Genomic DNA, 70,612 nt, shown 5'->3' with positions numbered 1-70,612 from the left:
ATTTAGACTTGTCTAGAAGAAGTTATGGCCAAATGAACATGTACTGTTCATTTGGTCAATTTTCTGGGTTCAAGGTCTGGACATCCGAATTGGGACAGTAGATTGGTCAACTTATGGACAGAATTTGGGCATGGTTTCTTCATGAAAAATGGGGTTTCATCTCCAATTGGCCTCACACCAATTGGAGCAACACAACTCCAGTTATAACTCAAACAATGCACTGGATTCAAAGGTCTGATTTTTCTGCATAAAAATCAACACTCCCAAACTCAATTCTCCCAACTCCACAAATTTCATTTAACATATATAGCACTTCTAATGGTCATTAAATCATCTCAACATAATCCATTTCAAGACACACATCAATTTCCTCAAAGTTAGGTCAAAAACCCTAACTCACAATTCTTCAATTCATGTAAACACATGCTAATCAATTTGTTCATCACAATTACTCATCAATATCACTAATAAACACAAATAATTTCCTCAAAACCATCAAACCACAACTCATATAATGGCTGCTGAAATTTAGTAATTTTCTATCCCTACAAATTTCTTTTAATTTTATATCAATCTAACTTAATTTAGCAAGCTTGTCATACTTAGAAAATAAATATAAATAAATTAGTGCGCTAACCTCTTTGAGATCAATTTAAGCTCTCCAAAACTTCAATATTTCTTCTTTTTGTTACTACCAATAGCTTTTCCAAGACTAGAAATGAAATTTTTGTGAAGGTTGTATGAAGATTTATGGAGGAAATTAAGAGAAATAGAGCTTGAAAAAAAAAGAAGAAGCTATGGAGCTTTCTTTAGGGAATGGTTCGGCCAATTCTAGAAAATGGAAGAAGATGAGTGATTTTTGGGTTTTTTTATCTCATTTTAACCTTTTTATGAATGCTTGTTGAATAGTGATTGGCTAACAAATTTTTATTACATCATGCTTACATGTGCATGATGTCATAATCCTAATTAAATTTCATTTTCTTTTCTTTTCTACTTAATTTCAATTTAATTTGTAGCAATATTTATTCATATTTTAGATCATAATAATTATTTATTTAACTGGACAAGTTGGCCAAAAATCATCTCTGAAGACGAAATGACCAAAATGCCCTCCGTTTGGCTTAACAGACTAAAATTGTCTGTACAGATTGAAAAATTTTTCTAAACATTTTCTTGGCATTCTAATGCCATAGAAACCTCAATGACTCTTCTCTGGAGTCCCAAAAATTATTTCATGAATTTTCTCACAGGTCTGGGGTCGGTACCTGTCTTTACCGATACTTCCCCGTGCGGTCATCCATCGCTAGGGCACCGGCTCATTTAACTTGATTATATTTTATTTCTAAAATTTTTCCTTAATTTTTCTTATACTTATTTGAGTTATTTATGACTCCTCACTCTACTCTAAATATTTTTCCAGACGTTATAGCTGTCCAGACCAACACTGGTCACCGGAACAGTAGAATGTACGGAATTGCTACAGTGAGGGTGTTACAGTATGCGTCTAAGATAAGAGTTGCAGAAATGAGAATGTTAAGGTGGATGAGTGGCCATACTAGACTATATAAAGTCCGTAATGAGAGTATTAGAGAAAATGTAGGAGTGGTACCAATTGAGGATAAGTTGAGAGAAGGGAGATTGAGGTGGTTTGGTCATGTGAAGCGTAGACATACAGAGGCTCCAGTTAGACAAGTAGAGCACATTAGGTTAGAGGATAGAAAGAAAAAAATGGGTAGACCTAAATTGACTTGGAGGAGAGTAGTACAATATGACCTAGAAGCATTACAATTTTCTGAGGATCTAACTCAAAATCGTTTAGAGTGGAGAAAGCGAATCTATATAGCCGACCCTAAATTTTTTGGATAAAGGCTTAGTTGAGTTGAGTTGAGTAGAATTTAATTAATTATTCAGCTTTCTATCTTTGTTTTTAATTAAGCATTGAAAAGTTAAAATTCTAAAATATATGTAAAAATTTGAAAGATAAAATTATTATTTAATTTTCGTATTTTAAAAAATATATTATTTAGTCCTTGCATTTTGTTTCTGTTAAATTATTTAGTCCCTTCATCAAATTTTTCGGTATTTATTATATTCAATTTACTATTTAGTTTATTTATTTTAAAAAACTAATTAGTTAATCATATTTTTTGAAAAATACTACTATCTAGTCACTATATTTTAGTAAAACTAATTAGTTAATCATATTTTTTGAAAAATCACTATATTTTAGTAAAACTAATTAGTTAGTCCATATGTTTTAAAAAATATATTATTGAATAAAAATAAAAATAAAAATTTTACCATGTGAATACTAAATTTGAATTTACATTTTTTTTAATTTTAAATTTCTTAGACATCATTTTTATATTTTCTCTACTAGAAAATAATTTTCATTGATTATTTTTAAATTTATGAAAACTAATTAACTTTTTTTTTGTATAGACAACTTGTATCATTTTTATCAACAAATAAAAACAAATAGAGAATGAATGGGAGAAGGGTGCGAAAGAAACATGAAGATAGAGAAATAAGGGAAGATAAGAAAATAATAAGGGTAGTTTAGGTATAAAAAATAATTATGTAACTAAATAGTTAAACAAGTCAAATTATAGGGACTAACTAATGTATTTTTTTAAAATATAAAAACTAACTAATTAGTTTCATTAATATAGAGGGACTAAATAGTAATTTGATTGGTATTAACTAATAGAAAATTTGACGGAGGAAATAAATAATTTAACAAAAGCAAAATATAGAGACAAAGTAGTTAATTTTATTAAAATATATGAATTAAATAGTAATTTATCCATTTTGAAAATATTATGTAAAATTTTTTATTTTTTTTTTAAAATAACTTCTTAAAAAAGAAAGGTTAAAAAAAATTGTTTAAGAAATATTTTTTAAAATTGTTAATGGGTATCTTTAAAATTTTACATGCATTTTGAATTTTTAACTTTTTAATAACTTATTGGTGAAATGTTTATCGAGTGACTAAATAGTTTACTAAATTAAACATTATGCATCAATTAATTTTGTTTTTAAATACTAAAAACTTCTTAGTAATTGTAATAACACGATCTCATAAAGCTAATATCCGCCCAAAAAGAAGAAAGAACAATGGCCAGTATAGAGTTGCTCTTTGGCCCATTTAAGTATAGTCACATTTGTAAATCTTAAAATCAAATCAAATAACCAACAAGAATGTGTTAACTAACACCATTTAAAAAAAAAGTAAAATTAATTATTAGTAAATAAAATATTTATTTATTTGTAAAAATTAAAAAATATTTTTAAAGAAAATAAAAATTCATTATTTATAAATATAAAAAAAGGTAAAATGAGTTCTCTTTCTCCTTTATATTAAGGAGATAATTTAGCATTAATGGTGTTCGAATTAGGAATTTGCGTAAAGGCGGTGTGATGGACATGTGGCATTACATATTGAGGCAATTGGTGTCGACGATGGCAAAAGAGTTGTTGAACAATCATAAAAGTGCCATGGTGTGGTGAGCGGAGATTTGCATGTCTTGAAACACACGTGAACCCAAAAACCACCTGAGACACTATAGTAACGTCATCGTACCTCCTTGAGTTAAAGTCGGTGTCGCAAGGTATTTTGCGGTCGCCTGGACGAGCACTCACCGAAGTGGAAAGAGTGAGGAGTCGCCACTTTGATTTTGAGGGAAATCAAAGGAAACCATTTCGAGAAAGGATTAATTAAAATGAAACCACTTCCAATGCAGAGATTCTAAGTTCGGAGTCCGTAAACGGGTGGGGGAAGGTGTTAGGCACTCCACCTCGTCCCTTAATGTGGGTAAGCAGATTTAACTTTACGCTCTTTATAAATTAAAATCGATAGTTAGGGGGGATCGAATGGAATTTTAGTCCTTTAGATAAAAGGAATGTTTGATTTTTCACTAATTTGGAATACCCAGATACACAAGTAAATGAGACAACCTTAGTGAATTGACGTCGTATATCATTTTTGTTTTTGGGATTATTTGCGTACAGGTTAAAATTTAGTTTGAGAATCGGATAAGAACCCTCCTCCAATCTCTATTAAATAATTATTAAAATTCTGAGTGGAGATCGGATAAGAACCTTCCTCCGATCTCTTTTTAAGTATTTAATAATCGGATAAGAACTCTCCTCCGATCTCATTTAAATATTTATTAGAATTTTGAATTGAGAATCGGATAAGAACCCTCCTCCGATCTCTTTTAAATATTTATTAAAATTTTGGATTGAGAATTGGATAAGAACTCTCCTCCGATCTCCTTTAAATATTTATTAAAATTTTAGATTGAGAATCGGATAAGAACCCTCCTCCGATCTCTATTAAATAATTATTAAAATTCTGAGTGGAGATCGAATAAGAACCCTCCTCCAATCTCTTTTTAAGTATTTAAAATTTTGGATTAAGAATCGGATAAGAACTCTCCTCCGATCTCTTTTAAATATTTATTAGACTTTTGAATTGGGAATCGGATAAGAACCCTCCTCCGATCTCTTTTAAATATTTATTAAAATTTTGAGCTGAGAATCGGATAAGAATTCTCCTCCGATCTCTTTTACTTGAATGGGAGTCGGATAAAGGCTTTTTCGACCTCTTGAAGTCTTACATATCGTGGGAGCCTAAGGCTAAGGGTTCTGACCTTCAAAGATACCGAGGACCAGAAAGAAGATTCTTTTAAACTCTTTGTCACCTCGGGATTAGACAGGGGATACCAAACCGAACTTTATCGACCTCCTATGTGATTGCCTTACCAATACCTTTTGACAGGCGATACCCGATCTATTTCGTTTATTTAGCTGATATTCGGTTTTGTTCCGCCTTATGGCATTTTACCCAATTGCCTTCTGTGTTAGTCTAGTAATTCAACTTTACTATTTTCTTGACTTATTGTTCAGACCTTTTATTATTTTAAAGAAACGCTTAAGATACAGTTACCTACAGTTTATCCAACTACTTACATGCTGCTCGGAGCTGAAACTTTTGCATTTAGAGTTAACAAGGAATAGCAAAAACGGACTGACTAACAAAGAAATGAACTCGGGAATAACCTTTTTCGCGTAATGTAGACTTAGTGAAAATTACAAACGTAAAAGCAAAAGAAAGGCGTAAAATAAAATGAGCACTTGATAAAGCAGCGATATAAACACTTACCTGTGGGGAGCCGAATCTATTGAACCAACTGCAAAATCACAAGACGTGATAGGACTGTGAGCTGATAGCCTGATGACTAAGGTTCACCGTGAAATGAAGGATACTTTGCTAAAAATCAGTCAGGTCAAAATAATAACCGAGTTTGGATGAAATAGAGCTTGAACAATGGGGGTGAAAATAAAGATAACAAAGCTAGAAAGCGAGAGTGTCACAGGATGATGAACGGCCTGAAAATGGAGTTTCAGTATTCACAAATCCCCTTGCAAGAAAATACTTTAGAAAACTAGTTTCAAAAGTCTTTTTTATGAAAGCTCTAAATAGCAGAGTAACAAACTGAATTAAGTTTCAGAGTTCTTCCACCATAGTTACCACCTCTTTTATATTTTTTTTTTCGTCCCTCAATAGTTTTTCATGCAGGTATTTATAGGAACCGGGAGCTTCCCATGAAGGGTCAGGATTTTCCTTGAGGGAGATGGAGGGTCTGGATTTTGAAGGACATGATCGGATGCTTGAGAATTAAAGAGAATTAAAATGAACGGCTGAGATCATTCTCAGAATACTTGTCCTTTTCTCCTTCTAATCTGACGGTCCTAAACTTTGTTGACCTGGGCGATCCAAGGGCTAGGAATAAAAGGCGCTGGTCTTGTCGTCTTCTTCTTTGATCCAAAGGCTCTGGGCTGACCCTTGCAAGTGAGATCAACGGTGGAGATTGGGATATACAGGACTGTCATGACATACTCTGGCACCTGTCAGCATTGTGGGCGATTCTCAGGTGTGCGGTGGAGATCTCGTCTGCAACGCTTTAACTACCTCGGCTCTGATTCTGACGACAGTTATTGGGATTTGTCTTATTCTCCTTGCCTTCCGATCTCTCCTCTTTTCCGATCTTCTTAACATGCTCCTTTTTCGATCTTTTATACCGGCCTCCCCTCTTCCGATCTCTATCATTCCGGTCATCCCCTTAATTAGGTCCGGTCCGATCAAAGCATTAATTTCCCTCGATTCCCGAAGTGTCCGCTCCGTTTTCTGCTTAGCAATAAATGCTTGTTCTTCCTCTATATATACCCCTGATAGGAAAAAACCTTCCTCATTCGATTTTCCTCTTTTTTCTCCTTACTTTCCTGTTCTAGCTGTTCCGGCAGTAGTTCCGGCCATGATTATGGCTTTTGATCCTTTTCCGATGGACCTCTTTATTCCCCGACTGAAAATTTATAATCCCGGTGATCGGAGAATTATGATAACCTCATTCGATGACAATAGGAGAACCGGACTAACCTACCGACCTGGATCGAGGACCTTGATCTCATTGATCTCGAATCGTTCGACCGATACAAATGGCGAACTGATTTCGGGCGAGAAGACTGCTAATATTCCCCTTAACACCGGTGACTGCTCCTTGGCGTTCATCTGGCTCCTCACCACACTAGGTGTTCCGACAGCGGCTCGGTTTCGAGCTGTAACTTTGATGACGACCTCTCTCATTCTCATGAGAGTCATAGTCCCCCCATCTAAGCTGTACATCTATCCGATGTCAACAGCCGGTCTCCTGGTCAAACACATCTTTTGACTCAGCCACGAGACTAGGCTTTGACATAGGCCTTTTAGATAGGATGTTCCACCGGTCTCTAGAGATCGCCCAAATGATGTAATTTTACTTTCAATGTAATCTGATCTCTAGAGATTGCCGAAATGATGTAGTTTGACTTTTAATGTAATCCGATCCCTAGAGATCGCCCAAATGATGTAATCCGATCTTTTGGAAATAAAAATTTTATTTTGTCAATTATCATCTTATTATTATTGCATTGATTATTTTCCGATCCGTGAAGTATTTACCCGATCCGACTCTTAATTTGAATGACACTTATCCGATCCGTAATTCAAAACACCTTAATCTGCTGCTCTCTAGTTAGCCGATCTCTTTATGGAATTTGCGGAATATTCGTGAGACGTGTCAGAAAAGACTGGCAGATCTCGTTAACCGATGCGCCGCTTGGGACACCGTGATCATTAAATGCTCGGACGGGTATAAATAGGGGATGGGCTAGCCATTTGCTCCCTTATGTCATTTTCAGCCTCTCGTGAACAACTTCGAAATTCTCTCATTTTCTTGGGAGATCAGTGAATAAAACTGGTTACAAAAATATCTGGTGTTGGTTCAATTTCATTTGACAAGAGAGATCGGGAATGTAATTGACTAGTCAGGAGATTTGACAATTGGTTTGAGAGGTCGGTGAGTGATTTGAGAGACCGATAAGGCTTTAACTGATATGAGGACTTAGCATTGATTCAATTCCTTGTAAGGAGAGATCGGAAATGTGGTTATCTGGCAAAGAGAGATCGGAAATGTAATTGGCTGGCAAAGGGAGACTTAGTGCTGGGGATCGGTTTCGAAGTTTATTGATACTGGGGATCGGCCAAAATATAGTGTCGACAGCTGCCCCTCTTTACATAATTTCTATTAAAGGGAAAAAATTTTTCCGTGTAGGAATTATGTAAAGATTTAGACCCATATTTTGGGCGATTAGGTGTTTAAGGTTAGGAATCTAAAGCTTACTTAAATTAGTGACCTAGAGATTTGCGACAGAAGTTGAAATGCTAGAAAATTAAAATCAACTTAGATCAAGGAACCAGAGGTTGATAGCAGGAAATTTAAATGCTGAAAATTAAAATCAAGTTGGATCAAGGAACCAGAGGTTGATAACAGGAAATTTAAATGCTGAAAATTAAAATCAACTTGGATCAAGGAACCAGAGGTTGATAGCAGGAAATTAAAATGCTGGAAATTAAAATCAACTTGGATCAAGGAACCAGAGGTTGATAGCAGGAAATTAAAATGCTGGAAATTAAAATCAACTTGGATCAAGGAACCAGAGGTTGATAGTAGGAAATTTAAAATGCTGGAAATTAAAATCAACTTGGATCAAGGAACCAGAGGTTGATAGCAGGAAATTTAAAATGCTGAAAATTAAAATCAACTTAGATCAAGGAACCAGAGGTTGATAACAGGAAATTTAAAATGCTGAAAATTAAAATCAACTTAGATCAAGGAACCAGAGGTTGATAACTGGAAATTTAAAATGCTGAAAATTAAAATCAACTTAGATCAAGGAACCAGAGGTTTATAATAGGAAATTTAAAATGCAGGAATTTAAAATCAACTTAGATCAAGGAACCAGAGGTTGATAACAGGAAATTTAAAGTGCTGAAAATTAAAATCAACTTAGATCAAGGAACCAGAGGTCGATAACAGGATATTTAAAGTGCTGAAAATCAAAATCAACTTAGATCAAGGAACCAGAGGTTGATAACTGGAAATTTAAAATGCTGAAAATTAAAATCAACTTAGATCAAGGAACCAGAGGTTGATAACAGGAAATTTAAAGTGCTGAAAATTAAAATCAACTTAGATCAAGGAACCAGAGGTTGATAACAGGAAATTTAAAATGCTGAAAATTAAAATCAACTTAGATCAAGGAACCAGAGGTTGATAACTGGAAATTTAAAATGCTGAAAATTAAAATCAATTTATATCAAGGAACCAGAGGTTGATAACAGGAAATTTAAAATGCAGGAATTTAAAATCAACTTAGATCAAGGAACCAGAGGTTGATAATAGGAAATTTAAAGTGCTGAAAATTAAAATCAACTTAGATCAAGGAACCAGAGGTTGATAGTAGGAAATTTAAAATGCTGAAAATTAAAATCAACTTGGATCAAGGAACTAGAGGTTGATAACAGGAAATTTAAATGCTGAAAATTAAAATCAACTTAGATCAAGGAACCAGAGGTTGATAGCAGGAAATTTAAAGTGCTGGAAATTAAAATCAACTTGGATCAAGGAACCAGAGGTTGATAACAGGAAATTTAAAATGCTGAAAATTAAAATCAACTTAGATCAAAGAACCAGAGGTTGATAGTAGGAAATTTAAATGCTGAAAATTAAAATCAACTTGGATCAAGGAACCAGAGGTTGATAGCAGGAAATTTAAAATGCTGGAAATTAAAATCAACTTGGATCAATGAACCAGAGGTTGATAACAGGAAATTTAAAATGCTAAAAATTAAAATCAACTTACAGAGCAAGTCTAAGCCGACACGAGAAGTCCTCCCTGCTGAAGTGTACTTAACAGAATCCCGAAAGCCGATGATTAATGGAGGACGAGTCACAAGACTTGACCTACGTCCCCATTTCTTCGGATGTCCCTTTTTTGTTCCTGACTTTCTTCTTATTTTACGAAAAGCACCCTTGCGGGTTTTCACTTTCCTTTCGCCCATTTGACTAGAAGCGCCCTTCCAAGTTTAAGTTTTTTTTTTTTTTTTTTTTTTTAGGCCATTCCCTGCAAATCTCATAGTAAAGTACGTGAGATTATTAATTGTCAAATCCTAATCTTATAGCAAAAATTTTAACTGAATAATAGCGCATTAAATAACGAGATTGTAGAAGGATAATGTTAAAGAATGAGTATAAGGGAAAGATAAAAGTATAGGGAATGAAGTATGACTTTATTACGGTTTTAATAAAAACAAAGATAGAGTTTCAAAGAAATGGGTACAATGATAGATCTCATATATTCCTTGTGGTTAGCTTTGAAATCCCTTAACTGCCGTTATTTCTAGTACTCTAAAGTCTCATGCCATGACGGTTCATTTCCCTTATTGGTTTCATGCTCCTTTCCTTATTTCTCCCTTTTGGTTCTTGGGATGCCCTTTTCGGGTTTTCACTCCTAGATTTTTATTATTATTATTATTATATATATATATATATTTTTTTTTTTTTGCTCTTTCAGGACGCCCTTTCGGGTTTTCATCTCTCACTCATTTTACAGAAAGCGCCCTTCTAGGGTTTTCGCCTTTTTTCACACATTTTGCTAGGAGCGCCCTTTCGGGTTTTCACCCCTACTTTTTTTTTTTTTTTTTAGGCATAGTATCTCTTGACGGTGTCGGCGTTCACAGGTCTTGGAAATTCTTCTCCATCCATATGGGTCAGGATCAATGCTCCACCAGAAAATGCCTTTTTAACCACATAAGGTCCCTCGTAGGTTGGTGACCATTTGCCCCAGGGATCATTTTGATTTAGCAGCACTTTCTTCAGAACTAGGTCCCCGGGTTGGAACTCGCGTGGGCAAACGCTTTTGTCAAATGCCCTAGCCATTCTCCTCTGGTATAACTACCCATAACATGCTGCTGCTAGCCTTTTCTCATCCAGCAAGTTTAATATATCCAACCTCGACTGGATCCACTCTGACTCATCAATCCCTGATTCCTTCAGAATCCTCAGGGAAGGAATTTCAACTTCAATAAGTAATACAGCCTCCATCCCATAAACCAGCGAGTAAGGAGTTGCACCAGTTGAGGTCCTTACAGAAGTCTGGTATGCGTGAAGAGCGTAAGGAAGCATATCATGCCAATCCCTATATGTGACCGTCATTTTCTGGATTATCCTCTTGAGATTTTTGTTTGCGGCTTCCACCGCTCCATTCATCTGGGGACGGTATGGGGAGGAATTGAGATGTCGGATCTTGTATTGATCACACAATTTCTGAATCTTCGGACCATTCAAATTCTTGGCGTTGTCAGTGACGATTTCATTGGGGAGACCATGCCGGTAGATGATATTATTTCTGAGGAATTTGAGAAAGGTGTTCTGTGTAATGTGGGCGTAGGATGTCGCTTCGACCCATTTAGAGAAATAGTCGATAGCTACTAGGATAAATCGGTGCCCGTTGGATGCCTTAGGGTTGATGGGACCAATCACATCGATGCCCCACATTACGAAAGGCCATGGTGAGACGAGATTGAATAATTGGTGAGGTGGCACATTTATCGGATTCGCATAGATCTGACACTTATGGCACTTTCAGAAATACTCGACGCAATCCTTCTCCATAGTAGTCCAGAAATATCCTCTTCTCATGATTTGCTTAGCCATCATATGCCCATTGGCATGGGTTGCACAATTTTCCTCATGAGTCTCGAAAAGGATTTTCTTCGCCTCTTTTGCATCCACACATCTCAACAACTCGCCGTTGGAGCTCCTTTTGTATAGGGTTTCTCCACTGGGGAAGTATCCCAATGCAAATCTCCGAATCATCCTTCTTTCGTTTTTGCTCACCCCTGGAGGAAATCCTCTGGTTCTAATGTAGACCAGGATGTCATGATACCAAGGTTTACCATCGGGCTCTTCCTCGATCATGAAGCAGTATGCTGGTTCACTTCTTGCCTTAATCCTTAATACTTGAGTTGTCTGCCCTTCTTCCATTTGAGCCATAACAACCAGAGTGGCTAAGGCATCTGCAAATTGATTCTTGTCTCGACTAAGGTGAGTGAAAGAGATTTCTTCGAATTTCTTAATCAGCTCCAATATGTACTTCTGATATGGGATTAGCTTCGGATCCTTGGTTTGCCATTCTCCTTTGACTTGATAAATGATCAGGGCTGAATCCCCATATACTTCCAACTTTCTGATTTTCATTTCGATAGCAGCTTGTAGACCCATTACACAAGCTTCATATTCCGCGACATTATTGGTGCAATCAAACCTCAACTTGATAGCTATCGGGAAGTGTTTTCCGTCCAGGGATACCAATACAGCTCCGATGCCATTACCGGACAAATTGACCGCTCCATCGAAGTACATTTCCCATACATCAGCTGGTTCTTCTTCTCCGCAATCTACTTCGTTAATATGCTCATCAGGGAACTCAAAGTCCAGAGCTTCGTAATCCTGGATAGGATTTTCTGCTAGGAGATCAGCGATCACGCTACCTTTCACTGCTTTCCGGGTCATATAAACAATGTCATATTGGGAGAGTATGACCTGCCATTTAGCTATCCTTCTTGGCACGAATGGGCTTTCGAATACATACTTGATAGGATCCATCCTGGAGATGAGCCATGTCTTGTGATTCAACATGTAGTGTTTGAGGCGATTTGCTGTTCAGGCTAGTGCGCAGCAAGTTTTCTCTAGGAAAGAGTACCTTGACTCACAATCGTTGAACTTCTTGCTCAGATAATAGATAGCCCTCTCCTTTCGACCAGTATCATCATGTTGCCCCAAAACACATCCCATTGAGCTTTGTTAGACCGCCATATACAGAATCAGAGGCCTTCCAGTCACTAGTGGAATCAATACTGCTGGGTTTGACAGGTACTGCTTGATTTTCTCAAAAGCCTCTTGACAGACCGAATCCCATTGAGTGGTGTTATTCTTTCGGAGTAGTCTAAAAATAGGCTTAGCCTTAGCGGTGAGATTGGAAATAAACCTTGATATATAGTTCAATTTCCCCAAGAAACTGCGCACCTCCCTTTCTGTTTTTGGGGATGGCATCTCTTGAATAGCTCGAACTTTGTCTGGATCAACTTCTATTCCCTTCTCACTCACTATGAATCCCAGCAATTTCCCAGATCTAGCTCCGAATATGCATTTGGCCAGGTTCAATTTCAGCTGATATTTCCTGAGTCTCTCGAATACTTTTCTCATTACCTGCACATAGCCCTTTTCTCCCCTGGATTTGATGATCATATCATCCACGTACACCTCCACTTCTTTGTGCATCATATCGTGGAATAATGTGACCATAGCACGCTGGTAGGTAGCACCAGCATTCTTTAACCCGAAAGGCATGACCCGATAGCAAAATACTCCCCATTGAGTGATAAAAGCAGTTTTCTCCTTGTCTTCCTCGTCCATTGGGATTTGATTGTATCCTGATGCCCCATCAATACACGAACACCTGCCCAATCCCGCAGCATTGTCTACTAACACATCAATGTGAGGGAGAGGGAAGTCATCTTTCAGGCTTGCTTTATTAAGATCCCTGTAATCAACGCATACCCTAACTCTCCCATCCTTCTTCATTACCGGGACAACGTTAGCTACCCATTGGGGATATTTGACCACTTCCAGAAACCCAGCATCATACTGTTTCTTGACCTCATCCCTAACTTTGAGCAGTGTGTCAGGGTTCATTCTTCTTAATTTCTGCTTTACCGGGATGGTCCCCGGAATTAGGGGAATCTTGTGCGTTACTATATGGGGGTCCAATCCAATCATGTCATCATAGCTCCAGGAAAATACGTCTAGGAACTCCCTGAGCAAACTGATCATATCTTCTAATTCTTCACTCTCCACAACCTTAAGTTCCCTTTTCTCTTCTTCCGTGCCTAAGTTTACGGTGCACGTTTTGTCGCCACAAGGCACTAGGGGAGGCTCATCCCTTTCATCCCTTTCTTCTGTGAGCTCCACCTCAGGATCACTTGAAGTTATGGCAGTTATGGGGATTTCAAAATTAACCAGAGGAATTTCTGAGTCTATTGAATTATTAGGTGCTAATTGATGAATGGTCCTGAATGAACGAAAATAGAATATATTATAAGGATGGAATTCAAAAAAAGAGAATTGGATATAAAATGCGCTATTGATCCGTTAACATTTATGACATAAGAAAAGGATCCATTTACAATATTACACTTGTCACCATGGACAAAATAATCAAGTGTCGATAACCAAAAGTACTTTACTCGAAATTGAGTACAGGGATGTCCTCTGCTGCCCAGTTGTCCAGTTCTTGCCCCTCAGCCATCGACGAGACTAGAGCTTCATACAAGGAATCGAGATGGATGACGTCGATGGATGGCTCATCGGGTGATTCTTCTACTTCTGTCGGATTTTCAATGATCGATGTAGTGAAGACTTCCGTGATTCTCGGGACTACCTTCATTCTCCCGATTTTTTGATCGAATCTCTGATCCCGAAGTCTGTTTCTCATCCAGAATCGCCCATCCATGAGGGCATCTTCCTCATAACCCAAACCGCAGCGGCCTTCCTTCTGGATAGCCGGTATAGGTTCAACAATCCCTTGCAATGCGGCGCCTAGGCCTTTACCCTCTTCATACCCATTCTTTGATATTATCTTGGCTACCATAGCCATAGCCCCTTTATTTCTTGAGACGTTTTCTTGTAGTTCGAGGGCCTGGAAAGAACTTTCCAATGATTCTTCAGCAGCTTCCACATAAGGAAGTGATTGTGGCTTAGTGACCAGTATGGCTTCTTCCCCTCTCACAGTGATGATTTTGCCGTCCATAATATACTTTATCTTCTGGTACAAAGTTGAAGGAACGGCATTTACTGAATGAATCCAATGCCTCCCCAGCAACATAATATAGGCAGGTTTAATGTTCATCACTTGGAATGTGACATTGAAGGTGCATGCGCCAATTTGGAGGGGTAAGTCAATGTCTCCTAGCACTTCTCTCCTTGTGCCATCGAAAGCTCTTACCACCATGGCACTTTGACGGATGTTCGATCGGTCAACTGGCAGCTTGGCCAAGGTGGCGCTAGGCAGTACATTAAGCGCTGATCCATTGTCAATAAGGACCTTGGCCACTATACAACCTTTACATTTCACTGTCACATGTAGGGCTTTCGTGTGTGCCAAGCCTGCAGGATCTATCTCTTCTTCAGAAAAAGTGACGAAACTGGATGCCCGGATTTGCCCCACTATCTTCTCGAATTGCCCCGGTGTGACGTCCGGGTTCACAAAGGCCTGATCCAGAATTTTCTGCAAGGCTTGACGGTGCACCTCAGAGCTCAAAATTAGTGACAATAGTGAAATTCTGGCAGGTGTCTTCCTTAACTGTTCCACCACGTCATACTCACTTTGCTTCATTATTTGAAGCAACAACTCCTCCTCTTCTTTAGGCCCGACGAGTTCTACTTCCTCCGTTTTCTCAACCTCCTCTTCTATACTCTTCTGTAACTCTCCCATTTTTACTTTCCCTCTCTTCTTTTCTTTTTCATCAGACCCGTAACATCTCCCACTTCTGGTTATAAACTCAACCTCTGATTCAAGCGGGGAAGATTTTGTGGCAATGGGGAGCCGAGGATTAGGTTGGGGAGTAGCACTGTTGGTAGGTCCGGCGTAAGTCATTCTGAAATGCTCATGGGGAGTGAAGCACGGTTTTGGAGGTGCCGGAGGTGAAGCAAGACTAGGAGCCAGTGTACTGCTTGACGCTCCTTGGGTGAAAACCTAGAAGTCATAATTCCAAGGTATGGCATGGGTATTTGTGACAGGGAGCTGAGGCGGGGTTCGTATGACCGTCACTGAAGGTGAGGTTGCTGGGGGTGAGAAAATGATTCTTTGGTTAAGGGTAGAGGTGTTTTGGCCGAGTCGGGCTGTATTTACCCCACTCTCCATTCTTGACCTTGGCTGGCATCTCAGAACTTTGAGGGACAGTAAGTTATGAACCTCTTGTTTGAACTCCTCATAATTTTGCAGCCCGTGGTTAGCTATTTTTCCATGATAGGGGCAACCTCCCCCATCTTCATGCTTTGGCGCTTGAGGGTGAAGATAACCTTCCTTTACTGCCATTTTAAAAATTTCCCCAAAGTGAGGAATTAGTTTATCTACCTTAGGGGTTAACCCTTCTCCATCCGAGTCTATCATATTTACACCATTGCCCGTACCATGATTGGGCAATGGGTTTGAGGTAAAATAGGGGAGGGAACCATTTCCCTCAATCTTCAACCACCCGTTCCTGATTAAAGCGTGCACTCTCCTTCTAAGTGCCCCACAGTTGTCAGTTGAATGTCCTTGTGCCCCTCCATGATACTCACAACGGGCAGTGGCATCATACCACCTGGGGTATGGTGGCTGAATTGGGTCTAGGGGAACCGGTACTATCTGGTTTATACCGATGAGATATCGGTATATTTCACTGAGTGGTAAAGGAAGGGGTGGATCAGGATTTCTTGGTGGTCTCGGGTTGTTTTGAGGCGGTCTAGGTTGAGTAGGTAGCAGAGGCGGTCTGGGTTGGTAATTTGTAGGTGGTGGATACTGTGGGCGTGGGTGAGGGTAATTTGGAGAAGGGGGTGGAACGTTGGCAATCGTTTGGCCATGGGGGGAAAGATATGGTCGGTAGTTGTTTTGAGGGAGTGGGGGGTAATTGTTCTGTTGGGTGATGGAGTGCACCTCACCCTCTTTCTTTTTACCGAAGCTGGCAGTCTTCTTCACAGGATTCTCATTCACCTCCTGCAGTCGTCCCATTCTTAAATTAGCTTCTATCCTTTCACCAGCTTGGATGATGTCCGAGAAGCTGTTGGAGGTATTTCCGATCATCAAGTTGAAGTAAGGGGCTTTCAAAGTCTCGATGAACAGAAAGCATAATTCATTGTCGGTCACCGGAGGATATACTTCTGCCGCCTTCTCCCTCCACCTTTGGGCATATTCCTTGAAGCTTTCCCTGTCTCTCTGCACCAAGTTCTGGAGGTCCCTCCTTGTGGGGGCCACATCACAGTTAAATTTGTACTGCTTTAAGAATGCATCAGCCAAATCCTTCCAGGAGCGTAGTTTGCTCCTGTCCAACTGTATGCACCATCTTAGGGCTGCCCCGGAGAGACTCTCGTGAAAGAAATGGACGAGAAGTCTGTCATCTTCTGTCAAGGCAGACATTTTGGCAATGTAGGTTGCCAGGTGAATGCAGGGGTCTGAATTCCCGGTATACTTGTTGAAATCTGGGACTTTAAACTTGGGCGGCACCACTACATCAGGCACCAGTCTAAGCGATGCCACATCGACTGAACCATACATATTCAGTCATTCGATTGCTCTCTATCTCTCTTCTAGAGCAGATAGTTTCTCGTTTTCTCTCGTCTTATTTTCTCCTCCCACTGCATGAAATGCTCTCCCAGTTGGGAGATGAGGGGTGGAGTGAACTGGAGGGATTAGTATTGAAGGGTATGGGTCGGTATTTGAAAAGGCTGGGTAATGGGAGTAAGGTAGGTCATTATTTATGGTGGCCGGATTGATAATGATTGTTGGATCCGGGATAGGGGACTGAAAGGTGAAAGAGGTTGAAGCTTGATGAGGATCTATTGTTGCAGGTGGTGGGGGAGGTAGTGGTAAATTGGATTCTGCAGTAGGTTTATTTTGGGACATCTCCCTCATTAATCTCATGAGTTCTGAGACTTGGTCTTTCAGCTCAGACACTTGCCCTTGTAGGTTCTGTACTTGTTCCTGGTCTTCCACTATCTTCTTCGTTCGTGATCTTGTTAAGTACACTCGTTTGGGTTGAACCGTGTGCTTGGTCAGACTTGCTTTGTTTGAAGCAATGTTGATTTTCTGTGGGGAAAAAGAAAAAGAAAATTTTTTTGGTGAGTTCTTAATTAAAATAAAAAGGGTCTTGATGTGGACAAAGGATACGGTGGCATCTGAGAGCCAGAAGTGGAATCTGCTGAAGGATAATTGCATCACTTTTATCATGGCATCGTTCGATAGTCTGGCGGTAAATGACTGGATTGAACACGCCTTTATGGTACTTGTCCATATGGTGCTTTCAATTTTTCGCATAACTCTAGCGAGGGAGTTCCTACGGGAGTCATACTATTCATTCACAATTTCGCTAAACAGTGGCCCAAAGTTATTCCATTAATTGATTAGTTCATACATGGCATTCTTTACATTGGCCTAGGCTCAGGAAGGCTTTTTATAATGAGATGACATTTTCTGAGATATTCGTAAAGTCTCTCTTCTTGTCTGCCGGGGTTGAATGTCTTCAGAGCGTACTCGGATTCGGGTAGGAGTTCCTGTTTCCCCTATGCTATCATTTTCTCCAGCTGGTCAACATTATCTTTCAGTTCCTGATAGAGAGCGGCTTGTTTTTCTTTTTCCTTTATCTCTTTAGCACATTCCTTCAGAATGTCGTTGATAAGCTGTGCCTGTTCCTTCAGTTCAAGCTTCTTCTTTTTGTTTTCTTGTTTATACTCCTCTATGAGTATATCTTGATATTTCATTTTCTCCTGAAGCTTGCTATTCTGTACTTCGGTTTCCTTCATGACAGCTTGGAGGGAACTTCTTTCCTTTTCCCATTGCATCTCTTGTTCTTCAAACCCCATCTTCTCGGTCATTGCCTCTTCTCTGAACCTCCTTACTTTTCTTTTGAGGATTTGCTGTTGGTCTTCCGACTGTTTTATTTGTTCTTGCAGTTGCGAGTTTTCGGTGTTTGCCTTTTGTAGGGAGTCGGCTAAACGATCACCATCTTCTTCTGAAAGGACATTTCGGCGAGGATTGCTGTCTTCGAATTTTGTTGGATCTGTAGTCGAGTGTTCTTGATCCCTGTCAGCCCTCCTTTCAAGATAATCGCCCGTGGCACTTGGGCCTTTAGGTGACCTGTCCATTAGAGTGATGTTTTCCCAAGATTTGCGGGCTACTTTCAACCCTTCCTCTTCCTTGAGCTCATGATAGAAATGACCTTGGTGATATTCTTCAATATTGATTCTGGACTGTGTTGAGCCAAACTGTCTCATTACTAATGCCGGAGTGTAACTTGTGTATCCGGTCACTCCGATTAGGGATACTGATTGATTACCCCCTGTGCCGACCAAAATTGATTGACCTGACGTCCATAATTTCCTCCAACAATAGTCATGGCTGCTGAAACTCAAAATCTGTTTTTGCCACTGCGGCTCATCCTTTGAGCTGATCACTAATCGGGTCATTTTCTCGATGAGAGGCTGGTCAAGGTACCAAGTCAATCCCTTTGTCTCCACAAGACACATATGACTGATAATCCAGAGATGCAACAATTGAGAACAACACTTAATGGACCCCTTGCCTTGTTGTCTGCAGTAAGTAAGGGTTAAGAAAGTCTCGGCAAGAATTGCAGGTATTGGATTGACCTTCTGTTTCTCTACTGCCCAGAATATTTCTATAACACCGCATGTTATGATTCCGGAAGGTCCAGGGAACAAGATCAAGCTGTAGATTGCCAAAGCGAGCATCAATGAAGCTTGGTCCCACTGTTCATCTTGGATGCATTGATCTAACCATTTCTTGAGGTAGGTCCAATACCATCCATGCGTGTTCCCTTTGACAGTTTCTTTTGCCTTTGCTTTTTCCGGGGGAATTCCCAACATATGTGTCAATCGTTTCTAGGTCTGTCTATGTTCGAGGTGTAAGTAGATCCGATTCTGTGTCGAGTAAGGAATCTCTAGTAATGCCTGATATTCTTCCATAGTGGGAGCAGTATCAATATCGTTGAAAGAGAACATCCCATACTTAGGACTCCAAACTGACAACATGGCTTTTAATGCCGGGACTTGAACCTTAACTTGCATCAAGGTTGCAATCCTCCCATACTTATTCTCAAATTGTGCTTTGACCTGGTCGGGAAATGACTTCCAACCATTGGCCAGACCCTCAAGACTGTTCATTCTGACCTCAACTTTGCTTAGATCCAATGAAGGCAGTGAGCCAACATGTGCCTTGGTGACATCATTTTGTGAGGGTACTTAACTATGAACTGATTTGGACCACAGTTTAGCATTTTGAACTTCTTTTGTCGACTGACTCGAGGATGCCATGCTAAAAATGATGCTTATCCTTTTACAGACTTTAATTTGGTGATGCCTGTAGGTAAAATTTGTTAGCAAAGGAAGTTCGGGTAATTTTGAATTATACTGTTGAGAAAGTAACATCTACACATTTATCAAAGTAGGAAAGTGTGTAGGTCTTTCCAACAGTATGATTCAAGGTTATCCTCAAAATGCAGGCAGAGTAGGGTAAGGGTAAGTATGCCCCTTTTTGTCCTAAAATAGGGATAGTCCTAATACCGGATGGGTGCTACCTAATCGGATAGTTCTATCTTATGAGGTAGCTTGCTACGGCTTCCAGCTATCGTGATAGTTTAGCTCAAGGTCTAATTTTCTAAAAGTCACAGGTTCCCAAATTGCCCCTACTATAAATAGTAGAGCCCCATTCTATCCCCCATGATACTGTCGGGAAAATTCCACGGGTATCACAGTAAATAGAACGAGTTTCAATCTGAGCAGAAGCCTTCATGGATACTAACAGGGTAAAACCCACAGGTACCGCTACATGACTCCCTCCTATTTTCCTAAAAGGGTAAGAAAGCCCGGGTATAGGGCTGAAGTGTGTGAGGACATTATGTGAGTGTTCAGTGTGTGGAGGGACACCTTTACCTCTTCCCAATACAGGGGGATTTTTATTTTTCTTTTCAGGCAAAGAATGCTGTAGGGAATAAAACAAGCAAAACAAGCAAAACAGTTAGCAGGAATAACAATAATTAACGTATAAAATATTGCCGAGTGAGCCCACCTGACTATGATTTGATCGGAAAATTAAATCTACTTTTGAACCTCTGGACCGGGGTTAAGTTAAAAGTATCCTCAGTGGAGTCGCCAAGCTGTCGCAAGGTGTTTTGCGGTCGCCTGGACGAGCACTCACCGAAGTGAAAAGAGTGAGGAGTCGCCACTTTGATTTTGAGGGAAATCAAAGGAAACCATTTCGAGAAAGGCAAATTAAAATGAAACCACTTCCAATGCAGAGATTCTAGGTTCGGGGTCCGTAAACGGGTGGGGAAGGTGTTAGGCACCCCACCTCGTCCCTTAATGTGGGTAAGCAGATTTAACTTTACGCTCTTTATAAATTAAAATCGATAGTTAGGGGGGATCGAATGGAATGTTAGTCCTTTAGATAAAAGGAATGTTTGATTTTTCACTAATTTGGAATACCCAGATACACAAGTAAATGAGACAACCTTAGTGAATTGACGTCGTGTATCGTTTTTGTTTTTGGGATTATTTGCGTACAGGTTAAAATTTGGTTTGAGAATCGGATAAGAACCCTCCTCCGATCTCTTTTTAAGTATTTAAAATTTGGGATTAAGAATCGGATAAGAACTCTCCTCCAATCTCTTTTAAATATTTATTAGAATTTTGAATTGAGAATCGGATAAGAACCCTCCTCCGATCTCTTTTAAATATTTATTAAAATTTTGGATTGAGAATTGGATAAGAACTCTCCTCCGATCTCCTTTAAATATTTATTAAAATTTTGGATTGAGAATTGGATAAGAACTCTCCTCCGATCTCCTTTAAATATTTATTAAAATTTTGGATTGAGAATCGGATAAGAACCCTCCTCCGATCTCTATTAAATAATTATTAAAATTTTGAGTGGAGATCGGATAAGAACCCTCCTCCGATCTCTTTTTAAGTATTTAAAATTTTGGATTAAGAATCGGATAAGAACTCTCCTCCAATCTCTTTTAAATATTTATTAGAATTTTGAATTGGGAATCGGATAAGAACCCTCCTCCGATCTCTTTTAAATATTTATTAAAATTTTGAGCTGAGAATCGGATAAGAATTCTCCTCCGATCTCTTTTACTTGAATGGGAGTCGGATAAAGGCTTTTCCGACCTCTTGAAGTCTTACATATCGTGGGAGCCTAAGGCTAAGGGTTCTGACCTTTAAAGATACCGAGGACCAGAAAGAAGATTCTTTTAAACTCTTTGTCACCTCAGGATTAGACAGGGGATACCAAACCGAACTTTATCGACCTCCTATGTGATCGCCTTACCGATACCTTTTGACAGACGATACCCAATCTATTTCGTTTATTTAGCTGATATTCGGTTTTGTTTCGCCTTATGGCGTTTTACCCAATTGCCTTCTGTGTTAGTCTAGTGATTCAACTTTACTATTTTCTTGACTTATTGTTCAGACCTTTTATTATTTTAAAGAAACGCTTAAGATACAGTTACCTACAGTTTATCCAACTACTTACATGCTACTCGGGGCTAGAACTTTTGCATTTAGAGTTAACAAGGAATAGCAAAAACGGACTGACTAACAAAGAAATGAACTCGGGAATAACCTTTTTCGCGTAATGTAGACTTAGTGAAAATTACAAACGTAAAAGCAAAAGAAAGGCGTAAAATAAAACGAGCACTTGATAAAGCAGCGATATAAACACTTACTTGTGGGGAGCCGAATCTATTGAACCAATTGCAAAATCACAAGACGTGATAGGACTGCGAGCTGATAGCCTGATGACTAAGGTTCACCGTGAAATGAAGGATACTTTGCTAAAAATCAGTCAGGTCAAAATAATAACCGAGTTTGGATGAAATAGGGCTTGAACAACGGGGGTGAAAATAAAGATAACAAAACTAGAAAGCGAGAGTGTCACAGGATGATGAACGGCCTGAAAATGGAGTTTCAGTATTCACAAATCCCCTTGCAAGAAAATACTTTAGAAAACTAGTTTCAAAAGTCTTTCTTATGAAAGCTCTAAATAGCAGAGTAACAAACTGAATTAAGTTTCAGAGTTCTTCCACCATAGTTACCACCTCTTTTATATTTTTTTTTTCCGTCCCTCAACAGTTTTTCATGCAGGTATTTATAGGAACCGGGAGCTTCCCATGAAGGGTCAAGATTTTCCTTGAGGGAGATGGAGGGTCTGGATTTTGAAGGACATGATCGGATGCTTGAGAATTAAAGAGAATTAAAATGAACGGCTGAGATCATTCTCAGAATACTTGTCCTTTTCTCCTTCTAATCTGACGGTCCCAAACTTTGTTGACCTGGGCGATCCAAGGGCTGAGAATAAAAGGCGCTGGTCTTGTTGTATTCTTCTTTGATCCAAAGGCTCTAGGCTCGTCCCTGCAAGTGAAATCAACGGTGGAGATTGGGATGTACAGGACTGTCATGACATACTCTGGCACCTGTCAGCATTGTGGGCGATTCTCAGGCGTGCGGTGGAGATCTCGTCTGCAACGCTTTAACTACCTCGGCTCTGATTCTGATAACAGTTATTGGGATTTGTCTTATTCTCCTTGCCTTCCGATCTCTCCTCTTTTCCGATCTTCTTAACATGCTCCTTTTCCGATCTTTCATACCGGCCTCCCCTCTTCCGATCTCTATCATTCCAATCCTCCCCTTAATCAGGTCCGGTCCAGTCAAAGCATTAATTTCCCTCGATTCCTGAAGCGTCCGCTTCGTTTTCTGCTTAGCAATAAATGCTTGTTCTTCCTCTATATATACCCCTGACAGGAAAAAACCTTCCTCATTCGATTTTCCTCTTTTTTCTCCTTACTTTCCTGTTCTAGCTGTTCCAGCAGTAGTTCCGGCCATGATTGTGGCTTTTGATCCTTTTCCGATGGACCTCTTTATTCCCCGACTGAAAATTTACGATCCCGGTGATCGGAGAATTATGATAACCTCATTCGATGACAGTGGGAGAACCAGACTAACTTACCGACCTGGACGAGGACCTCGATCTCATTGATCTCGAATCGTTCGACCGATACAAATGGCAAACTGATTTCGGGCGAGAAGACTGCTAATATTCCCCTTAACACCGGTGACTGCTCCTTGGCGTTCATCTGGCTCCTCACCACACTGGGTGTTCCGACAGCGACTCGGTTTCGAGCGGTAACTTTGATGACGACCTCTCTCATTCTCATGAGAGTCATAGTCCCCCCATCTATGCTGTACATCTATCCGATGTCAACAGTCGGTCTCCTGGTCAAACATATCTTTTGACTCAGCCACGAGACTAGGCTTTGACATAGGCCTTTTAGATAGGATGTTCCACCGGTCTCTAGAGATCACCTAAATGATGTAATTTTACTTTCAATGTAATCCGATATCTAGAGATTGCCGAAATGATATAGTTTGACTTTTAATGTAATCCGATCCCTAGAGATCACCCAAATGATGTAATCCGATCTTTTGGAAATAAAAATTTTATTTTGTCAATTATCATCTTATTATTATTGCATTGATTATTTTCCGATCCCTGAAGTATTTACCCGATCTGACTCTTAATTTGAATGACACTTATCCGATCCATAATTCAAAACACCTTAATCTGCTGCTCTCTAGTTAGCCGATCTCTTTATGGAATTTGCGGAATATTCGTGAGACGTGTCAGAAAAGACTGGCAGATCTCGTTAACCGATGCGCCGCTTGGGACACGTTGAGCATTAAATGCTCGGACGAGTATAAATAGGGGATGGGCTAGCCATTTGCTCCCTTAGGTCATTTTCAGCCTCTCGCGAACAACTTCGAAATTCTCTCGTTTTCTTGGGAGATCGGCGAATAAAACTGGTGACAAAAAGATCTGGTGTTGGTTCAATTTCGTTTAACAAGAGAGATCGGGAATGTAATTGACTGGTCAGGAGATTTGACAATTGGTTTGAGAGGTCGGTGAGTGATTTGAGAGACCGGTAAGGCTTTAACTGATATGAGGACTTAGCATTGATTCAATTCCTTGTGAGGAGAGATCGGAAATGTGGTTATCTGGCAAAGAGAGATCGGAAATGTAATTGGCTGGCAAAGGGAGACTTAGTGCTGGGGATCGGTTTCGAAGTTTATTGATTCTGGGGATCGACCAAAATATGGTGTCGACAATCGGTGCAAAGATTGAGGAAGAATAATACAAAAGCATAAAGGTGAGAATGCTTAGTTGAGTTGAGTTGAGTTGTATAAAGGTGAGAAGAAACACTTACGAACTTCCTACCACCATCTGAAGCAAAGTCCTCAACCATTAGCCCGAACGACATAGACAATAAGCTCGCCAACAACAACAACATCCATTATCAGGGAAAGAAGGCTTATTACATCAAGGTGCAAGGCGTCTCAGTTTGTCATAGCCCTAAGTCAAAAGGTATACTAGCTGGCAGATTCCTCAGCATTCCTCACTCTACCCTTAAGCTAACAACACCATGCCAGAGCTCACAGCCAACCCAGGTTCACCAAAACTCTCACAAATGCCACCAACTTGCAAAATCATAACTCAAAACCTATACACATGCAACTTAGGTAAGGGAGAGTTGCCTCAAGGTAAGTCGAAGAGGGGAAGCAAAGAGGAGACACCCAGCTATTATAAGAAAATAAGGGAGAAACTACCGACTCTCTCTCTAAAAATAAGAGAGAAAAATGGCATATGGACTTTCATACCTCTGCTAAGATCTTTTATTGTATTGTCTGTTGATTATTTTCCCTCTCTCGAATTTCATTATTACATTCCTTTGGGTCTATGAGTCATGTGGGATTGTTTCGTTTTCAACTCTCATGCATCCAACAGTTTTAGCATTATTGAATCAAATTGGCTTGCCTATGGTTTCAATAAGAGAGTTTTTGTGGTGGTAAATTGGATGTTAAATAAGATAATGATTAGAAAAATTATGTTTTTAAATTGCATTCGACTGGAAAAAGTCAAGAATTTTAACAATTTTAATGATGTAAATTTGGCGAATTTAACAATGAATTTGCCTAATGGGACTAGCTTATATCGAAAGACTCGTATTTGTTAGTGATTCAGTGCCTTTTAAGCATACATGGTAAGTTTTATCATGGGAGAAGCTCCAAACAAGATTAATGCTAATGTATTGAGGAGTTAGTCATACTCAATGTACGGTCAATTTTTTCTTTCTAGTTTCAATGGTTCACTAGCACTTAATCAAGTAAAGAGTTTCCATTATTTAAGTCTGTCATTAAGAATTGCTTTAACTTTGCAATTTTAATTAACAATAAGCCTTAAATTCGCAACTGTTTCTGTAAATATTAATTGCAATAGTATGCGAACGCAGGATTGTTAAGAGTGAGTTCTAAAAAAAAATGTTAAGAGTGAACTTGTGTGGGTTAATCGACTCTTCTTTTAATGTGATAAATCTGCCACTATACTAAGCTCACTAAAAAAAGAAAGTATACATAGAGAATTCAAAAGAAGAAGAAATATAAAAAGAGGAGGAGAAAATTAACCTAATGTTAATGTTTTAATTTTTTTTATTAATTTTAATAATTATTTTTTATTTTCAAGTGCATATAATTTTATTATTTTTATAAGTATTTAATAATAAATTAAAGACCTAGACTTAATTGAATTTAAATTAATTGTAAAGAATTTATTTGATCATTTTTAAGATTTGAACAGCTTAATTAATTAAAAAGTTAATTCAAAGTTTAAGAATCGTATGTTTCACAAAAAATAATTTATACTTATATTTATATTTTTGATTATAATCAAATAATTTATTTAATTATAATGTTAAATTAATGATATATATTTATATTATGCATGTATAAATATTTTAATATTTTTAATAATATTATTAATATTAAAAAAATATTTTAATTTTTTTTAATAAAAAAATATTTGTTTTGAGTGTCTTAAATACTATAAAATATAAAAAATACTTTTATATTTTTTCATAAAACAAATAATCATAATATAATTATTTAAAAATAATTAAAGAAAAAAAAACCTTTCGCCTATAATATAGTCAAATATTTAATATTTTAATAAAATATTTGATTATATTGCGTTAGACAATTCCGATACCGATAATGGCCAATGCTGGGCCGACAATAGAATTAATGAAAGTAGAGGTAAATTTTATGCAAATTATAAAAAGTAGAGGCTCATTTTTGAAATAGAATTACTATATAAGCACTATTTAGGGTTTTTCGAGGGTCTCTGCAGCTAGTGTGAGTCGCCGCGCGAGGTACCTAGCTACTTCCTCCATGATCCGTATCTCTCTCTTCCATCTCTCCATATCACTATGTGTTTGTTTCTCGAGAAAGTAGAGAAAAATGAGTTGATTTTTTTTTTTGGTTGGATCTCAATGTTAAGAGCTACTTTTACATGTTGGAAATGGATTGAAACGAGAATGCTGGTTTATTTGTTAAATTTCACTATTTTTGCGGACTAAAGTTTGCAGTTATGTTTATATTTTTGGTTTTATTTCTTTCCTTTAAAACCTCGTTTGTTCATCATTTGCTTGAAGGATGTTGCCATAGATGTGTTTCTTTTTATCTGCGAACATTTCTATATGCTTTATTATGTAAACTTCGAACGGAAAGCTAAAATCAAGTGTTTTTTTTCTTTTTTTAAATCTAGTGTTGTTTGATTCTTGATTTTGAATGCCTGTATCTTTAGTGTGTTACTAATTGATTTTTTTCCCCGGCAGTGAAGGAGGATAAGATGTCTCACAGGAAGTTTGAGCACCCTAGACATGGGTCCCTTGGGTTCCTTCCAAGGAAGCGAGCTTCTCGTCACAGGGGAAAAGGTATACCTTCATAAAGCCTGTCTATTTTTGTTGCCTTATTATTTGGACTGTTGAAACAGTATTTTTTTAATAAGGATTTGCCAAAACAAGAAGAGTTCATGTCAGTTGATATGCTAGTTTTTTATTAAGTAAGAATGATCTAATTTATCGGATTTAGTAATTTGCGTGATCTTTTTAAAGAAGAGCATGATTCATATGATTGAGTTGCCATCTAGTTTGATCTACATGATGGCTTGTAGCAACGTTTTGTTATTATTAAGTGTTTTCCCCCTCTGAAATGGAGTCTTTAGAAGTACACAGCGGAGGTGGATTTTATTGTTATTATTTAAGGGATTTGACATGTAGTATTTTGTTATTTTAATTTATTGGATATATCGAGGTTATTGATTTTATGTTCCTTTTTATTATTCATCATATTTATATGTTTCATGAGAGTAATGCATTGGACATATTACATTTTCACCAATTCTGACATTCTATTACTGTTTTTGCTTACACAGTGAAGGCTTTCCCCAAGGATGACCCTACCAAGCCATGCAAGCTTACTGCCTTTTTGGGTTATAAGGCTGGCATGACACACATTGTTAGGGAGGTCGAGAAACCTGGGTCAAGTAAGGAACTTTTGTTAGAATCCAAATATTTAAATTTTGTAAACCGGATCTTGCATTTCCTAATTAATTACAATAAGTTTCAATGATATTACTTGCATGAGATTTGTTGTGTGAGATTTTAGCAAGAAAATGGTGTTTTTGGTATAACTTGCTATTTTTTTTTACAATTGCTTTTCTTTAGAGCTTCACAAGAAGGAGACCTGCGAGGCTGTTACCATAGTTGAGACACCTCCAATGGTCATTGTTGGAGTTGTGGGTTATGTGAAGACACCACGTGGTCTTCGCACTCTGAACACTGTCTGGGCTCAGCATCTTAGTGAGGAGGTGAGAAGGAGATTCTATAAGAACTGGTGCAAGTCCAAGAAGAAGGCTTTCACAAAGTACTCTAAACAGTACGAGACTGACGATGGGAAGAAAAGTATCCAAGCCCAGCTTGAGAAGATAAAGAAATATGCACATGTTGTTCGTGTTTTGGCCCACACTCAGGTAATAACCTTTTGCTGTCTAAACGCGTATCACACTTTTGAGAACTATTATCATGGTTTTTTCTGTTTTCTTGATTGTCATGTAGAAAGTCAACCTAGATTTTGTGCTGTTTAATGTATTGCAGATCAGGAAAATGAAGGGATTGAAGCAGAAGAAAGCTCATCTGATGGAGATCCAGGTCAATGGTGGCACTATTGCTCAGAAGGTGGACTTTGCCTATGGCTTTTTTGAGAAGCAAATCCCAATTGATGCTGTTTTCCAGAAGGATGAAATGATTGACATCATTGGGGTCACCAAGGGTAAAGGTTATGAAGGTGTTGTCACTCGTTGGGGTGTTACCCGTCTTCCTCGCAAGACCCACAGGGGTCTCCGCAAGGTGGCCTGTATTGGTGCCTGGCATCCTGCAAGAGTCTCATTTACTGTTGCCAGGGCTGGACAAAATGGATATCACCATCGTACTGAAATGAACAAGAAAATTTACAAGCTTGGCAAAGCTGGCCAAGAATCCCACACTGCAATAACTGAGTATGACAGGTAATTATCAAATCCATTTAACTACTGGAAATTCCTTGCCATCAATTTGGTCAAGACGACACATTTTAACTTCTGCCGAACTCTGTAGTTATGATAGTTCTTTTTGTCACTTTTTAACCATGCATGTTTAAGCGTTGTGTTGTAGTGTTTCAGATTGCTAGATTAATGACATTTGTCTAATTGCAAATTTGTATCCTGAACCTATGTTATCAGTGATTAGCTTACTATGAATTGGGGATTTGGGAATGTTACCCAGAAATGCTTGCTTAGTATCATTGTTTGAAACTTTTCTGACTCTTGGCTTATGGAACAGGACTGAGAAAGATATCACTCCAATGGGTGGTTTCCCTCACTATGGTGTGGTGAAGGATGACTATATCATGATCAAGGGATGCTGTGTTGGACCTAAGAAGAGGGTGGTTACACTTCGCCGGTCTCTGCTCACCCAAACATCTCGTGTTGCTCTTGAGGAAATTAAACTCAAGTTCATTGACACCTCATCAAAGTTTGGACATGGCCGCTTCCAGACAACACAGGAGAAACAGAAGTTCTTTGGACGTCTGAAGGCATAATTATGCATATCAATATCAGATTTCAGTTATCATAGTAAAATTAGTTGTTTATGATTATTATGCAATTTTTGCTTAAGACAACTATGAGCTGGTTCTTCAGTTTGAATATTTGAAGTGTTAGTTGATTTGTGTTGAATGTTTTGATTCAGTGGAATTACTTTCAATTTTGAGTTGCCATAATATATGATTTTTGAACTTTTGTGGTGTGCCTTATTATAGTCGACATGTGCTTTTCTGTTCACTATATTATGCCGTATGAAATTATGCTCTCAAACATGGCATTGTTGTTTGCAACATATTCTCTGTTTGCAAGATATCCTCTGGTGTTTATTATTTATTTATGTATTTCATGTTTTGATTCCTGATTCTATAAATTTGTCACTGGAGGGATTCTCTCCACCTTTTGGAAAGGTTCATGTTGCCTCGGTGTTTCTCTGTGCATTTTCCAGGGGAAACATCTTTGATATAAAAAGTTTCTTATTTTAATTTTTGTTTTTATTCACGAATCACGATAATTATTTTTATGTTGATAAAATAAAATACTATCTTTTAATTTTAATAAAATAATAACAAAAAAAAAATCCCAGTTAATAATATCAGATGCATAAGTCAACCATTTTGCATCAGGACGAAACACATAGCTCAATAACCCAAAAAAAAAGATAGTTAAACTTAGTGGCTCAGCTAGCGGTCTTTATTTTGTGGCATGCTCGTTTCGGCTCTAACGCCAGCAGTTCCGGGAAATCTTCTTCTCAGCTCTTCTCTTGTGGAAGAACTCAATTCTACCAAAGCTTCCATGAGCCTGCGGCAGCCCTCAGACTCTGGAAATTTCTAAGTATGGAGGCTGCAAACCAACTACCCCCCACCACAAGGGTGTTATTAAGCTCAAATTTGCAAGTGTCAATAGCTGCCCCTTGAGGTTTCTCTTGGATACTATTTTAGAGAAGCGGTGGCTGTTGTTGTCCGATATTTCACGGGCAAGCCTCTTGATTGGTGCTGCAGGATTTTTGCTCATCAATCTGACCCTCTGATCCTAGAGAGTTTAGCATGTCGTAAAGCTATTCTATTAGCGAAACAGAGGGGTTCCGTAGAGTAAGACCAAAAGGTGATTCTGCACTTGTTATCAAAGCTCTAAAGGAACTACTCATTCCGGCTGATGTGCATTATTTCGGATGTCATGGAAAAAGCTAAAGACTTTATAGTCTAGAGTTAAAAACTCTTCACGGCATTTCTTTTTTCTGTAATCCAGCGGCACTACATCACTTTGTACTGGGCTTAATGTCTTCTTGATCAGTTTCAATGAATCTTTATCTTCGATTAAAACAAAATCGTCAAAGAAACCTACCAATTATTTTAGAAATTGAATTAAAATGTATGTTTATACTATTTTTTTTTCAATCATAGTAATATGGTTATTGATTAATTTGAAATTTCTCGAATTAAATTTTTATATGCATAATTTTTGCAGTATAATAATAATAATTGATTAAAAAAAAGAAGTAATAGAAGATAAAATGGGCCCGAAATAAAAAAAATGGAAGGGTCCCACTCCCAAAGTTAGCAATATTTTAAAGAGAGAGGAAAAAAAAAAAAAAAGAGATAGGGTAACATCTTCGAACAGGAACAATATGCGTAGCAGTCCATCTCTACATTTCTGATCCTCTCTCTCTCTCTCTCTGAGTTCAGTCTATTCCCCTCTCTCTCTCTCTCTCTCTCTCTCTCTCTCTCTCAGGCAAGTTCTCTATCTCTCTTCGATTTCTGTTTGGTCGCTGAGAAAATCATGACTAGAATAAAGTGTATCGCTTGGAATTCCATAGCTATTAGCTATTCTTTAGATTCGAAGTTTTTCTTTTTGACTTTTTTTCCCTCTTATCTCTCAGCTTCTGAACAGGGCCCTAGGGTTTTGAGTTTTGCATACTCTAATGACCTTTTTCTCTATGTTTTTTTGTTCTCCCTTTTGGGTTTAATACTGTGTGTCCTTTTGGTTTACTGTGATTTAGTGTTTCTATTTATTTGTTTGTTTGTTTATTTTTTAGATTTGGATAATTAGGTTCTTAAATACGCTTTCTAAATTGCTTTCGATTTACGAATGGATTGTAGGAAATAAGAGCATTTACCTAACATATACGATTATTTTAGCTGTTTAAAAGAGCAATTACTGAACTTGATTTTCTTTTTTTTATTTTTTATTTTTATGCAACTTGTATGTCTTTAATGTTCAATGTGAACGTTGTTGTTGATTTCAGTACTGAATGGGCATTATCTTGTGTACTGTTTATGAATGGAGGAGCTGGTACAGTTAGTTGCTTCCATTTTGAGTGAGATACTCTACAATGCGATATGGTGCTTTTGATACTGGAAATATTAACGGTGGCATATATTTTATTGCAGGGTGGTTCAAAATGACAGAACCTTCCAAAGTTATCCACGTACGCAATGTTGGGCATGAAATTTCTGAAGTATATTCTCTCTCTCTCTCTCTCTCTCTCTCTCTCACACACACACACACACACACACACACACACACACACACACCCACCCACTGGTGCAAGCACCCGTGCACAAATAAGCTCAAAATTATTCAATCTGGAGTTCTAGTTGCAGCATTTGATAGTCTTTGTATTTATCCAAGTGTCATACATGTTCAAAAAGGTTCACCCTTCAATTGAAAAGATGTTCTGCGATTTCTTTCATTTGTCAGTAGTGTTGAAAGTTAAAATGTAGTTTCTTCTTTGCAAATATGAATGAAAGAAACTCAATGCACCCCAAATAGAAAATATGTGAAAATAGGAATCGCCATTATACCATTTCTTCAGTTGTCCATAGTCAGTGTTAGTTTAACTTGCAAAAGTTCCATCATTTTATTGTAAAACGTCCCAATTGAAATGGTGAATCCCTATATGCAATAGGATGATAAGATGAAAATTGTGATGGATAACAATAAGCACAATGAAAGAATTGAAACTAGGATATCATTATTCCTATTTTCCCCCTTCTTATAACAAGTTGAATTAATGCCTTATTGGCATTTGAAGACCAAAAGGAATCTTTTTTTTTTTTCTATGAAACATGGACAGTCAATGATGCTTGAGCTAAGCTGCCAATCTGAGTCTGTGCAAAATATATTGCTGCTAATAACTAAGGCTGATCATAATCCCCTTTATGAGGTAGAAGTACCAGGATTATACTTATTTTTACATACTGTTAAATAAATATTATCTTAAATAAAAGAAAAAAGGCCCATTTTGGCCTTGAAAGCATTACCCAATAGTCGTTTTGGCCCCTGAATTAAATTTGCAGTCAAATCGACTCTTTATTGTTTTTAAAATTGCCATATCCAACCAAATGCCACAAAAAGGACTATTTTGGCCAAAAAAGAGGGTCAGGTGTGCACATGAACTTAAATGGCTGTCACCCTCTCAACTGTTCTTTATTCTTCTTTGTTTGCCAAAGAAAGAGAGGAAGGATGGGATAGAAATTGCAAGGCTGGGCGGGAGAGAGATCTTGAGTGGAATAGGAGATTTATGAATTTGTGGTCGTCGAATACATCATCAACTCATCCAACAAGAACCCAGAGAGTAATTTTCATTTTTGTATATAAAATAAGATGGCTTTTCGATTAGATATTTAAAATCTAGATCATCTGGATATAATTGTACTTCAACTACCGGCAAAGGAGTAGTGCTTTTAATGCCTCCATCAGCTTCAGAGATTAGGGACTTGTGGTGTATTAGCCAGAGTTGGAGCAAGAAGTCCCATTTGCTAACTAGCATATCCTTGAATGGAGAAAGGGATAGTTCTTTAATGAGATCTTTGACAGTTCTACCTCTTCTTCAACTTTCTGCAAGAAGGTCTTCACTTGACCTGTAAGCAAACCAGAGCCAGGTGTGTTTGTTGTTTTCGACTATTGCTTCTCTGCTTGGTTATGACTGATGAGGGGGTCTCTAAGCTACTCATTAACGCTGTGACATTTGGGCCGATATGGCCCATTTTAAAAAACTATAGGCGCCGATTTGACTGCAAATTTAATTCAGGGGTCAAAATGACTATTGGTCAATACTTTTAAGGGCCAAGCCTTTTGCCTAAATAAAATGACTATTTGTTTAACTGAGTCTGATTTGATCTTATTACCTAGGTGCTATGGTTTGCCTTAACCATAGAATGCCTTCCATATTGCTCAATACTTGTAGCTGTTATAAGTGATTTTGAAACATAGTGGTTATAGAAAACTACACTATTCTTAGGGCATTATTTGTTGCAATCAAAATGCATCTCCAAATTTCTTTAGTGGAAGGCATTGCAGGGATTTTCTTTTTTCCTTTGCCATTTTGTCTTGAAAAATTTTTCAGATTTTTTGAATGGTATCTGTGTATTGTGCGCTGAGCATATTGTCTCTGATGCACCCTGCAATATTCCTTTCAGAATGATTTGCTTCAACTATTCCAGCCATTTGGGGTAATAACAAAGCTTGTTATGCTTCGTGCTAAAAATCAGGTTTTTATTTTCCTCTGATAAGGCAGTGGTAATAATTTATATATTGAGCTTCAGAAAAATGCAACAGAACACACTATGTTATCCCTATTATATATGCAGGCTCTCCTCCAAATGCAAGATGTCCCTTCAGCCATCAATGCTCTGCAATTCTACACAAATGTCCAGCCAACCATAAGGTATGCCAATTTACAAATGCTTTTTATTGGGAACCTTGCATTCAGGATATTTCATTTTCCTTTCTGTAGAATCTCACTATCTAACAAGCTATCTAAGACTTTCTTGTCTCAAATATTCAACTGTAATATATGTTATCAATCTTCTTTTGTTCTCTTAGGGGTAGAAATGTTTATGTCCAATTCTCGTCGCATCAGGAATTAACCACAATGGATCAAAATTCTCAAGGACGAGGAGATGAGGTTGGTGTTTTGTAGCTAGTATGCTAAAAATGAAACGCAGTTGTGTGGTTTGTATTTATGCATAAAGCATTTTAAAGGACTGACCTTTTTGTGGAATTGTCTTTCAATCGCTACATGATGTCAGTTGGCATTACCTTAAAAACACTGAGGATTATTTTCCAAAGAAGAAAAACAGTGTTATCAATTGTTATTTAGTAGGGGCTTGTTTGTTTCCAGGAACCAAAAGAACTTGGTCAGCCATTAATTTTTTTTTTTTAACCTAAGGAATTTTTGTTTGCAAACTGCTGGCTTATATAGGAACAATGCTTATGCTACTCTCATAGTTTTTTATTGGTGGGTAAGGGGTAATATCAATCATTTAAGTTGTAACATTATTGTTATTAAATAATTAGGATTTCAAGATGAAAAGCAAATTATAACTCTGTAATGGACAATTCTGACTTAATGCTTGGATCTTGCCTTTGAGCCTTTCTCATTTTTCTTGTTTGTCAATTATTATGTGTATTAAATACTTTCTGTAAGTTTAGTGTTCTTGTTTTCTCTAACTAAAGTTCTCCCTATATATCTCTGTTCTTCCTATTTATGCTTCTCTATTTATTCTTTTCTCTCTCTTCTGTCACTATGGTGGTTTGCTGTTGGGGACTCTGGATGCACAGCCGAATCGCATTCTTTTAGTCACAATCCATCACATGCTATATCCTATTACTGTGGAAGTGCTGCATCAAGTTTTTTCTCCTCATGGGTTTGTGGAGAAGATCGTCACATTTCAAAAGTCAGCTGGTCAGCTTCTTTAAGTTTTCTTCTCTTTCTCTCTCTCCCTCGCCCTCCTCTCTCTCTCATTTTTTTAATTCCTACCTTGATTAGATGTGACATTTATATTGTTTCAAGGACTTTTTGTATGCTTACATTTTTATTATCAGCATTCTAATGGTTCTACTTTTACGGTATGGCTTTGTAGTTGTGAATCATATTTCTTCTTTTCCTAACTCTTTATTTTGAGTGCTTTTGTGGAATTCGCTTATGATTTTCAGTGAGTGACAGCAGCATAATGGTTTCAACAGAGTTTTATGTAAGAGTTTTCCATGGTTTTTAATAGTTCTTTCCCTTTTACTATCCTTGCGCACTGTTCAGGTTTTCAAGCCCTTATTCAGTATCAGCTACGCCAGAGCGCTGTTGCAGCCAGGACTTCTCTTCAGGTATTGTTCTATCTTTTAATCCCAATGTGACATTCATCTAGGACATTGTTTAAGGTCTTGCAAGTGGCTTCCTTTTGGACGAGTTTTGATGTTGGCTATGTTTGCAGGGACGTAATATTTATGATGGTTGCTGTCAGCTGGACATTCAATTTTCAAAGTACGTAATACATTTTAGCAGTTATATTATCTTCTCCTCCCACTCCCTAATGACATGTGTCACACTATGTTTTTTTTTTTTTTTTCTTCAGGGCATCTGTCTGATTATCCATACTGCACCTGTGTGCTGTGTGACTGTTTGATTTTCAATGAATTCTAATTCTTGTCACCTTGCTGATATTAATTTATTTTTCATATTTGCCCTTCAGCTTGGATGAGTTGCAAGTGAACTACAATAATGATCGATCAAGGTTTGTGAATAGTTGCATGGATTCCCAATCTAACTCTCTTTTACCATTCTGACATTTTCCTTTCAGTTTTAGTAATATTATCCTCTGTCCTTGCACAGGGATTTCACTAATCCAAATCTACCTTCTGAACAGAAAGGCAGATCTTCACAAGTATGCTCTATTCTCTGGTTATTTTTCTCGAGTTTGCATGCTTATTAGTTAATAGTATTTGAAATTATTAAATTTCTCTCTGTTCCATTGTGCAGCCGGCTGGATATGGTGATGTAGGAGGTATGTATGCCCTTCATGCTCCTGATGCAGGGAAGTTGTTTAGTTTGGAAGCTACACAGTGTAGCTTGTTCTTTCAATGTCTTGCTTCAACATTAACAGACTCTTTTTTGCTTTTCTTTGTTGCAGTTGCATATCCACAGGTGGGTATTGATCAGGTTATGGTACAAATACTTGTCATTATTACACATGACATCCCTGCTTTACTGTTATTACTTTTTTGCCTTTCTTTTTTATCCCTTTCTGTTGGATATTAACATTTGCGTACGTGTACAATGATTTTCTAACTGCTTCAACTATTCTGTTATGTTACTAGCTTTATATATTTAGTTTAGGACTTGGCATCAAGACTTATTTGTATAATGACAGACGTGGTGTACGTTATACACCTCCGTATCCGTATTCCTTGTTGCATTTCTCCCCACATTTTTTGAATGATACTGGGATTTCTGTTGTAAGCAGAAACATCATATCCCCTAAATTTGTGGAAATTTTACATCCATATCCCAAAATTTTTAAGTAGAAACATTTTGCCATGTATGTACTGTTCTGTTGTTGCCAATCTTCAGTCTTCTTGGTTTCTGAACTTGGAACTGAAAGAAAGGAAATGGCAAGGCATGAAATGGTGCCTCAGACTTCTCTGTTGTTTGCGGAATCTTGTTTTCGTGCCATCTGTCACCGATTTCATGAATACTGCTGGGAATTTTCATGTAATAGCTGGATCATTTGTGATTGCCCCCATAAAGATGATTGTTAAAAGCTTCTTTAGTTTTTAAAATTTGTTTTAAATCTACACTATTCAAATTGTGGTACATTTTGATTTATTTGATCATCTCTTGATTAGATGGCCAATGCAACTGCAATTGCTGCTGCCTTTGGCGGAGGCTTGCCTCCTGGAATTAGTGGGACAAATGATAGGTGTACAGTGCTTGTATCAAATTTAAATCCCGATGTAAGTTAGATCTGTTCTTTCTGTTATTCTGTGAATCATTTAGTTTTTATGGACTTTAACTGGTATTCACAATGAAAAACTTTCCTGTGCTCAGCGAGTGGATGAGGATAAGCTTTTTAACCTGTTTTCTCTCTACGGAAACATTGTGAGGATTAAGTTTCTCCGCAATAAACCAGATCATGCACTTGTTCAGATGGGGGATGGTTTTCAGGCTGAATTAGCAGTGCATTTTTTGAAGGTCTATTCGTAAAAGCTTCTCACACTACATTACTTTGATTATTTTGGAAGATACTTTCTATGATAATGTGTTCGGCATGTTTTTTTAGTGTACTTAGTGCCTACTCCTTGAAATTATTGCTCATAGGTAAATTTTTAATTTATTTTCTTAGCATTTTACTTTAATCAGTGTTGACAACATTTCTCCAAAATGAAATAAAGCTGTATCTTTCTGTCAGTTTAAGCAATAATATGATAAATCAGAAGTCTCTGATAGAGGTGGCCAAGGGCCCGTTCAGAACAGGAACTGGCTAAACCTGTCTTTGACTCGAACCGTAAATGAACCGGACTGGAATTGAACTAGAACCAAACTGGATGGTTCCAGGCTGAACTGCCTTTTTTCCATTTAAAAAAATTAAAAAAATCTGAAAAAAAACTGGACCGTTGAACTTACACCACAATGAACCTGAACTGGAACTTCATGGTTTCGGTTTCAGGCCGGTTTTGGCCGGGTCTAGTCTCTAGGATTCAGAGGGCTTCATTGGGAAAAACAATCAATTGTTCTTTCATTCATGGCTTTATTTATTTATTTTTTTAAACTATGTTGATTCTCCTTACATTTTTTGTGGTGTCAACTCTTGTCTCATTGATCTTCTGTGGTTCTTCTGTCTTCTTATTTTAAAGTGTAAACCCTATCCAGCCATTTGAAGGGTCTACAAAATTTGTGTTCCATGATTTTTAGTATATCAAATAAGAATGAAAGCAAAGAGAGGGATTCTAACAGTCATTGACCAACAATGGCTGTCCCTTTGGGTGGAAATTTGTGCTTCTCTCTGCTTCTGTGGTTTCAGATTATCCATGAATTAGGAAATCAATCTATGTTCTTTGCATCTTCTTTTCCACTTTATTTGCATTTTTTTTTTAACTTGCTCCTGCCAATTGTATAACAATATGCTAATTGTCTTTCCAACTATAGTTGGTCTTCTTTCTTAGTTTACGTCTCTTTTAGTTTTTGAACTTGACATTTTTAATGATTTTCAAATGTGGAACAGGGCGCTATGCTTTTTGGGAAGCGATTGGAAGTCAATTTTTCAAAGCATCCAAACATAACTCAAGGTGCTGACACTCATGAGTACGTCAACTCCAATCTCAACCGCTTTAACCGTAACGCTGCAAAGAACTACAGGTACTGCTGCTCGCCAACAAAGATGATCCACCTTTCCACTCTACCTCAGGACATTTCTGAAGAGGAGATAGTGAGCCATTTAGAGGAGCATGGCACCATCGTCAATACCAAACTCTTTGAGATGAATGGCAAGAAGCAGGCCCTTGTTCTGTTTGAAACTGAGGAGCAAGCCACTGAAGCTGTTGTGTGCAAGCATGCAAGTTCACTTGCTGGGTCAATAATCCGGATTTCCTTTTCCCAGCTACAATCAATTAGAGAAAACTCATAAAAGGATAAATGGGGGTCAATGATCTGCAGTGGAATAGACTTTTAAGGACTCTTCATACTCCGCAAGGATATTTATGTGTTGGTGATGGTGTTTTGCGTTGCTTCTCTTCTCTTGTAACAGTTCACTGCTTTGATACTGATGGATGGATTCTTTTTTTTTTTTTTTTTTAATATTTTTTTAATCATCCTTCTTAATCACATCTCTAATATTTGTACCAATTATTTATTAGGTTTGTTCAATGAGGACTGATGAGTAGATTCCTTGTTTTCAGCAGATGTGCTCAGTTTTGAAGAGTAGGAAGGGAGAGAGAATGTATTATATCCTTTTTAACTAGGGGAGGGATCTGTTCTGTATCATTGTTATATATTGCTTGTAATTCAGGAGGCTAACCAGGCCTTTTCTGTTATATTCTTAATCCAACGCCCAATTTGTTCTGTGACCTGCTTTGCTTTGCATTTGCAGGTCCCATCGTTTTTGTCCATTTCATTTACTCATTCTTCTTCCTCCTCTTCTGTTGACAGTTGCTTCTCCTCCTCTCTCCTCTCTTTTCTCTGTTGATTGGAGTTTGGTAAATGTCCGTTGAAGGTCTCACTCAGTGGTCTGTCTTGTGTATGTGTTTTTACTCGACAATATCCTCTGCTATTAAATGTTTTTTCAGGAAATGGTTGCAAGTGGCTTATAGTTCATAGGATTTCAGGCTTGATTTTTCTCCAGCGACCAAATTATTCATTCTTCATGCATGAAGATATCTATTACTAGAAAATCAAAGTGTATTTATGCTTAATTTTTTTAATAATGTCGCTTTTATTTATTTACTTAACTAATTAAAATTTAAATTATTTTATGAATTCGGAGGTAGCTATAATAATATTGAGGTAAAAGAAAATGTACCCTTTTATCCTTAAGCTTTTCACCCATTATATAATTAATTTAATGTCAAATTTAAGAATTGAAATCTTACTCCAAAAATTTAGAAGCGTATGATTGTCAAATCTAAGCCGTCAATTACTTGTATACTCTTTTCACACTTAAGGGCACGTTTGGTACAACGCAATGTAATGTACTCGTTATTATATTTTTATGTTTGATCATAAAATAAAAATATAAATAGTATAATATAATAATAATTTTAATTTTAATATTTAATTTTTTTATAATGTTAATAATGAGTGATAATGGTTGTAATGCTTGATAGTCGAGTGGTAGTATTAGTTAAATGGTAGTAGTAGAGACAACAGTAGTGATTAGATGATAGTGGTAAGATGAGATAATGATGACAGTGGCAGCAACAATAGTGGTTAGATGGTAGTGGTGGCAAGATGAGGTAGCAGTGGTGATAGTGGATAGGTGATAGTAAAGGTGGCAATGGCTAAATAATGATAGCAGTAGTCAATTAATAGTGGCAATGGTGATGATGATAATAGTAATGACAAGATATGGTAGTAGTGGTGATAATATTAATAATAAATTAAAAATTCAAAATAAGTATTACATTTATTTTTTTATATAATTACTATTATATTATTTTAAGTATAATTAATTATATTATATAAATATCATTTCATTACATAAAACCTTTTTGCATTATCAAATAATGTGATTAAATATGCAAATGTTATACCCAACATTATTTTATGATATTTATATTTTACTGCTAAGAGTTTCCAAATTGGTTGGTTCATTTACAGTTTTTCCAAATATATATATTTTTTTGGGTAGTTCTTGATTGTTTTCACATTCCATTTTTACTAGCCGAAAACAAAGATAAGCAGCTGGAGTAGCTCAGTCGGTTAGAGCGTGTGGCTGTTAACCACAAGGTCGAAGGTTCAACCCCTTCCTCTAGCGATTCTTTTATTTTTTGTTTTTTACACCTTTTATTTATTATTTTGTTTCAACTTTCTAAATTGGAACACCACTTCACTGTTAATCTTTCCAAGAATCATTCAAACAAGCCTTTTTCCAATTTCAAAGTATTCATAATTCTCTGTTCGGCTTTCTGTTTGCACAATCTTTTTCTGTCTCGGTTTAACGGCTATTATTCTCTCAATTGAAGGGCTGTTGTCGATCTTTCTTTGACTGGCTCTTAGCTCCTTTTTTTTTTTCATTTAATTTCAGCTATTGAACTAATAAAGATAATTCTTTCATATCCATGATTTATGTAGTTTTCTCTTCCTTTGGTAGATAAGGCCATTTATAGCTCTTTTATTTCTATCCTTTTAATGAGATTTCTAAGTTTGAAAAAAATAGTTATTTTCATATTTTCTTGAATATTCTTGCCTTAACTTACCTCATGAATAATAAGATTTTCAAGTAAATATCTGAAATATGTCACTAATTTATAGATGGTAGAAAACTTTTGGATCAATCTACTTTGAGATTAACACGCTTTTTCACTTGTCAAAATATATATATATAAAAAAAAAAAGTCTGATTTTTTATTCCCAAATTTTTGTAAGGGATCTCTCTTTTTTCTTCATTTTTTTTTTTTTTTTTTTTTAGTATAGATGTATAAGCAGTTTGATGCTCTTTATTTCAACTCAAAATTGCATCAGAACAGTTTAAGGGAAATAACTTCACTAGCTTGGGATTTGGGATCATGAAATGAAACCACTTCCATTGTAATTAGCACTATACCATTATTGTTCCTAGAATGTCCATCATAACTAGCAGGATCACCTTTTTCAGCGACAAGAAATTATTCACTAGTACACAGTTTCTAACATCATTTCATGAATATAGCGTTTCAAGAGTATTATAGTGAAAGAAGGATGAACAGAAATTCTGGTAAACAGTCAGGTTTTCAACACCTAACTGTGCCTGTTCAAGATGGTCTGGTAAACACTAAACAGTTAGGTAACATCTGCTTGTATCATCGGTTCAAGATTCATTGCAGGTAGCAATTAAAAATCACCAACCTTCGATAAAGAAATCTGTGTCGGTATTGAATTTGGCACACAAAGTCACCACAGAAACGTATAGAGGGGGTGAATCTTTATGCAAAATAAAAGAAGTGTGTGGCATTTCTTGTGACCTTTGTACAGAATAGAAGTGGATATTTGGCACATTCTATGAATATGACTGCCTTTATCCAGAGTCAAACTGGGGTACCCAGCACTTTCTTACACTAGCAAATCGATAAGATGAAATATACATGTGTTGTCATACCGAGTTTACATGGTTTCACCTTTCCATATGTGCGCTGTATTCTCTGACCAACTAAATCTCTAAAAAAATAGATCTGGCCAAGGAAAACACAATGTGACTTTCTTTGTCACCTTTAGGATTGTCAACCATTCCTGTGAGAAATAAAAAAGCTTCATTGCATGAGACGAACTTGAACAACGAAAACATCAAGTTCCTTCATACATTTACAAATTACAACTATCTTCTGTACCTTCATATAATTCTGCTAAGAGGGATCCTATTGCTCTGATGAGGAATCCTTTCTATAGAAGATATCAATTGTGGCATTGTCATCCCAACTGAAACAATGATCTCTGTATTACAAAGCAAAGCAGCTGGGGTTAACAGAATTCAATACTGCAAAACTAGCTCAAACAGTTATGCAACCCAAAAAAAAAAGGGATTGCATGGCACACCATAAAGGCATGATGGCTTCCTAAATTAGGCCAGTTTAAATAATTGTGTCAGAAACCAGTCAAAGCCCTCAGCAGAATTTCTCTCAATATAACCATGTTTCTACTTTTTACAGGAAGCCTAATTTATTTCAATACTTCATAAAGTTTCATTAATTTGAGAGTTGCATGTCTATATACTTATATACTTCAGAATATACTGACCTCTGCTATTGCAACATCTTATCTTCCTTCCTGGTATGTATATCTGACATGCAGGAGATAAATACAATCTCCTTTAGGAAACTATAATTTGCTTTAAGCTGTAGCAAATAGCAGAAGTGGCAGCAAGTTATTAATTTACTTGTTAACTCATTCTGAATATGGTTATCGTATGATGCCCTATGAGCTTTCTAGTAACTATTGTTGTTGATTATGGGGTAAAATTCACCAATGATCATTGAACCCATCACAGAAGTTTTATAGTGGTCATGAAAATTTTTTGTTCAAATGTAGCACTATACTTAGCAATCCATCAATCGAGTAATTGTTGATAGATTCTGACAAGTCTTATTGGAGAGCTATTGTGGCATCCCAATCAGCTGTTAGTGCAAATCCCATGAACTCAAATAGGACTAGAAAGTAGTTAAACCAATGACTCTCAATAAAAGCAACACCAAAGAGAAATAAACAAATAAGGAGATTGAGATAGAGCAAAATGGACAACAACCCATAATCCAACGACCACTAACAAAAACGATAGCAAATTGGATCATAAACACCAAATAATATTACCAAGAAAACAAAAAATCGTCACCAACATAATAGTTAAAAAAACTTCCACTATTCTACCATCAACGACATGCTTATCTTAAAGAACCCTACCAAAGATGGAAAGTTCAGCAAAACTAACAAAGCCAAAGCATTTGAAACCACAAGTTGCTTTCTTTCTCACAACCCCAAATTACAAAATGTCATCAATCCCCTTTATGGCATCCCGAGCAATACCACCAATGAAATGCAGACTTTGTTCTGATTTGGGTGCCTTTTTAAATTTTGAGGACTTTATTTCCTTGAGGGTTTTCGGGTTTGCCATTTGGGATTTGATGAAAGGGAAGTAAGGGTTTGGTTGTGGGGGCAATGAAAAGAGCATTTTTTGTTATAGAGACAGTGAAGAGAGTAAAGGAAGATTTAGATTTACAGACGATTGACAAAGAAGTGATGAGAGAAAGTGATTAGGTTTGCCACAGAAAGAATGTTTGAACTTTGAAGACCTTTTCTTTTTTCTCATATGTATGCACATGTATAAGTGTGAGCCAATTTTAAATGAATCTAGGCCTAGTTTTTCCTAAATCCAAGAGGCCCTTCTTCCTTATCAACTAGGGTTCAATTTCTCAGCAAATTTTATATCTTATAGCAGTTATAATTCAAATATATTTTCATTTTAATTAAGCACATCATCAAGGGGAAAAAGGAACAGGAAACTAAAAACACAGCTCACAACAATGGAATTAAAGTTAAAAGGAATAACCAGACCTATGCCTTCCCGAATAGACAAGTTTGGTCTTATGATCTCATCAGAATTGACCAGAAATATGTCACCAATGTATAAATGGTTTGTTGGAACATAAACGCTGCATAACTCTTCATCTCCATCTTCTCTCTGAATTGAGACAATCCCAACACATCAATAAGAAAGAATATCAAATAGAACTGTAACTAAACTGTGAATCAACAATCATCGGGCTTTGTTAATCATGATGATATAATGAAAGATCGTCAGGTGTTCTAAAACTTGAGATTTGAAATTAATATAGCAGAAGGGCCAGTCCACTTGCTTTTAGTTAGTTTTGTTATTTATGTCAAAATTTCAGAAAGAGATTAGTATTTTCCTGAAATTGCCCAGCGAAACTTGCGGATGAGGTTATTGTCACCGACTGGCCATCAGAAATAAGTTTCAGTACCAAGCCAATGAACCTGATAATATTTGGCATAGAAGTGATATTTCAAATTGCTCTCTCTCTCTCTCTCTCTCTCTCTCTCATTTTTGGTCTTTTTCTCACTCTTATCAGTTTTGTCCTTTTTCAGTATAATCATCATGGCAAAAATTGTATGTGTTAAGTGTGAATAATTCTTCAAGTGGTGAAGAAACCAAGTAGCCATGACAATCAACTTTCAAATTTCTCTTATCAAAAACATATTTCTCCAAAACATAATTCCTCAAATATTATATTAAGCTGCTGTTATCTTTTTTAATTACAATTAAGTAGGGAAGGCAGATTACTACTTCCAAGCAGGTGGCTCTAGGAACAGAAATATCTTTTTTCTGACATTTAAAAAAAAAAAACCTATGAAGGATAATGCAGTAAGAGGTTGCTTTAGTTAGTTCCTTTCTCATTCCTACTTTTCATCTACAGTGTCAGACGAGCAAATATAATTTAATGCAGTCTTAAGTAGTTCTGGCAGCAATGTTAAAGCAAATTATCAAGTAAAGATCAGCATAAATAAATTAGATAAATTAATATTCACCTGAAGGACAACAGAAGATGTGATGAAACCAAATGCATATTCCCCATGGCGAGGATGACGAATAATTGCAACCTCTTTAAAAGCAGTAGTATTTTGGTCTGCAAGAAAAGGGGAATTAATTATAGAGTTTGTGGACTATTTGAAGCTTTCAGTTATAACTTGTAGATTCATTTTAAGTCACAGATGAAAGAAATATATACAACCGACCCAGATGGAGCACCAAAATATACTGTACATGATCATAAAAATTTGGCCATTGGAGATTTTCCCAAATCAACAGTAAATCCTTAAATAAAACTTAATCAATTGTATGCTATGTCCAAACCTAAATAAGGTCCATAACACAGCAAGTCTCATCTAATTTTCAGGTCTCTGAACATAACGGTTCTGTGAAAATTTCAAGTTCTCAGAAATCAATATCAATCAAATCAAGATCGGCCAAATAAAATATCTGCAGTGTTGGGGATGTTGCTGGATATAATTTAGATATATCCTGTTTACTTCCAACAACTGAAACTGATTGGCTTATCTTGATTCAACCTCACTTCTAGGTTTCTAGCACTTCTTGAGAAATGCGAAGTGCAAACTATAAAACTAAATCTCTCACTTCAACAAGTTTGTTCCTTTCTCCACATTGGATAATGGGTTCTTACAAGGTGAAATTTCTTGTGATCTAACTGATAGAAGTACTAGCAGAACTGGATGGCAATTCATAAGCAACCATGGTCATCATAACTTGTTCAGCCAAGACTATAAAACCTCCCATTCCGTGGATAGAATAAAATTAAAGACACCACAATTGACAGAAATTTCTTCTAAATCATGGTTTATTGCATCTTCAGTTCTGTACAATTAGTGTTCCGGAAGGGCTATGGAATTGCATAATAATATAAAATGAGTAGGTTAAAGCAACCAGTCATCTTCTGTGAAAAAATTTGCTGTCATAATAACTTGTTGGAAAATTATAGTTGCTTGTATCAGAAACAGCAATGGGTAGGAATTCAAGATATAAATAGCATATTAGTAACAGCTTTCAGTTCTAAAAAACATAATAATTACAAGTATAATAACCCCCCCCCCCCCCCCCCCCCCCTTCCCTCCTGATATCAACAACTTTAAAAGAGGACTTTTTAGTGATGGAACATAACAAACTCAAAAAAAGAAAAACAAAACACCTGGAGAAATAGCAGCACTAATTTGTTTGGAGGCTGAGTATATGTGCTTCATAAATGGCATTCGCTTAATAAACCATTCTCCAAGCCAGAAAACTGTGGCACCCATCCATGATGAAGCAAATATTCCAACAAAGAATATAAAAAGCAGTGAAGTAACAAACCCAAGTCCTGTCTCAAACAATATATACAAAGAATCATCAATGATAAAAATACCATGAAAATGATAATCAGGAAAGCTAAATCACAGAATAAATCAATAATTACCATCCACCATGTTTACAGCTATTTAGTGAAGCAATCATCCTCTAAACAAATCAGTGGCTTGAAGTCTTACCAAATATGTCAATGCCAAGTTTAGCATAAATTGGGCTGAAGAAACCATCAACAAACTGGATAAAACACCAAGTAACTAAAAAGGTAACAGCTACAGGAAAGAGAACCACACTGCAATTTCACCATTTCAGCCATGTTATGCGAAGAGGAAAAGAGAAAACGAAGAATTAAAAAAGAAATAAAAAGAGAAATGCAAAGAAAAGAAAAACGCTTACTAAGCTCATTACCATCCAGTCATGAACTTCTTCGAAACCCAACTCTGAAGAACAGCATAGCAAGCCTAATTATCAAAAGAGAGATCTATTAGTTCCAGAGATTTGTTCAGCGGATTCAAGAGAAACAAACGAATTTTACCTTGCGAGTAGAGGAATTGGGGGAGCTAGGTGGAGACTTAGGGATATCATCTGGATCCGAGTCATGACGAGTCAGTCCTTGACTCAGTGAACTCGACGTCGATTCCTTGTTCTCTGCCATTTAATTCACTCGATTCTTCCTTCGTCGGGTTGTTCAATTCAGCTGTAGAAGTCCCTTGTTGACTCTATTTTCGTGTTGGTTGGTTTTGCTAGAGTACCGGTGCAGTGTTTGCGGAAGATTTTCAAACCTGGATCTCGTTTGGCTGGGCGGATAACTATATTCCAGTTTTGGAATATGACTATCCTAATCCGAACACGGTGAAAAAAAAAATATTGAATTAAAAATTGATAACAAAAAACCCGTTTTAAGCATTTGTTGCTTGTGGAGTCTGCTAAACCCTAACACAACACAGGCTTAAGCTGTCTGGCTTTGCTTCACCGTCTTCCATGGCAGACCAACACCAACAAAACACCACCATCTCCAAAGCCTTCCCTGTAAAACCCAAGCTAAAACCCAAACCCAGAACCCCATCAAAATCCCCAGAATCCAAATACTGGTCCTCCTTCAAGTCCCATCAAATCCAGAACCTAATTTCTTCAATACCTTCTATCGCCTTCTCTCCTGTACCCTCTTCTCATCTCTTCGCCGCCGCCAATTCTGCCTCCCTCACTTTCTTCTCCTCTCAAACCTTTTCTCCTACCTCCTCCATCTCCTCCTTCTCTGACGTCGTTTCTTCCTGCTCCTTCCGCTCAGATGGATCCCTTATTGCCGCCTCTGATCTCTCCGGTCTTGTACAGGTGTTTGATGTCAAAACCCGGACCCCACTTCGTCGCCTCCGCTCTCATACTCGTCCTGCCCGGTTCGTTAAGTATCCTGTTCACGACAAGCTACATTTGGTGTCTGGTGGCGATGATACGGTTGTTAAGTATTGGGATGTTGCTGGGGAGAGTGTGGTTTTGGACTTGCTGGGTCATAAGGATTATGTGAGGTGTGGAGATTGTTCTCCAGTCAATGCAGAGATGTTTGTTACTGGGTCTTATGATCACACCGTGAAGTTGTGGGATGTGAGAGTAGAGAGTAAAAAATCAGTGATAGAAGTGAACCATGGGAAGCCTATTGAGGACGTGATGTTTTTGCCTTCTGGTGGAATGATTGCTACTGCAGGAGGCAACACTGTGAAGATATGGGATTTGATTGGGGGAGGAAAGATGGTGCATTCCTTGGAGAGTCATAACAAGACTGTTACATCCATTTGTGTGGGGAAAATAATGGGGCAAGAGAATGGAGAGGAGACAATTCAGTATAGGATTATGAGTGTGGGTTTGGATGGATATATGAAAGTGTTTGATTATGCCAAAATGAAGGTTACTCATTCAATGAGGTTTCCTGCTCCGCTTATGTCAGTTGGGGTTTCGCAGGATTGTATGGCAAGAGCAATTGGAACATCCAATGGGATTATATTTGGTGGGAAGAGGAAGATGAAGGAAAATGAGGAAAAGAGTGAATTACGGGATTTCTTGGGGCTAGGGAGTGTGGAGGAGCCGCAGAGGCGGATTCTGAGGCCTACCTATTTTAGGTACTTTCACAGGAGTCAGGGAGAGAAACCAAATGAGGGTGATTATTTGATAATGAGACCAAAGAAGGTGAAATTTGCAGAGCATGATAAATTGTTGAAGAAGTTCAGGCATAAGGAAGCTTTGGTTTCAGCATTAACCGGGAAGAATCCAGAGAATGTGGTAGCTGTAATGGAGGAACTGGTTGCAAGGAGGAAGTTGCTGAAATGTGTATCGAATTTAGACGAGGAAGAGCTTGGATTGCTGTTGGGATTCTTACATAAGTACTCAACTATGCCAAGACATTCTGGGTTGCTAATGGGGTTAACAAGAAAGGTACTTGAGATGCGAGCTGATGATATTAGAGGTTCTGATGCACTGAAGGGTCATATCAGAAATCTCAAGCGCTCAGTTGAGGAGGAGATCAGAATACAAGAGTCACTGCAGGAGATACAGGGCATAATTTCGCCATTACTAAGGATTGCTGGGAGAAGATAAAGATGGTATCTTGCTTTTGTTTTGTAAGGTACTCTTTGCAATTTATGCAATTTTGTCTCGCTAGAAAGCAATTTATGTTTCATTTTGAAGTTTTGGAACTTTCTGATTCTTTTTCGAATTTTGATTAGGTTTACATCGTGGAAAAAAAAAAAACACTTTCTATGTAATTGTTGTTGGCCAAGATGTTTCTATATGAGAGTTACTGTTGGAAAACTGTTACTTAAAGAATGGAGAGGAGCTGATTTGAGCAATGTAGTTGTATTTACTATCCTCACCTTCAGTTTCTTTGATTCTTACTTTAGATATGCTTGTTTCAGCGATTGTGGTTAGCAGTGGCCATTATGAACATTGGTCCGACCTCAGTTGTGTCAATTACGGGTAACTAGCTGTGTTATTCATGTGACAGTGAAAGGAAAATATGTCATTTATGTGACAATGAAAAGGAAAATATGTTATTCATGCAACTATGAAAGGAAAATATGTTAATTCCTGTGAGTCTGTGGCAATGAAAATGGAAAAAAAAATAAAAATAAAAGTTGTTGTTTCTACTTAAAAGATAAGGCAAATAATCCCATAGCAAGCTCGTGGTTATTCGCTTTTCTCGACCCTTTATTACATATGTACTTTTTAAATAACCACAACAAAGGTGCAGTAGCAATAGCTGATGGTGGAACTGAAGGAGGTGGGACGGTGATTGTGATGTGGTAGCATAGTGGAGAGGTGTTGGAGGGCGAGGCAGCAGCAGCAATGGTTGGAGGGATGGTTGGTGGTGCGGGGCTGGTGGCAAGTGATGGTGATGGAAGTGGCAAGGTGGTGCTGAGGGTGACTGGCAGGATAGGTGGTGGTGCCGGCAATGACGATGAAAGTATCAGCTGGGTGGAAGCCATGATAGAGTGGAGTGTGGTGGTGGCGACACGATGGACGGACGACTGCAGAGGGTATTGGTGGCTGGTTGGTTATGGTTGCAGCAATTTAGGGTGTGCGTTTTTTTATTTCAGCTCGGGATTTGTCTAGGAATCAAAATAAAATCTAAATTTTAGTATATTTCTGGTTTAATTTTTCATTATTTTGATTTAGTACGATTTTTAATTTTGCGATTCATTCGATGTGGTTCTCATTTAATTTTTGATTTTTGAAATAATTTTGTACGATTATTTTAATAAAAATTATATTTAGGTTCCGTTTATTTCACGAAAAATGACTTATATATAGAAAATATTTTTCGTTATTTGATTATAATGTTAAATTAATGATATTTATTTATTTCATGTATGTATAAGTATGTTCACATTTTAATAAAATTTTTAAAGTTTAAAAAATGAAAAATAACTTAATTTTTTAAAAAATAAAAGTAATTTTTCTTAATTTTTTTATCAGAAAAATATTTTTTTATTGACTAATTTTTTTAACTACTCCCAAATACCAAAAAATATAAAAAATATTTTTCAGGAAAATATTTTCCATAAAAGAAGAGAGATTTAAGTTTCAAAGTAGATTATTAATATATAATATATAGTATAATATACCTTTTAATTATTTTAAAATTATATAATTTTTAATTATAAAATATATATATAATTATGAATTATATATATATATATATATAATAGTATAATTAAGAGTTATAAGTTAATTCAATGTATTTATAATTAAAATTATTAAAAAAATATAAAGAAATAAAATATAAATTTTCATCACGACTTAACTCTATGAGCCAAATCGGCATTAGGATTTGAGTCAGCTTAAAGTCCTTAAAATCTTTTGTAAACCTTACTATTTTCAAATCCATGATCACACCGTAATCAAAGCCTAAAAATACAAAACAAAATAAAATGAAATATTATAAATTTATTTGCGCTAACTCAACCCAATATCTATATGAAATTCACAAAATGAAATTCACAGTTCAACTCCTGATATTCAACATGCATAAAACATATTGGATTATAAATTAATATAATATATTTATAAAATAGCATCACAACAACATACAAATAAATAAAAATTTCTAATTAACAATATTATATCATGAGGAAAAATGCATGTTAAATCCAGAAAAAAATTACTCCCCCTACAATATGGGAATTTAAAAATAAAATAATTAATTAAATAAACAATAAATAAATCAAAATTTATAGTTAATAATATTGTATCCTCCGGGGAAAATTACATGTTTTTGAAAAAAATTACTCCTCTTGTAACGTGGGAAAAAAATTGAATAAGAGTGAGCGTTCGACTCATTAAGTTTAAATGTTACTTACATATGTAATTTCTACAACTACTTAAAATTAATGCAACTATACCATGAAATGCACATCTAATATATTCAACAAACAATTTATCCAATATTCATATGAGAAGATAATTTGGAGTTATTCACACACTCAGTGTATTACATTAATATATAAATATGAGAGCCCATTCCCTATACAACTCTTTCATTTCAAATTTTGACACCAAACTCAACTCAGCAAGATTAACTCAAAACTGTACACCATCTCAAGAGTCTTATGAGATATTATCGATTTGATTATACCTAAAAAAATTTATAAATTATTAATGATTATCATGTAATTATATTTAATTTATAAAAATAAAAAATCTCAAAAATCTCATCAAGCCATCCGGTTCGTTCTGATGATCACATTTTTTAAATGGTGTGAGCGGAGTTAATTCCATCTTGAAGGTCTCGAGGCGCTGAGTTCAACAGTAATCTCGGATTGCTGAATTGTCGGAAAATTAGTCAGAAAGTTGCTATCTAACCCACCTCTCTCTTTCCTCTCCCTCACCGGAAAACAACATGGAATCCAACAAGGAAGGTCGGGTCTTGAAGCTGGGCATGCAAGGAGCTTGTTGTTGGTTGGATTTTGGCCGTCCAATGTCAGGATCAGACGGAAACATGTGGAGAAGGCTTCGGCGGCGCCCTCTTTCTTCCTTCTTGTTCCTCGTCGCCCAGAAGCCATGGCCGTCGCACCTAGTTCTTCTGCGTTTCCCGGAGACCACTGCAACTTGTCGGGACCATCGTCGGAGGTGAAGACAAGGACTAGCCGGAGAAAGGAAAGGGAGAGGGGAAGGAAAATCGTGAGGGGGTGGGGGTTGCTGCTACTCGATTTGAAATTTCTCTTTTTTTTTTTTTTTTTTTTTTTTCTTACAAAGACCCTAAACTTTTTAAAGCCTTTCAAACAAGTCGTAAAATCTTTTCAATTGGATCTCAAAATATAATATAATAATAATAATAATAATCAAAATAACACCTAAATTAAATCTTAGAATCAAAAGTTAATAATAATAAAATAATATATTTTATTAATTAATTTAATATTAAACTTTAAAACTAATTATTTAAATTAAAATTAAATTATTAAATAATTTATAAAATATATTTAGAAGTACCATTAAAAATAATATATATAAATAAAAGTATTACAATATTATAAATTAGTTAAAAAAAATAAAATAATATTTAAATACTATTAACATTTAATAAACTTTATATTTAAAAAAATTCAGATTATTATAATATTATGTTGAATTTATTCTACACATATATATAGAGTAGTACACTTATAATTAAAAGTTATAAGTTAATTTAATATATTTATAATTAAAATTATTATAAAAATATAAATAAATAAAATATAATATTATATTACATGTAGTTCATATATATATATATATATATATAAACACATGTAATTATATTGAATTTATATAATACAATTAAAAATTTTAAAGAAAAATATATGTAAATTTAATTATTGATTCTTAATAAATAATTAAAATTGGATTAAAATATTAAAAAAAATTCAGTTTAATATAATTTTTTTTAATTCGATTCAAGATCTTGTAAATTGTGCACACCTTAGCAGCAACATGAAGGTAGCCAAATAAAACAAAGATTAACAACTGAAGAAACACGCAAGGGCCAAGGCAATGAAAGTTGAAACCCATTACATCCCGCACAAGAATATCTCAACTTTATTTTTTTTTTCTTTTAATCTGAATATATCTTAACCTTAATCAATGGATGCTGCGACTCATCAATTGGATGGGGGAGAGCAAGTAATGCAAACCCGTTGGACTCGGCTAAGGGATCAAAATATAATTTTAAAAAAGAGGAGATTTCAAAATGATTTCAGCTAAGGGAGAGTAGCTTCCCTTCTCCCATTTCCTCCACTCACCAATTAGACTCGGCAGAGCACCGATGACTACTGACGTTGCCTGGCGACCTCGGCCAACGACTTCAGGCAGACCATTGTTGAGAAGTAGCGGCAAAACGGCAACGAGAAGACGCAGCGATAGCACAAACTTCAGGCGACATATCTTAGGTTAGGTGTTGGCTCTGTTGCTGGAGAGTTGATGTGCATTGCCCTTCAAGTATATGATTTTATTATTTTGAGATCTTATGTCATCTCAAATCCTAATGTTGGTCACGACCCACAAATTGGGTCGACGAAGAAATAATAATTTTTTGCTTCGGTGCATATAAGTTATTTGATTTACCTAATTAAAATAAATAAAATTAGAATTTTATAAAGTAGTAAATAAAATAACAAATTATAAAATTAAATAAAAATTTATAGTAAACAAAATTGTAAAATTGGATCAAATTTAAAAATTTTAAATATTGTATTTGGGAAAATGAAAAATAAGAAGGAGAAAAATAAGGATGAATTATAATTAACAAGCTTTAATTTAGTAATATTAAAATAATTTTTAATTCAAATTTGAATTTCGGAAGCTAATTGCATTATAGAGTTATTATATTTTTTTATTTATTTCTTATTTGAAGAGAAAAAAATAATAAAGAAAAGGAAAAATTTAGGTGGAAAATAAATGATCTCACTCATTTACATTAACTATCTAAATTAAGAAAAATGTTAAAAGAAATTTGTTGAAATTACAAATATATCCTTAATATTTGTGTTTATGAAAATTAAAATATGCATAAAACAACTTTGCTCCCTTATTTTTTCCCTGTCCAAATATGAGAAGAGAAAATTTTCTTCTCATCTTTTGCCATTTTATCTTCCTTCAAATTATCCAAACACGGTGTAGTATAGTCACCACCGAGCGGCGAGCAGGGAAGGCGCTCCAATTCCCAACCTCCACATATCAACAAATAGGCGGGAAAGTTAAAATATCGAAGAAACTGACAAAACGACAAGAAATTTACTTAAAATATATCAAAATTCATTTAAATTCAAACCCTTTCGCTTGCCGTGGCTTCTATAGCACTCTTCTTGCTTTTGTCTCTCTATATAAACACAAATCACAAACCTCCCATTACCTGTTCGATAAAAATCCTCATTAACCTTTCAAGTTGTTTCCAAATTCCAAAACTTACTTCTCAATCAGACCATGTACGTGATAAAGCGAGATGGGCGCCAAGAACCAGTCCATTTCGACAAGATCACGGCTCGGTTGAATAAACTGAGTTATGGGTTGAGTAGTAAACACTGTGACCCCGTGCTCGTCGCCCAGAAGGTTTGTGCTGGAATATACAAGGGTGTAACCACCACCCAGCTCGACCAGTTAGCCGCTGAGACAGCCGCTTCTATGACTGCCAACCATCCTGATTATGCTCTGGTGAGTCGGTTTATCCAAGTCTAATGTCTGGCTTATCTTACGCTTTTGGATTAATTATTTTTGCTGAATGATTATATCTGTGGTTCATGGTTGAGTTTAGTCTAGGTGATCAACTGAGAATAGTTGTTTATTTGCTTGATTTGATTGCTTAATTGATTCATAACGTGGTGCAGCTGGCTGCGAGAATTGCAGTTTCGAATCTGCATAAGAATACAAAGAAGTCGTTTTCGGAAACGTAAGAGTTTCTGTTTGATTGAATTTCCGTACCTTTGTTTGGATTTTAGTGGTTTACTTGGGAAGAATATGTTTTGGCATGGATGGGTAATGCAGGATCAAAATAATGTATAACCATGTTGATAAGAGGTCTGGACTAAAGGCTTCTCTTATTGCGGATGATGTTTATGAAATAATCATGAAGGTAATGTTCCATAATTAATTTTATGTTATTGTTTTCAAGCAACAATTATTGTAAATAAAATTATCTTGAACATCTATAAAATTAGGATCAGGAACCTAACTTTTGAATCATCATTTGGTTCACTGGAAATGTGAACTCACCAAATCTTTCTTGGAACTACCAGCCATGTTGTGACTAGACTTCTATTGTCAATACTCAACTCCTATTCTACCAAGCATCTCCAATAACTATTTTCTTGACTAAAAATGTGTATGAGGAATGATGGTCAGATTATTATTATTATTATTATTATTATTATTATTATTATTATTATTAGGTGTTGAATGGTGCTTGATGAATATATTTAATAATTTATGTTTTCTTGCTATCAGAATGCTACCCTTCTAGACAGGGAGATCATCTATGATAGAGATTTTGACTATGATTACTTTGGCTTCAAAACTCTTGAGAGGTCCTACCTTTTGAAGGTTAATGGGAAAATTGTAGAAAGACCACAACACATGTTGATGAGGGTTGCTGTTGGTATCCACAAAGATGACATTGACTCCGTTGTCAAAACATACTACTTGATGTCTCAGCGTTGGTTCACACATGCTACCCCTACGCTTTTCAATGCTGGAACACCCCAGCCACAAGTATGTTTATTGCATATCATTGTTTAACATGATTTTGGATGCTCATCTTTTCAATATTTCTTAAATTGTCTTATTCCCCCTCTCTCTCCCCCTGTTCTTCTTTGCTTGATATGGCAGTTGAGTAGCTGCTTTCTTGTGTGCATGAAAGATGATAGCATTGAGGGCATATTTGATACTTTGAAGGAGTGTGCTGTTATTAGCAAGCTAGCTGGAGGAATTGGTCTTTCTGTGCATAATATTCGTGCTGCAGGCAGTTACATTCGTGGGATAAATGGGAGTTCCAATGGCATTATTCCTATGCTTCGAGTGTTTAATGACACTGCGCGCTACGCTGATCAAGGTGGAGGTAAGAGGAAAGGTAAAGTCACAAATCTTTTACTCATAGTTGTTATGTTTAGGTCTCACACACACACACACACACACACACACACACACACACACACACACGTCTCATGTAATGATTTATGTGCAATCATGAACAATTTTTGTTTTGTTTTAGGTGCTTTTGCCATATATTTGGAGCCATGGCATGCAGATATCTTTGAGTTTCTAGATCTTAGGAAAAATCATGGAAAGGTATAAATATAATATGGATTTTGGATTAATGAGTTCAATTATTGTTCTGGTCAATGATATTCTCATTTTTATCTAGAACATGGACCTAATCAAGGTTGTGAATTCTTTCTTATATTTGTGCCTTTCTTTACTTTCTTTTTTTTTTTTTTCTAAGATTTTGTTGCATATGCTGTTTTCAATTCCAATTTTGCAGGAAGAACATCGAGCAAGAGATTTATTCTATGCTCTCTGGATTCCTGATCTCTTTATGGAAAGAGTCCGAGGTGATGGCAGCTGGTCTTTGTTTTGCCCCAATGAAGCTCCCGGTTTGGCTGATTGTTGGGGAGAAAAATTTGAAAATTTGTACATTAATTATGAAAATGAGGTCTTTTATAAATTCTTTTTAATCATGATGGTTGTTTGAGCCAGTTGTAAAGTATTACTCTGTATGAGAGTTAACAGTTAGATAACATGTTATGTGGATACAGGGTAGGGCAAAGAAGGTTATATCAGCTAGGAAACTTTGGTTTGAGATTTTAAATTCCCAGATTGAAACTGGAACTCCTTACATGCTTTATAAGGTAATTGGAAGTGTAAATTCTTTTTTGTTGGTTCACTTCTTTTTGGATGATTCTTAAATAGTTTCTCCAGGATTCTTGCAATAGGAAGAGCAACCAGAAGAATCTGGGTACTATAAGGTCCTCAAACTTGTGCACTGAGATTATTGAGTTCACAAGTCCCACAGAAACTGCCGTTTGCAATCTGGCATCCATTGCTCTACCACGATTTGTCAGGGAAAGGGTGACATTTTGGAATCTTAATCAATGCATAGCATACTTTAATCTACCTTTGATATGACTGTTCATCAGTCATTGCTTGGTTGTTGTAGGGGGTGCCAATTGAGTCTCACTCATCCAAGCTGGTTGGCAGTACAGATTCAAAGAGCAGATATTTTGATTTTGCAAAACTAGCAGAGGTTTGCCACAGTTGGAATGTTGAAAATCTCTATAATGAAGTTTAGATTTTGCTTGGAGTGGCAAGCAAGTATATTTGGTGCACTGATAGATTATTTTAATCTAAAGTTATAGTTGAAACACGTTGTATTACCTATATACTTAGCTAGACATCCATTGAAGGTAGAATTGTATCTGCTATCTAACTTCAAAAATTTTAATTGTTATACCTGATAAACTTGGACTTATGTGAATTTTATTGATATGATAGGTTACTGCTACAATTACTGCAAATCTTAACAAGATAATTGATATTAGTTACTATCCCATTGAAACTGCAAGAAGATCGAATTTAAGACAAAGGCCAATTGGTATTGGAGTTCAGGGTCTTGCCGATACTTTTATCCTGCTTGGCATGCCATTTGATTCACCAGAGGTATTAACTTGCTCCTGCTGGATATGATTTAGGCTTGATTCATTGGCTTAGCTTGACTCAATGCTAGTTCTTTTTTTATTTTTTTATTTTTTTTACAGGCCCAACAGCTAAACAGAGATATATTTGAAACTATATACTACTACGCATTGAAATCTTCTTCTGAGTTGGCAGCGAAAGATGGTCCATATGAGACGTATCGTGGAAGCCCTCTGAGCAAGGTATGGATCTCTGAGCTTTTCAATTTTCATGAAATTATGCCAAAGGCATATGCAAAAGATGGAATGTCCTAGTGTCATATTGTTAATACTTAGAAGATGTGCTCCTCTTTGTCTATAGTGTATACCTTGGACATATATCCTCTCAGGAAACTCTTTGGGCAATAAAGTTGAACCTTAATGTTTGATTATTTGTTTCATTCATTGTTCATAAGATTTATATAAAAAAATTATGGAGGCTAATTTTCATTTGATTTAATGGTGGATAGTCTAGGCAATAATCTTGTACAATTAACTATTGAGAAATTGCATGGAGAAAGTGTGTAACTTGGTATTTGTGTAACTTGGCATTTCGTTCCTTTCTCATCAGGTTTTCTTAATTACATTATGCACTGTACATGATATTGGGTTTTAAAAGTCTTACCTGTTAAATTCTATTAAATGTACTTTATATGTCTTCAAAGAAGATATATAAATGAGAAGCAATAACAAAATACCTCCTAGATCTTTAGCAACCTTCCTTCTTTATTTAGGGAATTCTCCAAATGGACATGTGGGGTGTGATGCCATCAGAAAGATGGGATTGGGATGCTCTTAGGGAAATGATCTTAAAGAATGGCGTAAGGAATTCCCTTCTTGTAGCACCAATGCCAACTGCTTCAACAAGCCAGATTCTTGGCAACAATGAGTGTTTTGAGCCTTATACTTCCAATATCTATAGCCGCAGAGTTTTAAGGTTTGCTTTTATATATTAACTCAGCGCCTTTGAAGTGTATCTGCTGCCATCTAATTTCCCTCATTTTCAGTGGTGAATTTGTTGTGGTGAACAAACACCTACTCCATGACTTAACAGAGATTGGTCTTTGGTCACATTCTCTTAAAAACAAGATAATTAATGAGAATGGTTCTATTGCAAAAATTCCTGAAATTCCTGAGCAGCTGAAAGCTATCTACAAGTATGCATTTTCCTTGTATGTTTTTGTTTCTTATTTATCGTTTCTTATTATCAAGCTTATGTAGTAGGACTACATAATGTCAGGACAGTGTGGGAAATCAAGCAAAAGACACTGGTTGATATGGCTGTTAACCGGGGTTGCTACATAGACCAGAGTCAAAGTCTGAATATTCACATGGAGCAACCTGATCTTGGGAAACTAACTTCATTGCATTTCTATGCTTGGTCTAAGGTATCAATTTATTTATTTATAATGCCTTAAGTAGCAAATTCACTACATATTCATTGTAGAATACAGTTGCTGCCTCATTTTGCACTTTTTTTTGTTAGTAACAGTATTGATGCTATTTTTACCTTGCCTTCATTAAGCATTAACTGGACATTGTGGTTAAATAAGTGGAGAATACTCTTTATAATTCTGAAATGAATCAATTCTGTTATGGATTATTTGAGGTGGGCATATTTACTTCTCATCATTGCCATGAAGTTGATTGATCATAACCCTTTGTTTTGCTGTGGACTAAAGATTAAATATTTGTTCTCTATTCATGTTCTGATTGTTCATGGTATTTGTTACATGTTACAATTTCACATTTTGATCTTTTTGTGTTATTTTCTCTGCAGGGCCTGAAAACAGGAATGTACTATCTCAGAACTCGTGCTGCAGCTGATGCAATCAAGTTCACAGTTGATACATCTGTTCTCAACCATGTAATGAAATTTCTTTTCATTATCATGTTAAGCTTTGTTCGCGCATTGCATAAATCTTCATTCCACGTTTGTTTCTTAGTTTTTGAAGATATAAATTCATTTTGAGAATTGAGCTATCCCAGAGAAATATGGAAATTGAGAAAAAGTTCAATCAATACTTATAAATAATTGCTTGTTATATGAATTTTTTTTTCTTTTGAAACATTGGATACAAGGTTTCAAATAAAAACATCTTCTACAGAATACTTGTTATGATTTTTGGCAGTGGCCTTTGAGTCATTGGTAAATAATTCTCATATTTATGGTCAGATTTGACTTATTTTGTGGTGAAACAGGAAAATGTCAATAGGACAAACAGTGATGTCAATAGCGATTTGGCACAAGTGCTATGCTCGATGAAGAATAAAGAAGGGTGCATGTCCTGTGGTAGTTGAAGTGCAAATAAATGTGTGATCATATATTGGTTACAATCGACTGCAAGTTGGAATTGAAGTGCTTTGGACCATGTACAAGCAACATTCTGTAAGTGTATGTCTGATCCATACGAAACTAACTCTTTGAGAAAACTGTCTTTCAGTTATTAATTCCTCTAGTAAATCAGGATGTTATGAAGTGGCTAGTACTGTGTTTTTGCAAAAGTACATATCCGTTCATTAGGGGTTTAGGATTAGAGAACTACATGAAAAGGTTTGTATGTAAAGGTCACAATCTTATTTGTTGTTTTTTGTATCAGATGACACGAGCCATCTTATGCCGTCTTCTGTATAAAATGTTTTGCTTTACCATGTATAATTGGATGAAAGGCTAGATTTGAATACTTCACTCTAACAATCTATGATGGCCATATGATGGCAATATCTAAGACTTGATAGTTTGTGATAATGCTGATTGATGGGCTTTGGATCATTTCTAATCAACTGGGCCTAGCATGCAAGGAAGGGTGTTAAAAGAGTCTCGGTGATTGATATGCACCATTATCTTGCTTCTAATAGAGGCTTTAGTTTTTATGTTAAACTTTTCATGTACTATGAGGGAAGAGCTGAATTTCTAATCCATTAGAATTTTTAATCCTGTCTTTCTTTTCATTTCTTTCCCCCTTGAACAGTTTTTTCCTTATTTTGCATAAGCTATCTCCAGTTTGCAGCTTTTTGACTGAACTGGGCTGCAGTTTACTTACCAGTCCTGGGCATTCCTATGGAAAAAGTTCTGTATTATCTTTTTTTCTTTCAATGACTTTTCATACCATGTAGAAATTATTTACTAATATTTAATGTCTGCCAAATTTGACAAATTATTCAGCGAAAAGAAAGTTCTAATGTTTGTACTCAAAATAGTATTTGTGTCATTTGACATTGATTTGCATAGACAATATTGTGAAGTACTAGATCAGGAGAAAGTGTCTATATATATACATACACATATATAATTCTAATGTATCATTTAAAAGTCAATGACAACGGTTCAAATTGAAGAGTATTGGTCTCTCCGGTCCTCTGGCTACTTGTATGTCCCATTTTTAGTAGTTCAAAGAAATTTGTATTATTCTTTTTTGGCTTTTCCGAGCTGGCTTACCATAGCTGGTTTATTACTGTATAGAAGCACATTTTGGTTATACTAATGATTGAAGATTGCTATCTTATCTGCTAGAATGAGATAGGAAAGTGGGGAATGGCTTTGATGGTGATAGCTAGAGCGGCCAATATAGATACAACATGTGCTGCCATTTAGTAAACCAACAATAGAATAATAACTTTTTGATAAAAAAATCTGTAGGGTCATACTCTCATTGTAAAAAATGATATGCATAATGAACTATTTAGTAAGATTTGATTTATGATAAGTGGAAAGAAATGGTTCTACACTTTATTGATACAGTTGCTTTGTTGTGGTTGTAGAACATTTATTTGCATGATGACAAATATTTATATAATCTTTTTAAGTGTTAATTTTGAACTAGAAATTCTTAGTCTTATTCATTCATGATACACACACATAAATTCTTAAATAGAAAAAGAATAAAATCCCTAAAATTTTGCTAACCAATAAAGGAATATATATATAGCTAAGCTTGGTTTGATTTAGTGGTTGAAGACATATCACTTAATTGGGAGATCCAGGTTTGAATTTTCATCCTCCAAATCCCTTACTAAAAAAAAAGGCATATAAATGAACAAATTTACTTCCTACTCTATAACATTTTCTATCAAGTTGGAGCATAGAATCTCATCAACTCCAACATTTCCCCTTAATGAGATTCTTATTGAAGCTAATAACTTCCTCCCAGCAGCTCATAAATAGCACAACTAGCACCTCACAAGGCTGCACAAACACAAGGCTACATAGGATTGCACCTCACTAGGTTCTAAAGCACCCACATGAATGCATAGTAGCCTCAAAGTAACAGTATCATACCAAATGCAGAAACACCCATACAATGGCACTACCACACAAAGCAACTCACAGGATTACACTTCCTCCAAAGGTGACACCGTGAGAAAATACTAATGTAACGCAATTCACAAGGTTGCATTTCCCTCTCCAAAGGCAATGTTGGCGAGGAAAAAGATGAAATAGTAGGTCAGTCTTTATCCAATAGCTCACAAGGTTATGATATAGTTCTTGTCCAAACTTAAACACTCACATAAAAATGCCAAACCACAAAGCATCTCTCAAGCCTGCTGAAGACCACAAGCAGACAAGAATTTAAGGATGTAGTGGGTCTTTGAAGCCACAATTCTCATTAAGCAAAAAGTTGCTCAAAACACAACAATAGAGTCTAAGTAAACAAGTCTTAAAGCAACACACAATCTCAGCAAAAAACAAATTTCCCTAAATCACAAAAAAGCTACCTTATAGCAACATGTTACAATAGCATACCAACACCCAAAATAATTATTAAACCCAAATAATAGCTAAAAGCAAAACTCAAATTGGCTAAAGACAGGAACTTGACCCATCTCAATAACTCTAAACTCAAGTTTGTTGAGGAACTAATTAAATAATATGGATAGCAACAAAGACCAGAGGCTAATAAAAGCAAGCAAAAATAGCAATAACTAGAGGTTGAAATAGTACTTGAAATAGTTGTTGGTTCATAAACACCTTGGAAACCTTGGAATTGGTATAGAGGAACACCATGACGTACTCTCACCATCTAGTTGATGCCGAAAGAGAAGATCGGAGCCAGAAAAATTGAAGAACACACCCGTTGCACTAGCATGTAGGGGAGAGGTTAAAACCAAAGAACTGTGCAAAATAAAATAAAATAAAATAAAATCCAAGGCTAGAACAGTGCTTTATTGTACTTGTGAATAGTACCCATAAATAGTACTAATGAACATTATTCATGAATAATATTGAATCCCTAATAAATCCTTAATTTTGTTCATTCATAATGCACATGCACGTGTATATATATATATATATATATATTTACTTCCTATTTTATAACACTCTACTTCAAGTTGGAGCATGGATTCTCATCAATTCCAATAGTGAGTAAAATTTGATTACTGGACTCTTCATAATTAGGCAACTTTACTAGCTAGAGGGTCTAGAACTTGTCATCTGGAAGCTTGTGTAAAAAATTAGTTGAAAAAAAAAAGGTTCTTAGGATCTTGAAACTTAATGTAAGACATGTCGTAGGAATGTGCCTTCTTAATGGCTTAACTGTAAAAACCGTCCCTGAACTTAGGGGCTACTTTCGTTTCCGTCATTGAATTTTAATTTGTTAAAATAAAATTATTGAACTTAGCTTTTATTGCAAAAAAAAAGTCCTGACCAAAATCCAATGTGAGTTCTGTTTAACGCATACATGGCTTTTTTAAATAATAAAAAACCACGTGTGATTAATCTTGAACCAAAGGTCCAACTCTACGATCATGAAGACACAACCTAACACTCCATAAGCAGAAATAACAACCCCATGCCTCTGCCATGTCCATTTTCTTGTTGATTATCACTCGACCACCATAGATACAAACCATGGCAAACTCAATTGCAGTGTCATTCCTCGCAATCAAAGACTAAAAATCTCATAGCACTACGCAATACATACCTTCACCATTTCACAGCTCCCATTTCATCGCCACCATCTAACCTTAAATCTATTGGTACAGATACTAACCTACACTATCTCTTTCTCAATCACTTGGCAACAAACCCATTTCATTTATACCCTACTTCCTAAATAAACTCACATACCCACGATCACCGTTGCAATGTCACCCCTTTTTCTCTTGACCAACAAGGTTGCCGCTTGAATTAAGGGAAATCTCAATAGCTATTGGCAAATCTTTGGAGAAATTTCCATCAGTACATTCTCAATTGGCCCATTATCCTTGTCCTTCATAATGCCTCTTTTCAGTTTGACCCACAACACACCAGTTGTTCCCCTCCATCAACATAGTGCCACCACCACAGAACGCAAGCTCCACCATCGACCTCAATCTAAAGCTCTCTACTTTATGGCTTCCTCTTGGTGCTTCTACCTCTACTTTCGATTTGAGCTACTGTAATTCTCTTGGTGATCCTCAATCTAGCAATTATACAACTATTGATTTTATTGTGAAAATTACAACCACACAAATTAAAGAACACAAAATTTAACGTGGTTCGGCGTAAACCTACTCCACCAAGTAAATTCACTATCAAAGAAAAAATAATTATTTTCCTCACTTTCAAAATCACTTAAAAGAAACTTACGGAATTCAAAACACTTCTCTACTTCGTGAGCTTTCTATAAATACAATGGCTAACCAACTACTCATATATATATATATATATATAGGCCACAAAAAACTAGTCTTTTTGGGATTCTAATTATTAAACTTAATAATTTAAATTCTACTAAAATTTCTATTTTATCTAATTTTCTAATTCTAATTTGACTTGGACTTAACAATGTCTACCTTCAAGTCAAATGGAATTAGTTTTCAATACTTCTGCAAAAGTCAGTTTTCTCTTGGGTACTTTCCTATAATATTGATTGTTGATGTTGCCTCTTGCCTCAACTTGCATTCTTCCAATCAATGTGTTTGCTTCCAATTTGTAGAAATTTTTTGCAGCAATCTTTTTACCCTTATGATCACAAGAGCACCTTATTAATTCTCATTACTTCACTATGAATCGAACACTCGTAACTTAAAGAATCTAGCTTATCTAAGGAAATTAAGTTCCTTTTGAATTTAGGAACATATCTCACTTCATCAAATACTTTCATAAGATCACCAAGCAGTTTGATCTTCACTCTTCCAAATTCTTCAACCTCTATCTTGTTTCCATTTGCTAACTTTACTTTTTCTCCTTTCTTTTCTTCAATCACATCGAGCCACTCATTCTTTGAGCATATATGGAATACGCAAGTAGAATCCATTAACCACTTATCTTGTAATGGATCTTTTGCCTTTTCCTTATCATCATCCACATTCAAACATTCACCGTCAACACCATCATCAATTGCAATTGTAGTAATTCCTTCTTTTTCTTTTCCACAATTTTTCTTGAATTGTTTAAACTCTACAAGATCTTCCTTCATCTTCATATAGTGGTATTGAATGTGATCCTTCTCATGACAGTAGTGTTATTCTCCATTTTCAAGGTCTACTCGTGGTCTCGAACTCAATCTACTATTCTTTCTCCAATTGTTTCCATGTGGATTGCTTCTACCATAATTAGAATCAGTAACAAAAGCTCCACCTTCATTGCTACTACCCGTCTTCTTGAACTTCTCATCATCCAAGATAATTACGATAACTTCCTCTACCTTCAAAGTCTCCTTCCCAACTGTTAAGGTTGTCACTAAGCTTTTATAAAATTATGGGAGAGAAGTTTAAAAGCAAGAGGGCTTTATCTTCTTCATCAATCCTCACATCAACACTAGCTAATTGGGTAATTAATTTATTGAAAACATTAAGGTGATCTCTTATATTAGTACCTTCATTCATTCTGAGTTGGTACAACTCCTTCAAGTACAAGTGATTTGTGATTGACTTTGACATGTACAAACTCTCCAATTTTTTTCACAACACAACTAGCGAAGTCTCCTTTAAGACATTGTACTTCACATCAGGGGGCTAATGTCAATCAAGCCGTACTTACTGCCTTTTGCTGAAGCTCCTACTAATCATCACCTTTCATGGTCGTTGGTTGTTTTTTGTTCAATGCTTTTATTAATTCTTATTGCATAAGGAAATCCTTCACGATGTTTTGCCACAGACTGAAATTATTTTTCTTATCGAATAGCTCCACCTCAACTTGTGTGCTCGCCATCTTTAACATCTCGAACCACAGCTCTGATACCACTTGTTGTGAAGATCACACCCACACAAATTAAAGAACACAGAATTTAATGTGGTTCGGCGTAAGCCTACTTCACCTAACAAATTCACCATCAAGGAAAAAATAATTACAACCACTAATTACTTTTCTCACTCTCAAAATCACTCAAACAAAACTCACGGAATTCAACACATTTCTCCATTTCATGAGCTCCCTACAAATACAATGGCCAACTAACTACTCATATATATATAGGCCACTAAAACTAGTCTTTTTGGGACTCTAATTATTAAATTTTATAAATTAAATTCTACTAAACTTCCTATTTTATCTAATATCTTAATTCTAATTTAACTTGAACTCTAACAAATTTTGTAATTTCATTTCTTCATCTGCAAAAAATTAAACAGAGAAATGGGGAAAATTTTGAATTACAACAATAGAATTATAATCACTAGTATTAACCATACGCATTTGTGCTTCTCTATATATAAATGCCTCTCTTTATATCTAACACTCGATACATACCCATCTGTGCCTCTATCTCTCTCTCAATAATTTCTTGGTTCTGAGTTTTTGTTTTTTTGACGTATGTATATATATGTGGGTATGCATGCATATGGGTTCCCTCTTTGGGGATTTCTGGGGTTAGATCTCTATGGGTTTTTTGCTTTGGTTTAAATGTTTATTGCCTACAAATAGAAATTTTACAAGCAAAGATGAGGGCATTGATGACTATGGAGAGGAGGATGTCTTGAGAGAAAAAGAAGAAGAGAAATAGTGAGAGAAAGAAAGAGATGGAGAGAATTTTAGAGAGATAATGATAATCACCCTTGCTATCTCGGATGGAGGGGAGAAAACGTGACATTAGTTTTTTTTTTTTTATTATTTAAAAAAGCCATGCTGGAAAACCACGTATTCATCTAACCAGAGCTTATACCGGATTCTGGTGAGAATGACTTTCTCTGCAATAAAAGCTAAGTATAATGATTTTATTTTAACGAATTAAAGGACAAAAATGAAAATACTCCTTAAGTTCAGAGACGATTTGTGCAATTAAGCCACTTCTTAACTTATGAAACTGAAGCTATTTCAGATGTTAATGTGTTTGGAGTTAAAATTGTGTAGATTCATTTTTTGGTCCATAAATCATGATTACTATCAACTAATGAAATTTCAATTCAATCCCATTTAGCTAAGGCTAGTTGCTTCAAGGTGTCTTTCTTTTTTTTTTTTTTCGGTTCATTCCAAAGCAGCAGTTGGATTTCCTGATATCGGCAATTGGAGATTGATCATAATTTATCTATATGTCGTAGTCAAACAGGAATATTGCTGGGCTAATAGATAACTATCTTTGTCTTTGGCCTGAATAACACATTGTATTGTTTGATTTGTGACTTTTCACTGTGATATTCTTTACTTGATAGTTTTATCTTTTAATGCTTTTCGATGTTATGTTTTCAATTTCAATCCATTTGGGATATTTGAACTCCCCTTTACATGCTTCAAGTTCTCATTCCACGTATACTTTTCAAAGCAAGCAATTACTTGTACTTTTATTTTTGTTCATTGTTTTTCCTGCGGACAATCAACACTGACAATCTTCAGAAGTCATCATCCTAGATTTGGTATTGACATTGCCCCAACTTTAAGACGCTTTTAATTTGTATCTTTTATAAATGGGCATCTTTAACTTCATTTACAGTCAATTTAAGGCAGTTCCATGGTAAAAATGAATGGATAAGCCTCCTGTGGTGATATCTATTCTATTCTTGTGGTTAGAAAAAAAGAGCAGTTCTAGTTTCCCACTTGTGTCTATAGATATCTATTGCAATAGCAGACGTGCACCACATATCTGACGCTGAGATGACCTATATATCTATCTCTTTTGGGGGATCTAATGAAAAATGATTGTTTTTTATTCTATTATGTGGTTGGTCCAAATGCGCTGCACTTAGACCAGAAAATAGAGCCTTTGAACTCCATAAATTATCTATGGCAAGAAAGTGATCAACTTTTTTTTTGGGGGATGCAGCGTTTGAATGTGTCATCATGTTTGTACTAATTGGAATGATGGACAAATTGGAATTATTCTGATACATGCTAAAAGATTGCTTTGCACATGCAATTACTACAAGATTAGCATACAATTTGGCTAATTTGGTAAAGGGATGATTATTCTATAGGCGACCCCGATTTATTCCAATCCATCATGATTGAATTTTCATACATATGGAGCTTTGAAGTTTATGCATACTGTATGTTTTAATTACCAAAACTAGCTTAATATTTTAAGCTTCTTGGTCAAAAATAGACTTAACTAGAACCATTAGAATTTAGAAAACCATCTTGCCAAATTTTTTCTTCATAACGTAGATTAAATGAAAAACCACCAATGGGTTTAGGTTATGTTAATATGCCATAATACAATATAATGCAATTAAATTTTTTATTAAGATTTAATAAAAAATTAAATTATATTTAAATGTGACATTAATCAGGTGATTCGAAAATTTAAAATTTTATAATTTTAATAGGGCCAAATGAAAAAAAATCTCTAAGCCCATTTTAATCTAAGTATTTTAAATTTTTGTAAGTAATTAGACTTTTGTAAGGATGATAACGAGTAAAATACTTATAAAAGTTATGCTATCTGAATTCGAACTTAATTAATATTTTTAAATTTTAAATTTATTCTAAATCAGTTTAAAATTTATTCTTTACTATTTAAATTCATTTTAAATTTTATTATTATTATTTAAAAAATATTTAAATTCGTTTAATTTTATATATTTTAATTAATAATAAACATAAAAATTATTTTTTATTAACAATTTATATTTTAAAATTTTATTAATTTTATAAAATATTTAAATTATATTTGAAAAAATATAAAAACTTATAAATATTATTATAAAAAATATATATTTTATATTTAATTAAATGTTTATATAAATAAACTCAACATATAAAATCTAAATTTGAACAGAACTTGTTTCAAATATACTACTTAAATCCATCATATTAGTTGTATTTGATCCACTGAAATGTTGGATTCAATACCTAAACCGTCAACAAAAATAACATGATACGTAAGAATGAGTAGTCCCAAATAATAAGAAAGTGACTTGCTCCCCATTGTAAGAAAAGACTATTATCTCCGCTTTGATAAATCATTCTATCTCTTTATATTAAAATGGTAAATAACTTAAATATGTCCTAAGGAAAATGAAATTTGATATTGTGAGAATTGTTACTTTATCAAATTAAGTGATTATTTACATCCATCGATAGTAAGGGAAAAAATTGCAGAAATTTTATATTATGGTTTATTTATTTATTTCATGTGTGGAATACATCATTTGACACCTAATTTTTATAGTAAAAGTCAGTTGGCTCCCTTGACCTTTATAGGAAAATTTCTTGTCAACATTTAACACCCAACTTTTTTTTTTTTTTTTTATATTACAATTTAACACCTAATGACCTAGTCAGCATTTTGCGTGGAATCATGCATTTATATGCAAGTTATACTCTAGAATGAAGATGACATGAAAAGACATTGAAAATTAAATTAAAATTATATTTCATGTATTCAATAATTTGAAGATTGAAGGCCTCATCATATAAGAAGTTAAATATTCAAAAAATTCTAATTTCGATAACTCTCCATTCTTTTAAAAATTTGCTAAGTCTCATAATAATATCTCTTAGGGACATAGCAAGCCGTTTTTAAGGACCTAAATTTATATGTAATACAATTGTCACGTCTTATAAGCCCCATCAATGGTATCACATTCTCTTCTATTCAAATTTCTAACGACTGTATGTACAGATCAATAATCTCTGTTTTTTTTTGAGACTTGAAATATCACACCAATGATGGTGATATTACATGAAATCGCATTCATAGGGATTTTTTTTTTCTTTTTTTACCCTAAATTAGTTTTCAAGCTTTTTCTAATCTAATTTTTTAATTTATTATGAATTTAAAATATAAATATATAAAAAATAATTAAAAATAGGTAAATTTTATTATATATGAACTCAGATATATTTTTTTTAACATTTAATAATTTGAGCCGATATTTTGAATTAGATTTAAAAAGTTATGTGAGTGATAAAATAAAAATGTGAATAAACTAAAACTAATTTAAACCAAATAAAAGTGAATCAATGAGCTTTAACTCAGAATAATTCAATTGTATTATAGTAGTTTTCACAAACTGTGAAATTTCGAATTCAAATTCAATGGATCCAATTGTAAAAATTAACACTAAATAAATGTGAAATTAATTTTGCTAGAAAAGTAACTTCTTATGTGGAAAAGAACTTTCATTTAGCATTTATGCTCATAAATTTATATATTTATATGAAGCAAGAAGATATTTCTCAAAGTCTACTACACAGTATTTTCTTTTATGGTATTATCATGTGGTTAATACACGGTAGAATTTGACATGTGATATTTTCTTTCATTATGTGGCTACTACATGGTAGAGTCTGACACGTGGCATTCTCTTATTATTATAAGACAACTTTATATATATATATATATGAAATATTTATTCGATTAAGACGCTATGGAAGGGAGATAGTCCCTAATGAAGCTGAAAGATGTAAGAGATTTGAAGAGGGACTAAATGACAACATCAAGATCCAGCTCACTGCCTTGGGAATCACAGAATTTAGCAAGTTAGTGGAAGCTGCAATAAGGGTTGAAAAAGTAAGAATAAGTGAGCAGACCAGAAGGGAGAGACAGCAGAAGAGGGGCTCGGGTCAGTCTAGCTCATCTCACACTGGAAGAAGTTCAGAGGTCCACATGCAGGGGTTCAGTCGGCCACATGGTCGAGTCGGTCTCGGGGCCGGGCCACGATTCACCTAGGAGAGGTCAGTCCACACCATCAGTGGGCAGCTCTCCAGGGATGGGGTTCAGGGGACCAGCCCCAGCATCTTCTGCATGTCCACACTGCCTGAAGTGGCACAAGGGGGAGTGTTGGAGAGTGACTGGTGCCTGTTTAAGATGTGGGTCGACAGAGCATCAGCTGAGGAACTGCCCACGTAGAACTACTACAGCTACTCTAACACAATGACGGACTGCTCTCGCACCGCAAAGAGGTAGAAAATCTGGTAAGTCTGACGCAGTGGGACCATCACAGAGGCCTGCATCTGAGCTAGCAGAGAGGCCAGATAAC

At 35.9% G+C, this 70,612-nt stretch overlaps 5 protein-coding genes and 1 non-coding gene across 16 annotated transcripts; 5 read left to right on the top strand and 1 right to left on the bottom strand.

Moving 5' to 3' along the window:
* The first annotated feature begins 26,338 nt into the window (after nucleotides 1-26,338).
* LOC110665478 (60S ribosomal protein L3-1) lies at nucleotides 26,339-29,451 on the top strand. 3 transcript variants are annotated; one of them, XM_021825626.2, is made up of 6 exons: nucleotides 26,339-26,485; nucleotides 26,951-27,049; nucleotides 27,550-27,660; nucleotides 27,842-28,146; nucleotides 28,271-28,680; nucleotides 28,994-29,451. In XM_021825626.2, exons 2-6 carry the CDS (start codon nucleotides 26,965-26,967, stop codon nucleotides 29,250-29,252), a joined length of 1,170 nt encoding a protein of 389 aa, XP_021681318.2. In that variant the 5' UTR covers nucleotides 26,339-26,485; nucleotides 26,951-26,964; the 3' UTR covers nucleotides 29,253-29,451. The 3 variants fall into 3 exon arrangements, with proteins under 3 accessions (XP_021681318.2, XP_021681319.2, XP_021681317.2); XM_021825627.2 differs by having other exon boundaries at nucleotides 26,422-26,485; nucleotides 26,956-27,049; XM_021825625.2 differs by having other exon boundaries at nucleotides 26,461-26,511.
* A 1,409-nt stretch (nucleotides 29,452-30,860) lies between these two features.
* Nucleotides 30,861-39,135, top strand: LOC110665477 (polypyrimidine tract-binding protein homolog 3). 3 transcript variants are annotated; one of them, XM_058138178.1, is made up of 15 exons: nucleotides 30,861-30,984; nucleotides 31,644-31,711; nucleotides 33,675-33,746; nucleotides 33,846-33,922; nucleotides 34,081-34,162; nucleotides 34,819-34,942; nucleotides 35,294-35,358; nucleotides 35,466-35,515; nucleotides 35,724-35,765; nucleotides 35,864-35,915; nucleotides 36,011-36,035; nucleotides 36,162-36,196; nucleotides 36,877-36,984; nucleotides 37,079-37,222; nucleotides 38,253-39,135. In XM_058138178.1, exons 2-15 carry the CDS (start codon nucleotides 31,655-31,657, stop codon nucleotides 38,652-38,654), a joined length of 1,335 nt encoding a protein of 444 aa, XP_057994161.1. In that variant the 5' UTR covers nucleotides 30,861-30,984; nucleotides 31,644-31,654; the 3' UTR covers nucleotides 38,655-39,135. The 3 variants fall into 3 exon arrangements, with proteins under 3 accessions (XP_057994161.1, XP_057994160.1, XP_057994159.1); XM_058138177.1 differs by lacking the exon at nucleotides 30,861-30,984 and having other exon boundaries at nucleotides 36,162-36,175; XM_058138176.1 differs by lacking the exon at nucleotides 30,861-30,984 and having other exon boundaries at nucleotides 36,162-36,190.
* A 1,290-nt stretch (nucleotides 39,136-40,425) lies between these two features.
* TRNAN-GUU (transfer RNA asparagine (anticodon GUU)) lies at nucleotides 40,426-40,499 on the top strand. Its single transcript has one exon. It is a non-coding gene; the product is annotated as a tRNA-Asn (tRNA).
* A 1,146-nt stretch (nucleotides 40,500-41,645) lies between these two features.
* Nucleotides 41,646-46,860, bottom strand: LOC110665476 (protein LIKE COV 2). The gene is made up of 8 exons (XM_021825621.2): nucleotides 46,621-46,860; nucleotides 46,494-46,546; nucleotides 46,268-46,377; nucleotides 45,934-46,101; nucleotides 44,759-44,856; nucleotides 43,766-43,892; nucleotides 42,049-42,151; nucleotides 41,646-41,950 (listed from the first exon to the last, which is right to left on the bottom strand). The coding sequence occupies exons 1-7, from the start codon at nucleotides 46,738-46,740 to the stop codon at nucleotides 42,051-42,053; spliced, it is 777 nt and encodes a 258-aa protein (XP_021681313.1). The 5' UTR covers nucleotides 46,741-46,860; the 3' UTR covers nucleotides 41,646-41,950; nucleotides 42,049-42,050.
* Nucleotides 46,861-46,989: 129 nt separating this feature from the next.
* Nucleotides 46,990-49,135, top strand: LOC110665475 (protein SLOW WALKER 1). The gene is made up of 2 exons (XM_021825620.2): nucleotides 46,990-48,699; nucleotides 48,800-49,135. The coding sequence occupies exon 1, from the start codon at nucleotides 47,067-47,069 to the stop codon at nucleotides 48,669-48,671; it is 1,605 nt and encodes a 534-aa protein (XP_021681312.1). The 5' UTR covers nucleotides 46,990-47,066; the 3' UTR covers nucleotides 48,672-48,699; nucleotides 48,800-49,135.
* A 4,548-nt stretch (nucleotides 49,136-53,683) lies between these two features.
* LOC110665474 (ribonucleoside-diphosphate reductase large subunit) lies at nucleotides 53,684-60,206 on the top strand. Of its 7 annotated transcripts, none has more exons than XR_002496907.2 (18): nucleotides 53,688-54,260; nucleotides 54,434-54,495; nucleotides 54,591-54,678; nucleotides 55,050-55,313; nucleotides 55,431-55,671; nucleotides 55,813-55,889; nucleotides 56,083-56,253; nucleotides 56,357-56,449; nucleotides 56,511-56,669; nucleotides 56,758-56,844; nucleotides 57,093-57,257; nucleotides 57,356-57,475; nucleotides 58,006-58,208; nucleotides 58,279-58,428; nucleotides 58,512-58,659; nucleotides 59,052-59,138; nucleotides 59,474-59,660; nucleotides 59,872-60,206. XR_002496907.2 is itself a non-coding variant. In XM_021825615.2 (17 exons), exons 1-17 carry the CDS (start codon nucleotides 54,033-54,035, stop codon nucleotides 59,570-59,572), a joined length of 2,442 nt encoding a protein of 813 aa, XP_021681307.2. In that variant the 5' UTR covers nucleotides 53,688-54,032; the 3' UTR covers nucleotides 59,573-60,206. The 7 variants fall into 7 exon arrangements, 4 of the variants coding, with proteins under 4 accessions (XP_057994068.1, XP_021681307.2, XP_021681308.2 ...); XR_002496908.2 differs by having other exon boundaries at nucleotides 59,474-59,666; XM_021825615.2 differs by having other exon boundaries at nucleotides 59,474-60,206.
* Nucleotides 60,207-70,612: the final 10,406 nt, after the last annotated feature.

This window comes from Hevea brasiliensis, chromosome 16 (assembly GCF_030052815.1).
Source record: "Hevea brasiliensis isolate MT/VB/25A 57/8 chromosome 16, ASM3005281v1, whole genome shotgun sequence".
Taxonomy (NCBI): domain Eukaryota; kingdom Viridiplantae; phylum Streptophyta; class Magnoliopsida; order Malpighiales; family Euphorbiaceae; genus Hevea; species Hevea brasiliensis.
This window is presented reverse-complemented; position numbering and strand designations above follow the sequence as displayed.

Coding starts and splice junctions, on each gene's coding strand:
- LOC110665476 (XM_021825621.2), bottom strand. CDS start 46,740: ATGGCAGAGAACAAGGAATCGACGTCGAGTTCACTGAGTCAAGGACTG. Junction 46,547..46,620: donor CCAATTCCTCTACTCGCAAG/GTAAAATTCGTT, acceptor TTTGATAATTAG/GCTTGCTATGCTGTTCTTCA. Junction 46,378..46,493: donor AAGAAGTTCATGACTGGATG/GTAATGAGCTTA, acceptor GTGAAATTGCAG/TGTGGTTCTCTTTCCTGTAG.
- LOC110665477 (XM_058138178.1), top strand. CDS start 31,655: ATGACAGAACCTTCCAAAGTTATCCACGTACGCAATGTTGGGCATGAA. Junction 33,747..33,845: donor TGCTTCGTGCTAAAAATCAG/GTTTTTATTTTC, acceptor TTATATATGCAG/GCTCTCCTCCAAATGCAAGA. Junction 34,943..35,293: donor CACATTTCAAAAGTCAGCTG/GTCAGCTTCTTT, acceptor CGCACTGTTCAG/GTTTTCAAGCCCTTATTCAG.
- LOC110665478 (XM_021825625.2), top strand. Junction 28,147..28,270: donor GTGTTTTGGCCCACACTCAG/GTAATAACCTTT, acceptor AATGTATTGCAG/ATCAGGAAAATGAAGGGATT. Junction 28,681..28,993: donor GCAATAACTGAGTATGACAG/GTAATTATCAAA, acceptor CTTATGGAACAG/GACTGAGAAAGATATCACTC.
- LOC110665475 (XM_021825620.2), top strand. CDS start 47,067: ATGGCAGACCAACACCAACAAAACACCACCATCTCCAAAGCCTTCCCT.
- LOC110665474 (XM_021825615.2), top strand. CDS start 54,033: ATGTACGTGATAAAGCGAGATGGGCGCCAAGAACCAGTCCATTTCGAC. Junction 58,209..58,278: donor TATAGCCGCAGAGTTTTAAG/GTTTGCTTTTAT, acceptor CCTCATTTTCAG/TGGTGAATTTGTTGTGGTGA. Junction 58,429..58,511: donor CAGCTGAAAGCTATCTACAA/GTATGCATTTTC, acceptor ACATAATGTCAG/GACAGTGTGGGAAATCAAGC.